The sequence below is a fragment of the Bos indicus genome, chromosome 18 (assembly GCF_029378745.1).
Source record: "Bos indicus isolate NIAB-ARS_2022 breed Sahiwal x Tharparkar chromosome 18, NIAB-ARS_B.indTharparkar_mat_pri_1.0, whole genome shotgun sequence".
Taxonomy (NCBI): domain Eukaryota; kingdom Metazoa; phylum Chordata; class Mammalia; order Artiodactyla; family Bovidae; genus Bos; species Bos indicus.
In genome coordinates, this window is record NC_091777.1 from 49,348,948 (window position 1) to 49,418,541 (window position 69,594).

General features: G+C 54.7%; 1 protein-coding gene and 1 non-coding gene across 9 annotated transcripts; one reads left to right on the forward strand and one right to left on the reverse strand.

Moving 5' to 3' along the window:
• Positions 1-334: 334 nt before the first annotated feature.
• On the reverse strand, positions 335-408 carry TRNAG-UCC (transfer RNA glycine (anticodon UCC)). Its single transcript has one exon. It is a non-coding gene; the product is annotated as a tRNA-Gly (tRNA).
• Positions 409-12,279: 11,871 nt separating this feature from the next.
• On the forward strand, positions 12,280-59,955 carry PAK4 (p21 (RAC1) activated kinase 4). 8 transcript variants are annotated; one of them, XM_070771002.1, is made up of 11 exons: positions 12,285-12,437; positions 43,943-44,052; positions 48,710-48,783; positions 50,363-50,617; positions 53,200-53,661; positions 53,843-54,280; positions 55,445-55,578; positions 55,803-55,929; positions 57,018-57,143; positions 58,359-58,493; positions 58,983-59,955. In XM_070771002.1, exons 4-11 carry the CDS (start codon positions 50,414-50,416, stop codon positions 59,136-59,138), a joined length of 1,782 nt encoding a protein of 593 aa, XP_070627103.1. In that variant the 5' UTR covers positions 12,285-12,437; positions 43,943-44,052; positions 48,710-48,783; positions 50,363-50,413; the 3' UTR covers positions 59,139-59,955. The 8 variants fall into 8 exon arrangements, with proteins under 8 accessions (XP_070627102.1, XP_070627097.1, XP_070627105.1 ...); XM_070770997.1 differs by having other exon boundaries at positions 50,401-50,617; XM_070770998.1 differs by lacking the exon at positions 12,285-12,437 and adding an exon at positions 40,243-40,462 and having other exon boundaries at positions 50,401-50,617.
• Positions 59,956-69,594: the final 9,639 nt, after the last annotated feature.

Below are 69,594 nucleotides of genomic sequence, written 5' to 3' on the forward strand. Positions count from 1 at the left end.
AGTCACTCATTGCACGCTGTGACCAAAGACTGAGTTGATGTCCGTGTAGGTCTGGCACGTTCCGTTGGCCTGGCACTGACCACCAGGCAGAAACCGGGTTCGAATCTCCGTTCTGCCACGTCCTGTGGGGTGTGGAATCGCCAGCCCTCTCTGAACCTCTATTTCTTCACCTGTAACAAAAGGGTGATTGTACTTTGTGGGGTGTCCTTGGGATTAAATGAGGTTGAAAGCCTTGATGTTGTCCCTGACTCCTCTTTTTCTCTCATCCCAGGTTTAATTAGGTAGTAAACACTGTTGGCTTTTTTTTCTGACTGATCAACATGTGGGATCTTAGTTCCCCGAGCAGGGATTGAACCCGCACACCCCCACGTTGGAAGCATGGCATCTTCACCATTGGACCACCAGGGAAATCCCCTGGCTTTGACTTAAAATCTATCTAGAATTCGTTTTTTCCCTCCCACCTACAAGACTCCCACCCTTGTCCTGTCACCTTGCCCCCCTGGTCTCCCCCGCTTCCCCACCCCCACCGTCCCCACTCCATAGTCTGTTCCCTACATACATTCCTATGGTCACTGGAGTTGGGGAGCCAGAGCTCTCCCCATAGCCCACCTCAATCAGCTTACTGCCTTCACCTCCCTGTGCTCATCTCCCACCACTTGCCCCTTGCCACTCTGCTCCAGCCCCGTGCGTGTATGCATGCTAAGTCCCTTCAGTCGTGTCTGACTCTGCAACGCTATGGGCCATAGCCCTCCAGACTCTTCTGTCCATGGGATTCTCTGGCAAGAATACTAGAGTGGGTTGCCATGCCCTCCTCCAGGGGATCTTGCTGACCCAGGGATCAAACCCGTATCCCTTCTGTCTCCTGAAGTGGCAGGCGAGTTCTTTATCACTAGCGCCGCCTGGGAGGCTGGCCTCAAATAGATCAGGTCACCCTCTCACATTTGCTCGGCTTGTTCCTCTCCCTGGGAGGCTGCCCCCAGGGATCTGCCTGGCTCCATCCCTGCCCTCCTTCAGGTCTCTTCTCTAATCTCACCCTTTTGGTCCCTCTTGGACCGCCTTGTCAAAACCAGCATCCTCAGCCCCCTCCTCCCATCCCCTTTCCCTGCTTTCTTTTCTTTCTTTTTTGGCCACACCATGCAACTTGCAAGATCTCAGTTCCCTGACTAGGAACTGAACCCAGGCCATAGCAGTGAAAACCTGAAATCCTAACCACTAGGCCAGCAGAGAACTCTCCCTACTTTATTTTCCTTCAGAGCACTCGGACACTGACCTATATGGATAGATGTTTAATCATTTATTCTTTTTTTTAATATCTGTTTATCTATTTTTCTGTTCTGGGTCTTAGTTGTGGTATGTGTATCTAGTTCCCTGACCAGGAATCAAACCCAGGCCTCCTGCATTGGGAGAGCAGTCTTAGCCAGATCACCAAGTAAGTCCCTAACCATTTATTCTTTACCTCCTCCTTCAGAATGTGAGCTTCCAGGGTGCAGGGTTTTCTGCTGGTTCTGTCTACCCCTGCAGCCCCAGCACGTGATTCACAGTAGTTGCTCAACAAACATTGGTTGAAGGAAGGAAGGAAGGCAGGAAAAATACAGGTAAATTTCAATCAAGGCACCTGATGCTGAGGGAGCAGGTGAATGACAGAAATGATAGTGATTTCGGTGAATCAGATAAAGTTGCTCAGCCCTAGGGGCTGCCACGGCTGGGTACGTAGGACATAAGGCATGCACGGCTCATTGCAACACTGTGACATGTGACCCACACAGGAAGTGACAGGTTGCAAGCCGGAGACCCTGAGGCTTCAAGCCTTGCAAAGCTTGAGCAAGGCTCAAGTTACACAGATGCCTGCCTGGCAGGTGGGGGCAGGGAGGGAGGTGTAGGGAGGTTGAATGGGAAGGGGGCTGTGAGTGCTCCCAAAAAGGACATCAGGGCCTGGAAAGCTCCTGGGATGTCTGGTTGTGGCGGGGGGGGGGCACTATGGAGAGATTAGAAGGAGGAAGCTGCAGGTCTCTAGATTCAGTCATTGACAAATATTTTAATTAATAAAGTCCTGCATTGCTTAAATCAGCCAGACATGGTTTCTGTGGATTGCAAGAACCATGTGAGACTTCTCTGGTGGTTCAATAGTAAGGACTCCACACTTTCAATGCAGAGGGCGGGAGTTCAGTCCCTGGGCAGGAAAGTTCCACATGCCACATGGCATAGCCAAAAAAACAAGAACAAAAACAAAAAATAACTATGCACCTACTATGATCACATGCTGGAGACATGGTGGTGGCCCTTGTGAAGCCTGACTTCTACTGGAGGGAGGGGTGTAGAGAAGAAATCATGAAAACCAAAGTGGCATCACAGGACAGTTCCAGATGGTGATCAGCACTGTGAAGAAAATACACTGAAATTAACATGTGGGAATGGAAAGAGTGCTTTCGATGTGGTATCCAGGGAAGGCCTCTCTGAAGAGGTGACATTTGAGCCAGAGGACAGGGAGTCGGTCAAAGTAAAGACCTGGAAGAGTGATCCAGGCAGAGGGCCCAGCAGGTGCAAAGGCCCTGAGGCAGGACTGAACCTGTGTGTTTGAGAAACAGCCACGAGTTTTTTAATAATTAAATGTATTTATTTTTAATTGGAGGATAATTGTTCTACAATATCGTGTTAGTTTCTGCCAAACATCAACATGAATCAGCCATAGGTCTCCTCCCATCACGATGAGTTTTGACAGATGTGTATTCCCGTGAAACCACCATCAAAATCAAGAATCAGAACATTTCTGCACCCCAAAGCGTCCCCCATAACTGCAGTTAATGCTTCCCTGTCTCTCTCAGCTTCAGGCAGCAACTCATCTGCTCTTTGTCACTATAGATTTGCTTTTCCTGGAATGCTCTGAGTGGAACTGTACACAGTTGGCTACAGTCCTGCATCCTTCAACTCAACCAACCACGGATGGAAAATATCCAGAAAAAAAATTCCAGAAAGTTCCAAAAAGCAAACCTCGAATTTGCTGGATCCTGGCAGCTATTTCCATAGCATTTACAACTATTTACATAGTATTTACACTGTATTAGTTACTACAAGTAATCCAGGGATGATTTAAAGTAAAACATACCAGGGGACTACCCTAGTGGTCCAGTGGCTAAGACTCCACTCTCCCAATGCAGGAGGCCCAGCTTCAAACCCTGGTTGGGGGACTAGATCCCATATGCCACAACCAAGACGCAATACAGCCTAAATATAGTTTCCCAGATGGCTCAGTGGTAAAGAATCCCCCAGCAATGCAGGAGACATAGTTTCGATCCCTGGGTCAGGAAGATGCCCTGGAGGAGGAAATGGCAAGCCACTCCAGTATTCTTGCCTGGGAAATCCCATGGACAGAGGAGCCTGGTGGGCCTCAGTCCACAGGGTCATGCTGCTGCTGCTACTAAGTTGCTTCAGTCGTGTCCGACTCTTCGGCCCCATAGATGGCAGCCCACCAGGCTCCGCTATCCCTGGGATTCTCCAGTCAAGAACACTGGAGTGGGTTACCATTTCTTTGTCCAATGCATGAAAGTGAAAAGTGAAAGTGAAGTTGCTCAGTTGCGTCTGACTCTTCGAGAGCTCATGGACTGCAGCCTACCAGGCTCCTCCATCCATGGGATTTTCCAGGCAAGAGGACTGGAGTGGGTTGCCATTGCCTTCTCCCCATAGGGTCATAAAGAGTTCTAAATAGAATTTTTAAAATAAGGTATACATACAGGAGAGTGTATGTAGGTTATAATGCGAATACTACACTGCTTTATACAAGGGACTTGAACATCTGTGGGGATCCCCAGGGGTCCTGGAATCAATCCTCCATGGGTCTGGAGAGAGGACTGTAGTATCTTTTGAGGCTGGCTGTTTTCACCCAGACTAATACATTTGCAGTTCGTCCAAGCCGTCCTCCTTATCACGAATTCCTTCCTTTTCGTTGCTGAACCACCCAGTACATCTATGTTCTATGGAATGAATGTACTGCAGCGTGTTTATCTGTTTACCAGTTGATGGATGTTTGGGATTGTTCCCAGTTCAGGGTGATGATGAAAACAGCTCTGAACATTCCTGCACAAGTCATTGTTCGAATACATGTTTTCACTTCTTTTGATAAACACCTAGAGTTGGGTCATGGGGACCTGTGTCTTTTGCCATCTTTCATGGCTGTCTAGGTGCAACCTGTGACATATTTTGAGTTCTACTCAGCATCTTATTTTATGTTTATTATTTAATTGTTCATGGGTTTATTTTCTCTCTCTCAAGCATTTGTTCTCTGAAAAAGAAAAAACATGGTTAGGAGCCTAGATCCTGCAGCCAGGCTGCCTGTGTGACTTTGGAGAAGTTACTTAACCTCTCTGTGCTTCACTTTGCACACTTGTAGAAAGAAAATAGCAATAGTGCATAGGGCTGTTGTGGGGATTAAATGAAGTAGTATATGTGAAGGGCTTAGCACAGGGCCCCTGGTAGCTCAGAGGTTAAAGTGTCTGCCTGGAATGCAGGAGATCCGGATTCGATCCCTGGGTCAGGAAGATCCCCTGGAGAAGGAAATGGCAACCCACTCCAGTACTCTTGCCTGGAGAATCCCATGGAGGGAGAAGCCTGGTAGGCTATAGTCCATGGAGTCGCAAAGAGTTGGAGCCTGGTAGGCTACAGTCCATGGGGTCCCAAAGAGTTGGACACGACTGAGTGACTTCACTTTCACTTTCTTTAGCACAGGGCCAGCTACACAGATAATTCTCCATACGTGTTTTCAGTTATCATTATGCTTGGCACGCAGAAGGCAATGAATGTATTTATTGAATGAATTTGAGCCGTCTTTAAGAGCATCAGCTTTGAAGTCAGACTTCCTGTCTAAAATTCCACCAAAGCTGCTTACAAGTGAGGGGACTTTGTCCCACTTCCTACCCTACCTCCATGTCTCAGTTTCCTAAGTCTGTTAACAGGGGCTAAGGATCCCATCCTACAGATATGTGGTGAGGTTTAGAGAAGATGATAAAGAGTCTACAGGGCATCTGGCATAGCAAGCAGTGAAAAAAAACTAAAGCAACTTAAATGTGCAAGAATAGGGGAATTGTTCAGTACAGATCAACAATTAACAAACAATAGTGAGGGACTTCCCTGGTGGTTTAATCGCTAAGAATCTGAGCTCCCAATGCAGGGGACTCAGGTTCAATCCTTGGCCAAGGAACTAGATCGCCCATGCCACAACTGAGAGTTCACAGGCTCTAAGATTTTGTTGTTGCTAAGTCACTTCAGTCGTGTCTGACTCTGTGCGACCCCATAGACAGCAGCCCACCAGGCTCCCCTGTCCCTGGGATTCTCCAGGCAAGAACACTGAAGTGGGTTGCCATTTCCTTCTCCAATGCATGAAAGTGAAAAGTGAAAGTGAAGTCGTTCAGTCGTGTCCGACCCTCAGCGACCCCATGGACTGCAGCCCACCAGGCTCCTCCGCCCATGGGATTTTCCAGGCAAGAGTACTGGAGTAGGGTGCCATCGCCTTCTCCGGCATCCCACACGCAGGTGCAGTCAAATACATAAATAAATATTGTTAAAATGGTGATTAAAAAATTCCTTTTTTAACCTCAGTGAAAGTTGCTCAGTCATGCCTGACTCTTTGCGACCCCGTGGACTATACAGTCCATGGAATTTTCCAGGCCAGAATGCAGGAGTGGATAGCCATTCCCTTCTCCAGGGGATCGTCCCAACCCAGGGATTAAACCCAGGTCTCCCGCATTGAAGGCAGATTCTTTACCAGCTGAGCCACAAGGGAAGCCCAGTAAGACTGGAGTGGGTAGCCTATCCCTTCTCCAGGGGATCTTCCCGACTCAAAAATTGAGCCGGGGTCTTCTGCATAGCAGGTGGATTCTTTACCAGCTGAGCTACCAGGGAAGCAGCACGGCTTTCAACCTCATGGCTTGTGGTATCTTAGTTCCCCAACCAGGGATTGAACCTGCACCCTTGTCAGTGAAAGCACGGAGTCCTAATGACTCCACGGCCAGGGAATTCCCCCCAAATTCTTTTTAAAATAACACTGGAGATGAATATCTTCACCTATACTCCTTTGTGTATATATTTTCCTTTAATAATTCCTAGAATTAAAATTGCTGTTTGTCGTTGTGTAGTCACTAAGTTGTGTCTGACTCTTTTGTGACCCTGTGGACTGTAGCCTACCAGGCTCCTCTGTCCATGGGATTCTCCTGGCAAGAACACTGGAGTGGGTAGCCATTTCTTTCTCCAGGGGATCTTCCTGACCCAGGGACTGAACCTGTCTCCTGCATTAGCAGGCAGGTTCTTTACCACTTGTTAAGCCTCTGGATGAATATTGTCAAAACCTGTCCAGGATTATAGTCCTACATGTGGGATATAAGAGTGGTTGTTATCTTATATTCTCATCAGCACTGATTATAATATAAATAAATATTTTTGTGAGAGACCAAAAAAGATCTTTTGTTAAGAGTCTGATATCCATTTTATTAATTTATTGTTCACCAATTCTGTTTTTCCTTATTGTCTGTATTTTCAAATTTTTGTTCACATTCTTTGCTTACTTTTCTGTTGTATACTCACCTTTCTTATTGATTTGTAAATGCTCTTTACATATAAAGGGCAGAAAGCTTTGTTTGCCATCTATATCTTGTCACTGATCTTTTTTTCTCTGATGTACTGAAATTTATCACTTTTATGAGGCCAAATCCGCTTCACTCTTCTCATCTGTTTTGATGTATTGGAGGGTCACGTCCTCACTAACCCCTCCAGGAAGTCCTGTACTGGAAGCTCTTTGGGATCAGATTCCCCTTCTGAGGGCACTGAAGTAGGGGAACCTAATTGCCCATCCTGGGGAAACCCTTGGGGTAGATCAGCCACTGGGCTTGTTCCAGGGCTCTGTTTGCTAATGAGACCCCCAGCTAAGTTGTAAGAGGGCTTCCCCACATATGGGTTCTAGAACCTGACAGTCTTCAGTGTGGGCAGGCCATTAAAGAGGCAAAGGCTAGATAACTGAACAACTGAATCAGTTTGCTGTAAACCTGAAACTCACACAACATTGTAAACCAACTATGCTGTGCTCTTCTGTTCTTAGTTGCTCAGTTGTGTCCGACTCTCTGCAACCCCGTGGACTGTAGCCCGCCAGACTCCTCTGTCCATGTGGATTCTCCAGGCAAGAATACTAGAGTGGGTTGCTGTGTCCTCCTCCAGGGGATCTTCCCAACCCAGGGATCGAACCTAGGTTTCCTGCATGGCAGGTGGATTCTTTACCATCTAACCACCAGGGAAGCCCAAACCAACTGTAGTCCATTACAAAATAAATTTTTTTAAAAAAGGCAAGGGTTGCACCTGGCCATCCTCCCATCACTGTGACCTGAATAAAGTGCCATCATCTCAGCTTCTAGACTCGGTTTGTTTGTTTTTTTTTTTGCTTGCAGGATCTTAGTTCCTCAACCAGGGATTAGATCGAACTTGGGCCCCGTGCACTAGAAGCATAGAGTCCTAACCACTGAATCGCCAGGGAATTTCCAATACTTGGTATTTTAAACATGGAGACCCAGTAAGGCATAAAGATTTCAAAAGAGCAGAAGAACAAGAATGTTTAATGCTGGTGAGGATACTTAAAGAGGGTATTCCCTCTGAGTGCTGGTGGAAGTGTGAATTGGTTGGAAAACTCAACCTTCAAAAAAACTAAGATCATGGCATCCAGTCCCACAGCTTCATGAAAAATAGATGAGGAAACAATGGAAACAGTGACAGACTTTACTTCCTTGTGTTCCAAAATCACTGTGGACGGTGACTGCAGCCATAAATTAAAAGATGCTTGCTCCTTGGAAGAAAAGCTATGGCAAAGCTAGACAGTGTATTAAAAAGTAGAAATATCACTTTGCCGACTTGCATAGTCAAGATTCGCATAGTCAAAGCTATAATTTTTCCAGTAGTTATGTACAGAAGTGAGAGTTGGACCGTAAAGAAGGCTGAGCACCAAAGAATTCAGTTCAGTTGCTTAGTCATGCGACCCCATGGACTGCAGTGCGCCAGGCTTCCCTGTCTATCACCAACTCCCGGAGGTTGCTCAAACTCAGGTCCATTGAGTAGGTGATGCCATCCAACCATCTCATCCTCTGTCGTCCCCTTCTCCTCCTGCCTTCAATCTTTTCCAGCATCAGGGTCTTTTTCAATGGGTCAGTTGGCCAAAGTATTGGAGTTTCAGTGTCAGCATCAGTCCTTCCAATGAATATTCAGGACTGATCTCCTTCAGAATGGACTGGTTGGATCTCCTTGCAGTCCAAGGAACTCTCAAGAGTCTTCTCCAACACCACAGTTCAGAAGCATCAGTTCGTCGGTGCTCAGCTTTCTTTATAGTCTAACTCACATCCATATGTGACTACTAGAAAAACCATAGCTTTGACTACATGGACTTTTTTTGGCAAAGTAATGTCTCTGCTTTTTAATATGCTGTCTGGATTGGTCATATCTTTTCTCCCAAGTAGCAAGTGTTTTTTTAATTTCATGGCTGCAATCACCATCTGCAGTGATTCTGGGGCTCCCAAAAATAAAGTCTCTCACTGTTTCCATTGTTTCCTTATCTATTTGCCATGAAGTGATGGGACTGGATGCCATGATCTGTTTTTTGTATATTGTTTTAAGCCAACTTTTTCACTCTCCTCTTTCACTTTCATCAAGAGGCCAAAGATTTGATGCTTTCCAATTGTGTGTTGGAGATGACTCTTGAGAATCCCTTGGATAGCAAGGAGATCAAACCAGTCAGTCCTAATGGAAATCAGTCCTGAATATTCATTGGAAGGACTGATGTTGAAGCTGAAGCTCCAGTACTTTGGCCACCTGATGTGAAGAACCAACTCATTGAAAAAGACCCTGATGCTGGGAAAGATTGAAGGCAGGAGGAGAAGGGGACGACAGAGGATGAGATGGTTGGATGGCATTACCGACTCAATGGACATGAAGCTGAGCAAACTCTGGGAGGTGGCGAAGGACAGGGAAGCCTGGCACGCTGTAGTCCATGGGGTCACAAAGAATCGGACACGGCTGAGGGACTGAACTGAACCAAACTACAGCACAACTTGCAACGTGTGTCCCTGGCCATACGGAGGCAGCAGAGGGCAGTTAGCGAGAGCCTTGCCTGGGAGTTAAAGCTGGAGATGAGCCTGGTGTGTGATTTTGAGCAAATGAAGTTACTTCTCTAAGCCTCAGTTTCCTCCTCTGCAAAGCAGGGATAATCACAGTCCCTGCTGTTTAAATTACACAGCTTAGCACAGTGCATGGTGCATAGAAATGTTTGAGGCATGGGAACTGCTGCTATTATTATATCTTAAAGATGTACATTTCCTTTGACCCAGCAGTTGCATTTGTGTTGATCTATTCAAAGGAAATAATTACAGATGTGTACAAATATTCAGCTACTTGAACTTGGGGGGGTTATTTATAATAGCAAAATATTTATCACAGTTTAAATGTTCAACGAGTGGTTCAAACGAATTAGAGTTCATTGACAGAATGGCATCTTATGCAGCCATTAAAACAAATGTTCTTGAAGAATATTTAATGACATGGAAAGATACTAGTGGTATTTATAGTCTTGTTTTAAAAAGATACAAAATTATTTATAAATGTGTTTCTGATTCTGTTTTATTTTTTATTTTATCTTTTTTTTTTTTTTCTGATTCTGTTTTAAAAGGGAGGTGAATGTACAGGGCTTCCCAGGTGGTTCAATGGTAAAGAATCCACCTGCCAATGTAGGAGATGCAGGAGACAAGGGTTTGATCCCTGAGTCTGGAAGATCCCCTGGAGAAGGAAATGGCAACCCACTCACTCCAGTATTCTTGCCTGAAGAATCCCATGGACAAAGGAGCCTGGCAGGCTACAGTCCATAGGGTCGCAGAGTTGGACGTGACTGAGCACGAACACTGAAAGTACAGAGAAAAAAAAGGAATTATGCATCACTCATTCACTGTTTTTGCAGATATTAATTAAATGCCTACTCTGTAAGACACTGTGCTGGGGCAAGGGATATGCACTAAACATTTAAGAGTACTTCTGCAAAGGTGGATTTACAACTCATCCAACCATCCATTCAGCCAATGGGCATGCACAGTGAACAAAACAAAACTCCATGCTCTCACGGAGAGACATGCCAGCAAGGCAGATGACCAAAACCCGATAACTACGACTAGCTAATTCTGTGTATTAGATAGTATGGTAGAGGGTGATCTGAGCAACAGAAAATAAAACCAGACAAGGTAAAGAGTTTAGGAGCATGAGAGGGGTGTTTGTTGCATTAGTCAGGGTGGGCTGGAACAGTTCTCCTGTTAAGGTGACATTTGAGTAAACCTTGAAGGAGAGAAGGGAGGAAGAAGCCATGAGGGTACCTGTGTTAAGTGTTAATGTGTTAGTCGCTCAGTCCTGTCCAACTCTTTGCAACCCCAAAAAGTGTAGCCTGCCAGGCTCCTTGCTGCTGCTAAGTCACTTCAGTCGTGTCCGACTCTGTGTGACCCCATAGACAGCAGCCCATCAGGCTCCTCTGTCCCTGGGATTCTCCAGGCAAGAACACTGAAGTGGGTTGCCATTTCCTTTTCCAATGCATAAAAGTGAAAAGTGAAAGTGAAGTCGTTCAGTCATGCCCGACTCCTAGTGACCCCATGGACTGGAGCCCACCAGGCTCCTTAGTCCATGGAATTCTCCAGGAAAGAATACTGGAGTGGGTTGCCATTTCCTCCTCCCAGGGATCTTCCTGACCCAGGGATCGAACCCAGGTCTCCTTCATTGCAGGCAGATTCTTTACTGTCTCAGCCACCAGGCGATCCCAAATGAATATGGGATCTTCCCAATCCAGGGATCAAACCTATGTCTCTCACGTCTTCTGCGCTGGCAGGAAGGTTCTTTACCATCGATGCCACCTGGGAAGCCCCATCTGCACTGAGTGCTTACTAAATTCCAGGTACCAGCAAACACTTTGCATGCATTATCAGATTTATTTTCCCCATTTTGAAATGAAGGGTACCTGGGGGAAGTCTATTCCAGAAAAAAGGAATAATCAATGTAATGACCTTGAAGTGGGAGAGCACCTGAGTTTTTTGTGGGGAGGGGGAAGAGCAAACCCATTGACTGGGCTTCCCTGGTGGCTCAGACGACAAAGAAACTGCCTGCACTGCCCGAGACCCGGGTTCGATCGCTGGTTTGGGAAGATCCCCTGGAGAAGGGACTGGCAACCCACTCCATTATTCTTGCCTGGAGAATTCCATCGACAGAGAAGCCTGGCAGGCTACATTCTATGGAGTCGCAGAGTTGGACACGACTGAGAGACTAACACACACATACACAAACTCACTGGCTAGAACCCAATGAGTGGAAATCACAGAAAAAGATGTCCGAGTTTAGTTTACGGGTTTTTTTTTTTAACCCTTTTTTTTTGTCGTTGTTGTTGTTTTTTACAAATGCCTGCTAAAAACAAACATAAAACTTACCAAAAAGATTAAGATCAAACAGTGTCTTGGTTCAGGGTGAAGTTCTCGGGCTTAGACTGACAGACGTCGTTCAAAACTCATTATTTACTTTCTGTGGTCCCCAAGCAGCTAGTTTGCTCCCTCTGAACCTCCTGCTGCTGCTGCTGCTGCTAAGTCGCTTCAGTCGTGTCCGACTCTGTGCGATCCCACAGATGGCAGCCCACCAGGCTCCCCTGTCCCTGGGATTCTCCAGGCAAGAACACTAGAGTGGGTTGCCATTTCCTTCTCCAATGCATGAAAGTGAAAAGTGAAAGTGAAGTCACTCAGTTGTGTCCGACTCTTAGTGACCCCATGGACTGCAGCCCACCAGGCTCCTCCGTCCATGGTATTTTCCAGGCAAGAGTACTGGAGTGGGGTGCCATTGCCTTCTCCGCCATTTATCTGCAAATGGGCATTAATATACAACACGGTTGTATTGAGCATTCAGCAAGAAATTTCACTTGGCGGGGTGTCTGACACATAGTAGTACATGCTTCAGAGCCGTTTCTGGCCATTATTACCCACTACTGGCTTTCACTCCCTAATTCCTTTGGGTGGAAGGTGGGATGCAGTTACAAGAGAATAGTCATTTTCCCCTTTAAGAATCCAAGTGGGCTGGGAGCCAGCCTTTCCAAATTTTCCAATCCCGGCTTGGCATTTTCCGCCCGAAGGTCTCCGATTGGACAACATGCACCAATCAGAGGCTGGAGAGGGCGCTGCCAGGCGTCCAGCTCCGCCCCTGAGCCGGCCCTGCCCCCTGCCGGGTCAGCCTCGTTGCTATGGGGACTGGTGGGCGGCGAGGGGGGAAAGCCCCGGATGTTCGTTGGGGATTCAACATGGCGGCGGCAGTGGCCGTAGCGGCGGCGGCGCCAGAGAGCTGAGGGCAGCGGGAGGGCGCCGAGTTCCGGGCCGAGCGGCCAGGCCGCGAACGACTGCGGTGCCGAGCCGGTAGGATAAGCTGTCTGGCCAGGGGGTTGGTGTGCGCTGGGCAATGCGGTGGGAGAGCGTTTACGCGAGTAGGGGGCGGGGCCGCTGGGGTCAAAGTTCACTCGTGGGGGAAAGAGTCGCTTCCAGGGGGTCGCGGGTCAACGCTGAGTGGGAGGGAGTTGTAGAGGAGGTCAGAGGTCAAACTAATGAAGGGGGCGTGGCGAGGGGGGCGCAAAATTCAAAGTTTGAAGCGGGAGCTCGTTGGAGGGCTACGGGGTGAATGTCAAAAAGGGGGGTCAAAATTAATAATTTGATGGGAGGATGTGCCCATGAGGGTCAGAGGTCACAGCCATGGGGGTGGCGGATTGGAGATTTAAGGCAGCAGCCAGTGAAGCAAATGAATGAGATTTGGCTTGGGGGGCATCTTTATGGGATCAAGGGTGGAACGTGATCAAATTGTAGAAAGAGCACAGATGATGGTCCCAAGGGTCAAAAGTTAAAACCCAAATGAGACATATTGCTGGAGAGGAGGGATAGGACACTCAAGAAAGAGGTCAAAGGTGCTTTCTGATGGGGGAGAAGGAACCTCCCCTCCCCCAGATAATGAAAAGAATAACAAACACTCATAAAGCACTTACTGTGTATCAGGCCCTGTTCTGAACGCTTACCGTGTATTTAGTCCTGACCACAACCTTATGGGCTTGGTGCCATTATTAAGGGGCTTAGTGTTTTGCCCAGGGCCGCCTAATGAGTTAGTTTTGCAGCTGAGATTTGAACTCTGGAGTCCTGGGCTCAGAGTTCTATGCCCTACTGACCCTCAAATACTCATTATGTTGGTTAATACTTAATGAGTGCTGAGGCTGTACTCAGCACCCTGTGTGCCTAGTCTTACTATACCACAATCTGGATAGACCCACTTCACAGCCAGGAGAAGTGAGGCACAGAGAACTCCTGCTAAGTAATGGAGGAAGATTCCCTGCTGGATCTGAATAATTCCAGAGCTCCGGCCTCCGGTCGCCACACTGTATACGGCTGGAGGTCTGTTCCTGGAAGCAGGGAGCTGGGCAAGGCTGGGCCACTCCTTGGGCAGGAATAGATTGTCTCTTTGGCCTCCGTGGAAGGGTGTGATCTGGGAGGAGAGTTTCCCCTGGGCCTATGGGATGCGGTGTTTGTGGGTGGCCCAGAGTCCAAGTGAGTCTGGCAGGCTTCTGGCTAGGGAGGGTGTCCTTGGGTGGTACTCTGTACAAAGTTGGGTGTTCTCTGTACTTAAAACCGCAACCTCTCATCATGGCCCTCAGTCGCTCCCACCTCTTGTTCTGCTGCTTTCCCCACCCCTCCAGGAGCTCTAGCCACGCTAGCCTGCTTGCTGTTCTTTGGCCCTGCAGGCTCATGCCTGTCTCCAGGTCTTTGACCTTCCTGTTCCCTCTGCCTGGAATCCTGTCTCTGCTCTGTACCCTCTCACTCACCAGTCGCTCACAGCTTGACCGGGACCACTCTGTCCCCAGACACTCTTTATCTCACTGTTGTTCTCTGCCAGCCCTTCACTCTGTCCTTAACTTATTTATCAGAGCACAGTTGAGCTGCCTCCTGCTAGAAGGTGGGCCCATCACAGGCAGGAATTTTCCCATGTTCTTTCCCTGAATCCCCCCAGGGTTGGTGGCGATTGAATGTTGGGCATGGTGCTGGGTCTGCAGCAGTGGACAGGACAGCGGGGAGCCCCTGGCCCCCAGGGGCCCTCAGTGTCCCTTGGTGGGAGCAGACTGGGACCAGACCCCTAGCCAGTGAGACATGGCTACATCTCGCCCAGGGTGATGTGGCCTGCGAAAACATGCTCGGGGATGAGGAAAATGCCCCCACCCAGGGCCCCAGACTCGGAAAGTCCCCTGGGCAATCTCTGAAGGATGGGTAGGAGGAATGGGAAAGGGTGTGCCAAGCAGAAGGAAAGGCGTAAGTGGAGGTCAGGGGTGCAGAACTGGGGGCTTGTGGGCAGCATGGAGCCTGAGTGAGACCCCTAGGGTTCCCAGCTTGGAGTGGGGCGGGCAGTGGAGCAGAGGCAGGTGAGTGGCCGCCCTGTGTGTGTAGAGTTCTGAGGCAGTACTGGGGAGTGGTTCAGAGAGGGGACGCTGGGACAAGGATGCCTGGCTCACACCCAGCTCCATCACTCACAGGCTGTGTGATCGTGGGCAAGTCGCTTAACTTTTCTGGGCCTCAGTTTCCCCCTGTGCAAAATGGGCATAATGATAGTGGCTACCTCAGACCTGCTGTGAGGATGTGGAGCGCAGAGAGCTTGGCCCAAGGCCTGGCGCGTGGTAGGGGTTGTGTCAGCCCTAGTCTTCAGGCTACTGCTGCCTGGGTAGGGCCTCAGAGGTGGCAGTCAGGCCGTCTCCACCTGCCTCCTGGCTTGCTCTGGCAAGGTCACCAGGTGGGCACGTGGCCAGGGAGCCCTACCAGTCCTCACAGTGGCAGCTCGCTCGGCATCTCAGGGCTCCGCACAGATAAAGGGGGGGCTTTGGTGCTGGATAGGGATTTGGTGCCGGACACCCACATTCAGGTTCCCTCCCGGTCACTTAACAGCCATGGGACATTGGGCAAGTCATGTCTTATTTTCCAGTTTTGTTCTTATGATACATTTTAGACTAGTGGAAAGAGTAGAGCTTCAATATAGCAAAACACTGACGCTTCCAGCGTCCAGCCTGGGACCGTGGATACAGTTACAGGCCCCTGTTCTCTGCCCCGCCTTCCTGATGGTAGCCACGGGGCTGGATTTGGCCTCCAGCCTACCATCGCAGATTTTCCTACTGTTACTACCCTCGGAGGGATTCTCAAACGACAGAGTAATAGCTCTCAACCCTGGCTCCACGCTGCAGTCACTTGGAGAGCTTTCCAGAACGCTGCTGCCCCAGCCCCCTGGCCCCTCGCAGACTCTGGCCTGGGTGCCCTTGTCTGGGGCGGGGCTAGCCTCAGCGCGTGGTTGCAATGGCCGGCCAGGGTGGTCTGCTCTTTCACAGGTCGTTATCAATGGCGCCACGGGAAACAGCCCGCTGCTGCTTCTCTGCGTCAGTGTGGCTGTTTCTCTGTGTGGAGGGGTGTAGATCTAGAGCAGGTTGCTCATTTCCCCCTTGTGTGTTTCCTTTTGTGATGGTGCGGCACCAGAGTTACCCGTTTATCTTTTGGCGGCCGTTTAGGTGGTTCCCATTGGGACTGTAACAGACAGTGCTGCCACGGACACTCTAGAGCGTGTTTCCCTGTGTACTGCAGCCGGAGTCTCTTGGGCGTATGCCGCACAGTGGACATGCTGGACCTTCCCGAATTACTCTGTTCAGCATTCCTACCAGCGTGTTTCCCAGCAGTGCCTGAGGGTTCCCTCGGCTCCATGCGGCTTCGGGCAAGCTTGCAGTCTTTGCTGAAACAGTTTCCTCAGCCGTGAGGTGGTGGATTTTATACCACCTGCACCCCTTCCCTGGTCTGGTTGCGAACAGGGGTACGGTTCATGTGATGAGCTTAGCTGGGGTCTGACACCTGTTGAACCCCCACACCCAGAGGAGAAGGCAGGCTGGGAAAGGCTTTGCCTTTCCAGGGTATCCAGGACAGTGGCTGAAACTTTGACCCACCTCTCCTAGGGGATCATCTCCAGGGCTGGCCTTTGGCAAGGGAAACATACTGACTTAAACCTCCTCAGGAAGGAGGCAAAGAGAAAGGAAGTGCCACTCGGAAGGGGACGAGCAGAACCTGGTTACACTGCGTGTGTGTGTGTGTGTTACACTGCTCATCGATCCCCGTGGTGACCAACACAGTCAAAGCCCTGTCCTCAGGGCTCACAGGACCGTGAAGGAGACAGACCTGGCCCCAGACAGTGACGGCCCAGAGTGGTCAGGCTGGGTAGGTATGCTCAAGCAGAGTGGTCAGGGCTGGGACGAGGTAGGGACTACAGGAACCCGGAGCGGCTCCTCACTCCACCTGGGGAGCCAGCGAGGGCTTTCTGGAGAAGGGAGATATCTGACTAATGAGAAGGAGCCAGGCGCAGGAAGACCTGGGAAGAACAGAGCAGGTAGTGGGTACAGAAAGTGTGAAGGTCCCGAGGTCCGAAGGAGCTTGGGATGTTCAGGTCCCACCAAAGAAGCCAGTGTGGCAGAGTCAGCAGCAAGACCAAGGACATGGGAAGGTCTGGCAGATAGGATACAGCAGGGGTCGATGGGCTGAGACAAGGAGTGTGGATTTCTTTCTGTGTGTGATGAGAATCATCGCAGGGCTTTAAGCAGCATCTGCTTTCCCTTTTATAAAGATCGCTCAGGCTGCCATGTGGGGAACAGATCAGGGAAGGCGGGGGAGGGAGAGGGATAGTCCGTGCCGGGGAGGGTGGGTAGCATGAGGCTGGTGGAGATGGAGAAGGGTCCTGAGTGCTGGCCAAGGTTTCGAGTCCTTTACTTGTATGAACCCATTTGATCTTCACAGCAGCCTACAGGCAGGCACGGCTGTGTGGGGGTGTATTCGCTCAGTCGTGCCCGCCTCCTCGCAGTCCCATGGACTGTAGCTGGCCAGGTTCCTCTGTCCGTGGAATTCCCCAGGCAAGAATGCTGGAGCGGGTTGCCATTTCCTCCTCCAGGGGATCTTCCCGACCCAGGGATCAAACCCATGTCTCTTCATCCCTGCATTGGCAGGCGGGTTCTTTACCACTGGCCACCTGGGAAGCCCATAGGTATGGTTATTAACCCCATTTAGGGATGAGAGAATGAGACCCAGAGAGGCGTGTGACCTGCCTGGGACACACAGCAGGCAGGTGGCAGAGGCAGGGCTTGAACTTCAGGCCTCCGGGCTCCAGAGTCACTGCTTGTTTTCACAGTGGCCCTCCAGTGATTTGGAAGCAGGCTACTTCCTGTTCTTAACCCAGATTCCTGTTTGGACAGAAACTCTTTAGGGGGCAGCCTGGGTAGTTTCTGAGCCCTGGGCCCGCGCCTCCCTCAGGACCTCCCACAGCTCCTTCCCCTTCTGGTCCACTGCGTCACCCCTCCTTGTCCTGCTGGCTCCTAGTGAGCCAGACTTCCTGGCCAGACGCCGCTCGGGGTGTCCCCAGCAGCTGTTTCTCCCATCACCCCAGCCAGGCGGCCACAGATGCTGCCAGCAGGAAGCGGTCTCCTTCCCAGTCACGACCAGGGAAATGGGACCCTTCCCGGCCCAGCCACCCATCCGGGGCTGGGGCTTATTGTCTCACAGCTGCCCTGGCCCACAGGAAGGTTGAGGGGGAGGCAAGGAGGGTCAGAAGGGGAGCTTTTCCAGGTCCCAGGGGAGCCAGCTACGGCAGATGTAGCAGAAGCCACCACTCACCGCTGCTGGTGTCACAGGGCCCTCTGGTCCCACCCTGACCTTCCCCGGGGTGCCACGTGCTCTGCTGCCGTCCTTGGAGCAGTGGCAGCTTCCTTGCCAGGGCCACGCGTTCCCCACACCCCACAGCCCGACCCCTAGTGAGGACCCCGGGGCTGCGGGGAGGCCGGGCCGCCGCGGGCCTCTCCTTCCTCACATGGTGCTCCTGCTGTTGCTTCGGTCGTGTCCAGCTCTTTGAGGTCACATGGACTGTAGCCCGCCAGGCTCTTCTGTCCATGAGATTCTCCAGGCAAGAATACTGGAGTGGGATGCCATTTCCTTCTCCAGGAGAATCTTCCCGACCCAGGGATGGAACCTGCATCTCTTGCATCGCCTGCATCGCAAGCAGGTTCTTTACAGCTAAGCCACTGGGGATGCCCTCCTCAGCTGTTAAATGAGCTATTGGGAGGGTTGGAGGAGACTGATGTCGACGTGTTTGCATGTTGCCAGGCACACAGTAAACTCATCGGATGTGCCCCGCTCTGGGCTGCAGCCTCCTCTTCACCTGCTCCCAGCCCCTCAGGACACTGTGCCAGCCCCCAGCTCCCAAGTGCTAAGAGCTAGATGTGTGCTTTATAAGCATCTCTCAGCAGCTCGGCCCGGAGCCTTGAGGAAGGGGTGTTATTAACCTCATTTCTCTTTTCCTGCATTTTAATTTTAAGAAGGCCCATTTTTGCCCCAGCGGCATGTATGATCTGTTCACAGTTGAGAAGCCACGCAAAGCACAGAGAGTGTGCAGCTGTAGGTCTCTTTCCCACCCCAGTGGTTGGCCCCTTCCCAGAGACAGCCTCGTTCCGGTTTCTCTTCTTTCCTGGACATTTGTTCCTGCGCATCTTTTCTCCCACTTTTGTTTTGCTCACATGGAGCTGACTCTTCACGTTTGTATTCTGTCCTGCTTCTTGCACTTTTCACTCTTAAGTTCTGTGTCAGGAGGTCAGGGGCTCCCTTGCACTTTCTACTTAAGTTCTGTGTCAGGAGGTCAGCGGCTCCCTTGTACTTTCTACTGCTGGGGCAGGTTCCATGGTGTGATGTCTTCCTGCACATGCCTGTGAGCTGTGCACACCTCTGGAGGTGCTTGGGGTCTGAGACGTGTGCCCGGGAGCCCTGCAGTAGTGTCCCGGTCTGCCAAGAGCCCGTGCCTAATCGCACTTCCCACCCACTATGTCCTGGGGCGCCAGGGTCTGTCACCTCCCATGCTCACCCTGCAGACGGGTGTCATCAGATGCTTTGACCTCGGCCAGTCAGACAGGTGCCGAGTGGTCCTTACTGTGGTTCTGATTTTAACATGAGCAAAGGGGAGCATCTTTGTTGAAAGCCATTTGGAATTCCTTTCCTGTCTATGTGTGATATTTTGCTTTCCCTAAAAAGAAGAAACTGAGGCAGAGGCTAGACACCCTACAGCATGTGAGAGAGGCAGATGTGGGACTCGAACCCAGGCAGGCCTGCCCTCTCCAACCCGGAGCTCTTAACCTGTCTGATGTAGTCGAGATTGAGGACACAGACTCTGGAACCTCCCTCTCTGTGCCTCCGTGTCCTCATCTGTAAAATGGGGATGATAACGGCACCTCCTATATGGGGTTGTTCTGAGGATATAGATGCCTGCTCCTCAGGTGGAATGCATAGTCAATGTTCAAGACCGTCAGCTGCCAGCATTAGTCCTCATAGGATTTCTCTTTGTTATTGGTATTAGCAGGTACCGTTCTGTGTGTTTTGAGTAAATGAATTTATCCCAACCTCCCAGCAACCCCAAGATGTAGATATTTAGGGTTTTTGTTGTTGTTGTTGTTTGTTTGGGCTGCGCTGAGTGGCATATGGAATCTTAAGTTCCCTGATTGGGATCCGAGCTTGCACCCCTGCAGTGGAAGCTTGGAGTCTTAACCACTGGACCACCAGGGAAGTCCTAGGTGTACATGCTCTTGAGTGAAGTGAGTGAAAGTCACTCAGTCGTGTCTGACTCTTTTTGACCCCATGGACTATACAGTCTATGGAATTCTCCAGGCCAGAATACTGGAGTGAGTAGCCTTTCCCTTCTTCAGGGGATCTTCCCAAGCCAGGGATCCAACCCAGGTCTCCCGCATTGCAGGTAGATTCTCTACCCGCTGAGCCACAAGAGAAGCCCAAGAATACTGGAGTGGGTAGCCTATCCCTTCTCCAGTGGATCTTACCGACCCAGGTTGCAGACAGATTCTTTACCAACTAAGCTGTCAGGAAAACCCCGTACTTGTTCTTCTCTCCCTTTTAAGAGGAGGAAATTGAGATCCCAGGAGACCAGCCTGGTGTCACAGAATCAGCAGGGCTGGGGTTTGGCCTGGGGCTCCTAACCACTGCGGGGCACTCCCTGAGCCACCCCCCTCACTGAGCCAAGGGATTAGGAGGCTGTCCCTCTCGCCCCGTCTGCCCCGCGCCCACTCAGGGCTGGCTGCAGCGGAGCTCGGAGGGCACACCTTGGCAGGTGGGGGTGCTAAGCAGGGGCCCCACGGAGAGAGCCTCCCTCCCCCGCCCTCTGCTCCCCTCCGCCAGCCCCAGCCCGGCCCTGGAAACTCCTGATAAAGCGGCATTGTGTGGCAGTTTCGGGCTGGCTTCCCCCAGCGGGTTTCAGCCACTCCCACCCTACGGGAAGCGGCCTGGGCCGCCTCCCCTCCCCCGCCCCTCCTCAATCAATGCTGGGAATGGGGAGGAAGTAGGACAGCAAGAGAGGGCCAGGCTCCCGCCGTCCCCCAGGTGAGGACCCCCCCCCATCAAGCCCTCAGCGCACGTGCTGTCTCTGGTGCTTTCTTTTTCCCTAGGGACCCCTCCTCTGCTGCCTCCAGCGCCTCCACAGCCCCCTTCTCCCTCCTCCCCGTCTTCAGCAGAAGCCTGGCCCCAGGTCGCTGTGTGTGTCTGTGTGTGTGTGTGTGTTTAGGTATATTGATAATTCCACCTCTTTTTCAACCTTTAATAATTGTGAAGCTTAACTCACCTACAGAAAAGTGCATCAGTGCACATATCAGTCTAACAGGTAATTATAAGGTGAGCAGCATTTCCCCACACCTAGGCGGAGACTGAGAACACCCCACCCCAGGGCCTCCCTGTTGACCACAACCTCAGTAGCGGCCATCTCCCTAACTGGGGGTCACCGGCTCCCTGCAGTCTGTCGGTTTTACCAGGTGTGCATCCCGAGTCCTAGCCTCCACCTTGGCTGCTTGGGCCCTTTGCATGAACGCCCTCCTCCCGCATGCCCCCGTCTGGTCTCCCTCATCCTTGGTCTGTGAGGCGCATCCCTGTGGTCGTGGGTGTGAGTGGTCTGTTCGCCATGCAGTGTTCTAACCGACTTACTTCTCCACTCCCACTGCCCGGGTGTGAACGTGCTCTTTGAACATATCTGCCAGGATGTCTGTGCCCACACTTCCCCAGGGATCACGTCCAGGGTCCAGTGCTCGGGTGGGGGGTGGTGTGTCTCTTCACCTTTAGCAGACCCCACCACGCAGCTGTCCAGAGCAGGGGTAACCGCACTCGCTCCTGCCGGCAGCTGCACAGCCTCCGTCCCCAACAAGAGGCCTGTCAGATTCTGTAATTGACCTTGGAACATTTTATATTCTCATCTCCTGCAGAAGCTTATCACCAAGATGAGTCCTCTTGTGCTTTTCTCCTCCCTGGGGTTCCCATCCATGCTGGCTCTTACCCATCCCACCTCTTATGCTCGCCTCTGGGCTCTTGAGACCCACGGTGAACACAGCAGGCTCCCTCACTGGGCTCGGTCTGGCAGGGGACTCTATATGGATCAAGAGTGACACGGAGACACGGAAAATAGACCAGACTCCGGGCCCCATCTTCTCCCAGCGGCCCTGCCTCGTTCACGGGTGCCCCATCCGCCCTCAAGGTCGGGCTGGGGGGTCTGATGTCATCCTGACTCCTCTTGGCCTCTTCCTCCACATCCAGGATGTCCAGAAAGCCTGCTCTTCTACCTTCAGATTAGAACCTGGGGCCTCCCACTCTTTGTTGTCACCCCTAGTTCCAGCCACCCTCAACTCCAGCCTCGACCGTGGGGACAGCCCCCCGCCCGCCAACTGCCCCACAGTTGGTCTGCACGCCCAGCCGGAGGGGGCCCGGGTCAGATCCCGTCCCTGTCCTGCGGGGGACCCCTTCCCTGGCTTCATCTCTTTTGAGGAACAGCCTTCAAGGTCCCAGAAGATTCTGGCCCAGCTTCCCTGCTTGCCTTCACTCATCTGCTGCTGCCCTGTCCCTGGAACATTCCGGGCCGAGTCCTGCCTCAGGCTCTTTGTTCAGCGCCCCCTCCTAGGTCTACAGGAGCGATGTCACTCTCTCCCCACCTTCGCCTGCTTGGCTTCCCTGGTCCGCTCACCGTCATTACTGTTCCAGTGTGACCCGGTGTGTTGGTTGGTGTCCTCCTCACCCACCCACCCCCACAACTTAGCTTCGTGGCGGGGGTACGGGGCGGGGGCAGGTGGGCAGCTTACTGTGTCCCTTGCTGTATCCTCAGGGCTTGACTTTCCCTAGTCAAGCCCTGGTGGGCTGAATGAATGAATGAGAGGTTGTAACAAGTGGAGTATATCTTTGCCAGGGTGTATGTTGGGCCAGTGGGGAGGAAGGGTAGTTCCCCTCAGGTGAGGATTACAGAGCAGGCTTTCCTGAGGAGGAATTGCCACTTGAAGGGTAAACTCGGGGAGGTAGAGGGTCGTGGGTTCGAGGCTGAGAGAGCTGCCTGTACAGATGTCCTAGGCAGGAGAGCGCAGGGCACCTTTGAGGAACTGAAAGAAGACTGGCATTTGGTCCTGTCTACTCTGGAATTGAATCTTGACAGCCACTTGGGCCTCTCCGTGTCCCAGTTTCTTCCTCTCTAGAACCGAGGCTCCTCTGGGTGTCCCAGGACGTATCTGAGGTTCTGCTCCTAACACACTTATCCTCGGGCCTGGCAGAGAACTAGGAATGTGATTGGTTTATTATCTTTTTTCCAACAAATACTGAGGAGTGCCTGGCCCTTTGTGGCCTCCAGGGACACTGTACTGATAAACGAACCCAGTTGCTACCCAGTTGGAGCCTGTCTCTTGGACTCTCAGCCTTCTGGCCACACCCCTGACACATCCCAGCTCCAGCTCCGAGGCAGGAGAAGGCCTCAAATGACCTTGAGCCTGGGGAGTCCTTATTCCTGAGGCGGATTAATAGAGAGAACTAATTGAGGGCTTGCACGTGCCAGGCCCAGTGCCTGTACAGAACTCCCACGCTGCTTCTGCTCAGTCCTTCCCGGAAGGATTCGACCCATTTCAGAGATGAGGAAGCGAGGGCAGCGCCAGTGGTGAGTGCTGGGCCCTTCCTGCCCACTGGTGCCGAGCTGGCGTGGTGGCGTCTCCTCCCGGGGCCAGAGCAGCCTTGCTTGCTCTGTGAACATCTGGAGTGCACATCGGGAGCGCCCCCTGTGAAGGGCCCATTCCAGCCACTTGCCTCTTTCTCCTCCAGGCTGTCTGCATTTTCATTTTGAATTTCTGTGAGTTAAGTCTTAAGAGTCTGGACCAGAACCTGTGTTTCTAAGATGGTCCTCCTTACATTCTCTCATTTGGTGCCCTGTCTTTTCAGTTTCTTTAAATTGTGTCTTTTGATGAAGCTTTTAATTTTACTGTAGCCAGATTTATCATCTACTTCCTTTATAGTTTTATAGTTCTACTTTTCACATTTAGCCGCTCTTTGTTCTGGAATGTGTGTGTGTGCGCGCGTGCACGCAAGTGTGTGGTGTGAGGTAGTCACCCAGCTTCACATTTTCCACGTGGCTCCCCAGTCATCCGTGTACCGTTATGACAACAGCCGTAGTTTCTCCTCTGCACCTGGGCCATAAAGTCAAGTCTCTGTAAGTGGGTCTGTTTCTGGGTGCTCTCATTCTTTGTTGTGCTCAAGTTTGCCTATTCCTGCATCAGTACCCCGCTATCCTAATTCATATCATTGTCTTTTTTCTTAATATTTTCATTTAAATGGCCATGCCGGGTCTTACTTGTGGCGCAAGAGATCTTCAGTCTCTGTGGCAGCAGGCAGGATCTTCAGTTGCAGCATGTGGGATCCAGGTCCCTGACCAGGGATGGAACCTGGGTTCCCTGCATTGGGAGAGCGGAGTCCTAGCTACTGGACCACCAGGGCAGTCCCAGTAGTTGATAATAAGTCTTGATGGCGTGGAGAGCAAGCCCTCCCACGCACGCGTCCTTCTTCCCAAGTGTCTCGGCCAGTTGACTTTTTGTAACGCCACTTAGATATGAGACAAGCCTCGTGCCCCAAAAGCAGACATGACATTGAGTCTCCCAGTCCATGAACGTGGTCTGTCTCTCGATTTGTTTAGGTCTCCTCTGATGTCTCTCAGCAGAGGGTCACACTTCTCCAGCCGGGCCTTGCCCACCTCTTGCTGGGTTTATTCCGGGCACTTGGTGACGTGGCAGAGGGGAGCCCGTGGCCACCTCTCCCGCGCGGTGCCTTGCTCCCTGGCCTTGGCCCGGCTGGGTGAGGCCCTCAGAGCAGAGGCAGGAGCCTGGCTTCCCCGTGCTCTGCTTCCTCCCAGGCACCGCCCCTGGGCCCTGGCAGAGGGCGGGCAGGTTGCCCGGAGAGGAGGTTGTAATTTTCCTGAATGATTTCAAGGGCTAATTAAAGGTTTTCCTTGACTAATCAGCTTACGGTTTAATTATCAGGAAACAGGCTCAGGGATGCAGGAAGCAGCTCACTGGGGTCTCCTCACAGAGTGGCCAGAGGGAGCCAGGGCTGGGCCGCTCCCCCCGGGGTGGTGGTGGGATGTGGGGACACCTGAGGACCCCCCGAGGCCCGCCGCGGTTCTCCAGCCCTGCGAGGGGCCCAGGTGCGGGGCAGCTGGTGCCTGTGGTTGCGATCTGCGTGCATCCCTTCCTGGCTCTGACCCTTCCATGGCCCCCTCTGCTGGGCTGGCCCTCCGCTTGCCTCCCGCGCTCCAGCCTCGTGGGTCTTTGTTTCCTGCTCTCACCTCGGTTATTCTCTCGGGCTCGGGCTAAAGGTCACCACCTCTGGGCAGCCTTCTCAGGCCACTCCTGTCTCCAGAGCGGGTGATAAACTCTGCCCGCCACATGCCGCTGTCAGCATCACTCACCCCACCACCGATAAGGGCTCCACGCCTAGGCTGCGCCCTGTGGTCCAGTACTGGGGTCACGGGGGACCCAAGAGGAGAAAGGGGCTCAGGACGGGCACCCCGAGGAGAGGGCTGGGAGTGGGCTTCAGGCCCGGAGGACTGAGTGGTTGCCAAGGCCTTGGGGGAGCAGGGGGCGGTTGACAGCCTGGCCAGTGACCTGGCCAAGGATGGGCTCTTGGCAGTTTGCGAAGGGGGAGGGGACCTGGGGATGGCCGTGCCAGGCCTGGCTTCATTCCTCGCATTCCTCAGCCGGCCCCAGACTCCGGTGGGCAGGCAGAGAGGGGCCTCCTGGGCGGCGTACCCTGCCCTTCCCTCCCCTTTTCCTTTCCGCCCCCTACCCTGCCCCCCATCAGTCTGTCTCACTTCTACCATCCCCTGAGGACTCAGTCCTGGGACTCTGTGTCCAGGCTCCCCCCTGCCCCCATCCCATGCTCCTTAGGGTTACCTGGCACAGGTGTACATCACTGACTCAACGGACATGAGTCTGAGCCAACTCCCGGAGATGGTGAAGGACAGGGAAGCCTGGCGCGCTGCAGTCCATGGGGTTGCAAAGAGTCGGACGCCACTGAGCGACTAAACAACAAAAGGTCAGGCCACTTGAATCTGAGTCTCTGGCTGTGGGGCCTGAGCATTGGGTTTTGTGTTATTTGGTGTTTTTTTTTAAGCTCCCTGAGCGACTGTAGTGTGCTTCTGAACCGAGATGAGAGCCACTGGCTTACAGAAATGGTAGAAATCACGTATTAGCTTTCGCAATGTTTGGACACTTTTCTAGGCTTCTGACATGGCGTGATTAAGTCGTGTCAGCCCTGTCACCCCCACAGCCTCACTACAGGAAGATGTGACTATTATTCCCACGTTACTGACGAGGGAGCTGAGGCCCGGAGGAGACGTCAGGGCCTCTTCATCCCTGGGCCCGCCAGCCCCTGTCTGGGCAGCCGACTGTCCCCTCCCGCCTCCTGTCTTCTCTTCCCGAGTCGCTGCCTCTTGTCTCTCCTCTCCTCTCCCTCAGTTTCTACTCCCCCCCACTACCCTGCAGAGGCTTCCCTGCTTGCAGGCAGGATCCTGCCGAAGCCACACAAGGGAGATGGTTTCTGCAGACCCAGGATGAGTCCAGGTGCTGGTCCCCCACACGCCAGCCACTCCTGGCTGTTCCTGGCACCTGGAGGGGGAGGGGGTGAGGGGCAGGGCATGCATGCCTCTGCTGGTGGGGGGCCCAGGAGCAGGGAGGAGCGCCCAGGCTGGTGGACCCCCCAGATCCTGTGGGCCCCCAAGTCTGATGTTGTCATCCGTTGCGGTTACCATTTCAGGCTCCCATGGAGTGGCTGATAGTTTAATTTCAGGAAAAGTTTGTGCTCAGATGTGACTGTTGCATCGCAGGAGCCATTATGATTCACTCAGTGGGAATGAGGGGAGCTGAGAGTCCAGAAGCCCCTGTGCATCCCCGCTCTGCAAGGCTCCTGGCCTCCTCTCCCCCATCCCCTCTGGGCCAGGACTGGGCATCCAGCTTCCCTGCTGGCCTCACCCGGCTCCCCCAGCCTCCTCTGTGACCTGGGGCCAGGCCCTGAGCCCCCGGTGTCTCTGCACTGGTTCCCATTTAGAGCGACTCTCAGCCCAGGTCTGCCATCATCATGTCATTATAGTTACTACTGCCGTGACGTCTGTTACAGTTATTAGAGGCAGGATACATGTTTGGATTTAGTAATTAAGGTTCACAAGGTGAGCGACCCACGAATTCTTCACTGTTCTGACTAGGTCACATTCCTTTTTGCAAAGTGTTTAAAACCTCTGTATGATGGAAGTGCCCACACAGTCTTCTGAACAGTGGCCTGCCGCCCTCCTCAGGACGCCCGCCCCAGCTTCGGCAGTTATCTGTCACCACCAGGCTTTTTCATCTGTACCCCATCCCCACCTCCCTGATTCTTTGGAGGCAGTTCTTAAACATCGTATACTGTGGCCATAAATATCTCAGATTTTTTGCATATAAGAGATAAGGAGTCTGTAAACACACCCACACAGACGAGATACCATGGTCACAGGAGAAAAAGAACCAATACTTTCTTAATAGCCTCGCATTTCCCCAGTTGTCTTGTCGTTTTTTCCAATGTGTGCGTTTGACTTGGCATCCGGACAAGGTCTGCTCTGCGTTTGGTCGACAGGCCCCTGACGTCTTCTGTCGTCTGTAGGCTCTTTCCTGTGCCCGCTGACCGGGTCATTGATCTGTTGAAACCCCTGATCCTCTGTCCTCTGGAGCTTCCCACGGCCCGGGCCTCACCGGGCACCCTCGTGGTGTCACTTCACGGGTCCCTCTGTCCCTGTGCTTCCTGTATGTTGGGCCTTGGGTCTAGAGGCGCGATTGCATTCGGGTTCCACTACTTCATAGATGGTGCTCTGTAGGAATTCAGGCCAGCCTTCATGTCTGGGTGACTATCTTGAAGTAATTTCTTTTTTTTTTTTTTTGTAAGTGAGTGGATTAAAATGGAAATTCTTAAGTTGCTCTTAGTTAGGCTGGTACGCAGTACAGCAGAATGGGGCAGGGGGGAGCCGAAGGTCTGAGGTTCAGAACACCCGTAGTCTGGGAGCACAGGGCTGTGCGTGAGCCCCTGGCTTCCAGTGAGCCTTCTTCATAAACCGAAGCTTTGGGCTCCTGCTCTTCTGGGACCAGAGGCCCCCAGCTGAGAGCCATCCGTCCCCCCGACCCTCATTCTTCACCCTCCCTCTGCTTATCTTTAGGGGCTCCTGCCCCAGCTCTGCCCTTGGCCAGCTGGGCCCCCTGGGGAGCTTTCCTATCCCCCCGCCTGCTTCCTCCTCCTTAACATAGCATGATGGTGAGAGGGCAGCTGCACCTCCGGGAGGGCTGTGGTCAGGAGGTCTGGGCTCCGCGAGCGGCTCTTCTGCATTTAGTGTAGACTCTCTTGACCTCAGCTACACCACCCTCCCCTCACACCCTCCCTCCCTTCCTGCCACACAGGCCTCCTGGGCCAGCCTCAGGCATTCTGGAACGTGCCAGGCAGGCTTCAGTCCTCAGGCCTTTGCAGTTGTGGTTCCTTCTACTCTGAAAGCACTTCCCTAGGTTCCCCACATGGCCCCCTCACTTCCCCTGCTCCTGCTCAGGGACACCCACCCCCCTAGACACCCTGTCCGCCACACACACCCCGTGCTCTGTCCCCTCTCCCACTGGTCATGTACTTCCTTGTTTACTTTTATGTTATCTTATCTCCCTCACTCACCAGCGTGTCACCTCTGGGAAGGAGGGACTGGCTTATTCACTGTGTCCCCAGTGCCTGACACAGTGCCTGGTGTACACTGAGTGTGTAATCAAGAATTGTCAGTGCATGACCAATGGGAGTGTAACATGGTTAAGCGAGTGGACTCCGGCCTGGGTCAGACCTGCCATGGCATCCTGGTTCTTTCTGGTTTTTTAATTGAAGAATAATTGCTTTACAATATTGTGTTGGTTTCTGCTATGTGTGTCTGTGTGTTAGTTGCTCAGTCATGTCCGACTCTTTGCAACCCCGTGGACTGTAGCCCGCCAGGCTCCTCTGTTCATTCTCCAGGCAGGAATACTGGAGTGGGTTGCCATTCCCCTCTCCAGGGGGATCTTCCTGACCCAGGGAACCGGGGTCTCCTGCATTGTAGGTGGATTCTTGACCATCTGAGCCACCAGGGAAAAGCCCTGGTTTCTGCCATACATCAACATGACTCAGCCATAGGTACACATATGTCCCTTCCCTCTTGAACCTCCCTCCCCATCCCACCCCTCTAGGTTGCCACAGAGCCCCAGTGTGAGCTCCCTGAGTCACACAGCAAATTCCCAAGAGTTGCAAGGGACCCAGGAGAGCCGCTGCTCTGATCACAGGACCAGTTCCAGTCTTGGGGGGGCGGTGGAGAGAAAGAGAGTGTGTGTGTGTTAGAGACAGATGGACAGAAAGAGAGCGAAAGAGACTGTGTGTGAAAGAGATCAGAGAGCCACCTGATGGCCTCCCCTGGGCCTGTTGCCCAACTGAGAGAGGAAACACACTTGCTGTGGTTAGAGTCCCCGGGGTCCCTCCCGCAGGTACCCCGGCCTCACTGTGATTCCTTGTTGCCTCCCTAAACAGTATTCCATATCGTATTGTGCTGCAGGTTTGAAAACTGGAGGTAAATGGTTCCCTGCTCATCTGCAGCTTGCTCTCAGTATTGTGCTCTGGAGACTTCTCTAGTGGAGCGATGAAGTCGCCTGCCAGTAGGAATGCTCCCCAGCACGTGTCAGAGGGAAGCCCCTCCCCACAGCCAGATGAAAGCAGCCCTGCCCTGGGGGAGCCTCAGGAGGGCGCCTGGGGGCTCCTCTCGGCTCGCCACCCTCCCCCCTCCCCACCCTCCCCCCTCCCCACCCTCCCCCTTCCCCTGCCCCACTCCATGGTTTGACACTACTGCAGGAGACATAAGAAATGCAGGTTCGATCCCTGGGCTGGGAAGATCCCCTGGAGGAGGGCATGGCAACCCACTCCAGTGTTCCTGCCTGGAGAATCCCATGGGCAGAGAAGCCTGGTGGGCTGCCGTTCATGGGGTCACAAAAGAGTGGGACACGACTGAAGAAACTTGGCACACATGCAAGCACACGTCCAGTGAAGGTGGGCACTCCTCTCCGTGGAGGGCACTGCCGGCTTCCCAGGTTGATAAATGGGATTCAGTTAGAGGCCCTTGACATGGAAGAGGCCTTCCCGGATGCCTGTTAGGTGGGAAGGTGGTTCTGGTACCATTCTGGGTGTGTCAGTTCCACAGAAGGGACCTTCCATGGAGGAGGGTGAGGCCCCCCCGACTCTACGTGGGAATGGACTGGGGACTAGGGAGGAGGCAACAGGGTCTCTTCCCCTGCCCCCCTGCCCCTTGGCTTCCCCCTTCAGCTGGTCTCATCCAGCCTTTCCTGGAGAAACCTTGTGGTTAGTGATCCTATCAAAAGCCCTGATCCAAAGGCGTGGGTTTGCTTCCCAGCTCTGTGACCTGCTAGCTGGATGACCTTGAGCTTGTAGCTCCTCCCTCATCCCTCCTCCACCACCACCCCCGGCGGCCTCAGTTTCCCCATTTGTAAAATGGGATTGTTATACAGATTATTTTATCCATGCAAAGCTCTCAAAACAGATCTAGCACATAGAAATCTCTGTAACAAGTGTTAGGAGAAGGCAATGGCACCCCACTCCAGTACTCTTGCCTGGAAAATCCCATGGGCGGAGGAGCCTGGTAGGCTGCAGTCCATGGGGTCGCGAAGAGTCAGACATGACTGAGCAACTTCACTTTCACTTTTCACTTTCATGCATTGGAGAAGGAAATGGCAACCCACTCCAGTACACTTGCCTGAAGAATCCCAGGGACGGGGGAGCCTGGTGGGCTGCCGTCTATGGGGTCGCACAGAGTCAGACACGATTGAAGCGACTTAGCAGCAGCAGCAGCTGTCAGTAATGTTGTCAGTACCACTCACTCTTGCACTTTGTAGATAATCACTGCGCTCCTCCTCTGACCTGTCTCCCCACCAAGACCCTGCCCTCATGTCTAGTGATAGAAACAGACATGGCACCAGGCAGTGACAGCCCCAGAGTGACCTTGAGGAAAGCACAGGCCCCCGTGTCATGGGTTTGGTGGGGGAAGCCCTGAGGACTGAGACAAGCCCTGGCTCCAGCCTGGGAAATCAGGGGAGGCTTCCTGGAGGAGGAGACATCGGAGCTGAGGGCTGTACGAGCAGTCAGTGTGTGGAAGCCTGTGTGTTCCAAGGAAAATGAATAGCATGTTCTAAGGTGGGAAAGGGCCTGGCATTTTTAATAAATTATTAGTAGTCATGTATGGATGTGAGAGTTGGACCATAAAGAAGGCTGAGCGCCGAAAAATTGATGCTTTCAAACTGTGCTGCAAAGACTTCTCGAGAGTCCCTTGGACAGCAAGGAGATCAAACCAGTCAATCCTAAAGGAAATCAACCCTAAATATTCATTGGAAGGATTGAATGCTGAAGCTGGAGCTCCAGTACCTTGGCCAGCTGATGTGAAGAGCCAATGTATTGGAAAAGACCCTGATGCTGGGAAAGACTGAGGGCAAGAGAAGGGGGTGACGGACCATAAGATGGTTGGATGGCATCACCGACTCAGTGGACATGGGTTTGAGCAAACTCCGGGAAATGATGAAGGACAGGGAAGCCTGGCATGCTGCAGTCCATGGTGTCGCAGAGTCAGACATGATTTGGAGACTGAACGACAATACTAGTAGTTTTTCATGAAGCTTTTCATTTTGAGATCATTGTGCTTTAATCTGGAGGTGTGAAAAATAACACAGGGAGAGCCCCTCTACCCTTTAGCCAGCTCCCTCCAATAGTAACATTTTGCAAAATTAAAATCAGTACAAGATCACAACCAGTATGTTGTCATAGATACAGTCAGGATGGAGAACACTCCATCACAAGGATCCCCCATGCCCTTTTTACAGCCACATCCTGTCCCTGCTCTGTCCCTCATTCCAGGCAGCCATTCATCTATTTGTTCCCCATTTTTATAATTCTGTCATTTCAACAGTGTTACGTAAATGAGATTGTACTGTACATAACCTTTGGGTGTTGGCGTTTTTTTCACTCAGCATAGTTCTCTGGAGATTCATCCAGGTTGTTGGCTGTGTCAATAGTTGGTTCCTTTTTTTTGCTGAGTAGTGGATGTGCCATAGTTTATTGAACCATTCACCCACTGAGGGACATCTGGGGTGTTTCCAGTTTTTGACTATTAGAAATGAAGCTGCTGTTGACAATCTTGTACAGGTTTTTGTGTGAATGTAAATTTTCATTTTTTCTGGGACAAATACCCAGAAGTGCAGCTGCTGGTATGTAGGTGGATGCGTGTTTAAAGAAACTGCCAAACTCTTTTTCATGATGGCTGTACAACTTTACATCCCCACCAGCAGCGAATGAGTGCTCAATTTCTCTTCGTCCTGGCCCGCATTTGGTGGGTCACTATTCTTTATTTTAGCTATTCTAATGAGCATGTAATGATAATTCTCTGTGGCTTTAATTTGTATTTCTCTAATGGCTAATGCTGTCAGACATCCTTTCATGAGCCTATCTGCCATCTGTGTATCCTCTCTGGTGAATCATCTTCATGTCTTCTGCCCATTTGCTAATTGGATTGTTTGGGTTTTTTACTGTTGAGCGTTGAGAATCCTTTATGTCTTCGAAATATTAGTCCTTTGTCAGGTATGTGGTTTGCAAATATTTTCCCCCAATCTGTTACTTTTTTATATTCTTTACATGGACTTTTGCAGACCAGAAGTTCTTAATTAAAAAAAAATTTTTTTTGTTATTATTATTATTTTAATTTTGGCTGCTCTGGGTCTTCGTTGAAGCACATAGGCTTTTCTCTAGTATGGGACACAGGGGCTTCTCCCATCCCAGTACTAACCAGGCCCGACCCTGCTTAGCTTCTGAGACCAGACGAGATCGGGTGCGTTCAGGGTGGTATGGCCTTAGATTGGGGCTTTTCTCCTTGCAGGCTTCTCATTGTAAAGCATAGGCTCTGGTGTGCGAGGCTCCGTAGTTGCAACGTGTGGCCTCTAGTTGTGGTGCTTGGGCTTAGTTGCCCCACAGCATATAGGATCTTAGTTCCCCAACCAGGGATCAAACCCATGTCCCCTTCACTGGAAGGCAGATCCTTAACCACTGGACCACCGGGGAAATTGTCCAGAAGTTTTTAATTTTGATGAGGTCTATTTTAATAATTTTTCCTTTTATGGGTCATGCTTTTGGTATCCAGTCTAAGAAGTCTGTGCTTAGCCCTAGATCTTGAAGATATGTTGGTTTGTTTTCTAAAAGTTTTGTTAAGGTTTGTGTAAGTGTGAAGTTCAGATAAAGGTTCATTTTTTTAGCATATGGATGTCCCTTTGTTCCAGTACTGTTTGTTGAAAATTCTGTCTTTCCTCCATTGAATTGCTTATAGTTCTTTGTCAAAAATAAATTACAATAATGAGATATAGCTTCGCACCTACCAGGATGGCTATTATCTTAAAAAAAAAAAAAAAGAAAGAAAACTAACGTGTTGGTGAGGAGATAGAGAAATTGGAGCCCTCGTGGATTGCTATTGGAGATGTGAAATGGTGCAGCTGCTGTGGGAAACAGTTTGGTCTTTTCTCAAAAGGTTAAATATAGAACTACCATATGACCCAGCAATTTGACTCCTAGATACATATCCAAAAAATTGAAAGCAGAGACTTGAACAGATATTTGTACACTTTAATGTTCATAGTTGCTTTATTCACAATAGCTTAAAAGTGGAAACAACCCAGGCGTCCAGCAGATGAATGGGTAAACGAAATTTGGTGTATACATGCAATGGAATATTATTGAGCCATAAAAAGGAATGGGGTTTACATGCATACTACACAATGGATGGACCTTGAAGCATCATGCTTAGTGAAATAAGCCACATGTAGGAAAGATATTGTAAGAGTCCACTTATATATTCCGCATAGAACAGGCGGATTCATAGAGAAGGAAAGTTGAATGGGGGTTGCCAGGGGCTGGGGGGAAGGAGGGAGTGGGGAGCTGGCGTCCATGGGCACAGGGTCTTTGCTGGGGATGATGAGAACGTTTGGAGCATGAGTCACGGTGGTGGTTGTACAGCATTGTAAATGTGTTCAGTGCCACTGTGGTTCACACTCTAGGATTAAGGTTGGTTAAAATCATAGATAGACGTATAATAGTAACCCCATCATGTCTGACTCTTTGTGACCCTAAGGACTGTAGCCAGCCAGGCTCCTCTGTCCATGGTATTCTCCGGGCAAGAATAGTGGAGTGGGTAGCCATTTTCTTCTCCAGGGGATCTTCCTGACCCAGGGATCAAACCTGGGTCTCCTGCATTGCAGGCAGATTCTTTACCATCTGAGCCACCAGGGAAGTCGTTATGTATACTGTATAGGCAGCAGTAACCAAAACCATCCCCAGGAAAAAGAAATGCAAGAAGGCAAAGTGGTTGTCTGGGGAGGCCTTACAGATAGCTGAAAAAAGAAGAGAAGCTAAAAGCAAAGGAGAAAGGGAAAGATATACCCACCTGAGGAGAAGGCAATGGCACCCCACTCCAGCACTCTTGCCTGGAAAATCCCATGGACGGCAGAGCCTGGTAGGCTGCAGTCCATGGGGTCTCGAAGAGTCAGACACGACTGAACGACTTCACTTTCACTTTTCACTTTAATGCATTGCAGAAGGAAATGGCAACCCACTCCAGTGTTCTTGCCTAGAGAATCCCAGGGACAGGGGAGCCTGGTGGGCTGCCGTCTATGGGGTCGCACAGAGTCGGACACGACTGAAGCGACTTAGCAGCATACCCACCTGAATGCAGAGTTCCAGAGAACAGCAAGGAGAGATAAGAAAGCCTTCTCAGTGATCAGTGCAAAGAAATAGAGGAAAACAATACAATGGGAAAAACTAGAGATCTCTTAAAAAAAATTAGAGATACCAAGGGAGCATTTCTGGGAAAGATGGGCACAATAAAGGACAGAAACAGTATGGACCTAACAGAAGCAGAAGATATTAAGAAGAGGTGGCAAGAATACACAGAAGAACTGTACAAAAAAGATCTTAATGACCTGGATAACCATGATAGTCACTTACCAGAGCCAGACATCCTAGAAGTGTGAAGTCAGGTGGACCTTATAGTAAGTACTACTACAAACAAAGCTAGTGGAGGTTATGGAATTCCAGCTGAGCTATTTCAAATCCTGAAAGATGATGCTGTTAAAGTGCTGCACTCAATATGTCAGCAAATTTGGAAAACTCAGTGGTGGCCACAAGATTGGAAAAGGTCAGTTTTCAGTCCAGTCCCAAGGAGGGGCAATGCCAAAGAATGTTTCAACTACCATACAATTGTGCTCATTTCACATGCTAGCAAGGTAGTGCTCAAAATCCTTCAAGCTAGGCTTCAGCAGTGTGTGAACTGAGAAATTCCAGATGTATGAGCTGGGTTTAGAAAAGGCAGAGGAACCAGAAATCAAATTGCCAACATCCATTGGATCATAAAGTATGTATGTGCTTAGTCGCTCAGTCATGTCCAACTCTTTGTGACCCCAAGGACTGTAGCCCGCCAGGCTCCTCTGTCCATGGGGATTCTTCAGGCAAGAATACTTGAGTGGGTTGCCATGCCCTCCTCCATGGGATCTTCCCAACCCAGGGATCCAACCCAGGTCTCCCACATTGTGGGTGGATTTTTTACTGTCTAAGCCACCAGGGAGCCCTTGGATCATAGAGAAAGCAAGGGAATTGCAGAAAAACATCTACTTCTGCTTCAATGACTGTGCTAAAGCCTTTGACTGTGTGGATCACAACAAACTGGAAAATTCTTAAAGAGATAGAAATACCAGACCACCTTACTTGTCTCCTGAGAAACCTGTATGCGGGTCAAGAAGCAGCAGTTAGAACTGGACATGGAACAATGGACTGGTTCAAAATTGAAAAAGAAGTACGACAAGGCTGTTTATTGTTATCCTGCTTGTTTAACTTATATATAACATCATGCAAAATGCCAGACTGGATGAATCACAAGCTGAAATCAAGATTGCTGGGAGAAATATCAACAGGCTCAGATATGCAGATGATACCACTCTAATGGCAGAAAGCGAAGAGGAACTTAAGAGCCTCTTGATAAGGGTGAAAGAGGAGCGTGAAAAAGCTGGCTTAAAACTCAGCATTCAAAAAACTAAAATCATGGCATCTGGTCCATCACTTCATGGCAAATAGATGGGGAAAAGTGGAAACAGTGATAGATTTTATTTTCTTGGGCTCCAGAATCACTGCGGACAATGACTGCAGCCATGAAATTAGAAGACGTTTGCTCCTTGGAAAGAAAGGTCCATATAGTCAAAGCTATTGTTTAACCAATAGTCGTGTATAGATGTGAGAGTTGGACCATTGAAGAATTGATGCTTTCAAATTGTGGTGCTGGAGAAGGTTCTTGAGAGTCCCTTGGACTGCAAGGAGATCAAACCAGTCCATCCTAAAGGAAATCAGTCCTGAATATTCTTTGGAAGGACTGATGCTGAAGCTGAAGCTCCAATACTTTGGCCACCTGATTCGAAGAGCCGACTCATCGGAAAAGATGGTCATGCTGGAAAAGACTGAAGGCAGGAGGAAAGGGGAGTGACAGAGGATGAGCTGGTTGGATGGCATCACCAAGTCAACGGACATGAGTTTGAGCAAGCTCTGGGGAGTAGTGAAGGGCAGGAAAGCCTGGCGTGCTGTAGTCCATGGGGTCACAAAGAGTCAGACACAACGTAGCAACTGAAGAACAGACAAGGTGTATTTTACCACAGTGAAAAAAAAAATCAGTGTTTTAAAACCCAGCTGGGTGTATTTGTTTGGGTCTTTGTCTGGATTCTCTATTCCATTCACTGACCTCTGTGTTTTTCCCCACTGTCTTGATTACTGTGGTTGTACCCCAGGCCTTACTATCGGGGAAAGTGAATCTTCGGGCTTTTTTCATCTCTTTCACAATTGAGTAGTTCTGGGGCCTGGCATTTTTGGAGCCCCTCTGGCGCACCCTTGTGTGAAAGATGGCAGTGTGACTTACCGACTTTCAGAGTCACCCTTGGCGCCTGCCTTGCCCTCGGCCGCCATCTGACAGGAGTTGCACATTGTGGGCAGACACACCTCTGGTCTGGGGCCCTCCCTCCATGCCAGGCCGTGGCCACCTTCACCATTTGCCCGGAGCAGTGCTTCGGTCTCGTCACCTGTCCCCACATCCACTCAGGCCCCCTTCATCCCGTCCTCAGACGTGCAGCCAGAGTTATGTCTTCCAGATGCAGGCCATCCTCAGAACTTGCCTTGGCTCCCCTGACTCCCCTGGCGGCCTGGTCCAGCCCGGCTCCGCTGTGCTCTCATCCCTCCAGCCACCCTTCTCAGCTGGAATGTCACATTTCACTGGGTGGTCCTGGACTGTAAGCCCCGGGGGCCGGGACCATGCTGCACCACTGCCCCAGCCTGGACGGCACATGGTGGGCACGTGTTCTGCTTCTGTTGACAAAATACACGAATGCAAGATGGAACCCGTGAATGGGGTGGTGGTGGGGAGACGAGGCTGGAGAGGTGGGAAGAGCTGGGGTGGGTTTACAAAGGTCTTGACCCTCACAGAAAAACAAAGGCTTTTTTTTTTTTTGGCCACACTGTGTGGCATGTGGAAATTTAGTTCCCCAACCAGGGCTTGAACCCCCTGTAGTGGAAGTGTGGAGTCTTAACCACTGGACTACCAGGGAAGTCCCAAAATCAACCTTTTTTCCTTTTTCATTTTTGTCTATGTCATGCGGCATGTAGGAGGTAAAGGCTTTGAAGAGACTGTTAGCAGAAAAGGAGTTCTGGTGACTTTTACAAATTTAAAAGGATGCGCAGTTACTAAGTGCCTGTGTGCTCAATCGCTAAGTTGTGTCTGACTCTGTGACAGCGTGAACCCACCAGGCTCCTCTGTCCATGGGATATCCCTGGCAAGAATACTGGAGTGGGTTGCCATTGCCTCTTCCAGGGGATCTTCCCGACTCAGGGGTTGAACCCGAGTCTCCTGCATTGGCAGGCAGATTCTTCCCAGGTGCTGCGCCATCTGGGAAGCCAGCAATTACTAAGCACCAAAAGGCGAATGAAAACAAGGCCAAGAGGGGCCAGACTTCACCTGTCTGAGTGGGGAAGATGGGAGGGTGTGAGAACACCCTGGGCCTGAGGCCAAGGGAAGGGCTGAGAGTGGCAGCCTGGCGGTGCTGTGCTTTGCCTGGCAGTCCTCCTGGTAGGCACTTGGCCCACAGACATGCTGGCACACCTGTGAGGTGACTTCTGCCCACGGTTCTCACTGCCGCACCATGTGTAAGAGCAAATGACTGGAAGCCACTGACCTGGCCCCGTGGGGACTGGCTCAAGGCATCGTGGCCCTTCCACGCAGCTGCTAAAGCAGCGGGGCTGTGCTTTGCACAGATGGAAGCCTGGTAAGATCATTAGACGTATCTATTTTTTTTCATTTAAAATCACAATTAGCCTACATGTGGAAAGCGCATAAAGTAGAAATGTACAGTATGACCAATGACTTTAAGGGGAAGACCCACGTAACCACTTCCTCCAGTTGAAGTAACAGATGGTGCCAGCCCCTGCCCCCGCCCCTGGAGGCAGCCCCTTCCCTGACTTTTGAGGCAGTTGCTCCCTCCCTTTTCTCTTTGGTTTTGCGCCCTCTGTGTGCATCCCTAAGGAGCATATTTCATTTTACCTGGTTTTGAACTGTTTCTGAACAAAGTCCTAGGATGTGTTGGGTTTTGTTTCGCTGCTTCTGTTTAATATCATGTTTGATGTCCGTCCACACATGGCTGTGGGTCGCTTGTTCTCGCCGTTGTGTACTCTCGTGTGGGGCTAGTGGATCACACAGTTCATTATCCACCTGCTGTGGGCGAGCGTTGGTGTTGTTTCCAGTCTCGCCGATTCAGACTGTGCCGTGTGCACCTCCCCGTGTGTGTCCCTGGGGGTGGATCCGGGAGAGCGCGCCAGGTCCCCAGCGTGTCTTCACCTCCACTGGACGCTGCCAAACGCCTCCTGGTGCCCGCGGCGCAGACGAGCCAGGAACGGTCTTGAGAAAAGCAAAGTGCAGTTGAGTGTGTGGTGTGCAGCCATTTATGATTGTTTTTTAAGTGCAAAAGCATCTGTGTGCACATGCATGTGTGTACACACACACACGCTCACACAGGTATGCATAGGCTCTCAGAAAACAACAGAATCTCTAGTAGAGGTGACTCCACGGCCGAGCTGGGGCAAAGCAGGAGGGCGCCGACCTGCCAGTGTTTCCCCTTCGGGGCCACTGACTTTTGAACTATGTTCCATGTTATAAAGAGACAGAGACTGAGACAGAGAGAAGGGGAAGAAACGGAGGGGAGAGAGGAAGCCTAAGTATGGCAGAACTTATAGTTGAGAATCTGAGTGATGGGGGTTCGTTAGTTTAGTCTCTCTCTGGGAGCATGTTTTAAAACTTCCATTATGCAGTTCTGTTCTGGCGTGAGAGATCCTTTTTCTCCCCCTTTAGCTGTTCCAGGTGTTTGGTTGTGGCATGCAGGCTCTTAGTTTCGACATGCAGTCTCTAGTTCTCTGACCGGGAATTGAACCAGTGTCCCCCTGCACTGGGAGCATGGAGTCTTAACCACTGGGCCACCAGGGAAGTCCCTGTGAGAGGTTCTTGAATGGACATCTCCTTGCCCCTGAGGCCAGTCCCCAGGAGGACCCCTTGTCTCCAGTGAGACTTCCTTTTGGAGGAGGGGTGCTCCCTCCTTCCCCCGCCCTCCCCTGTCCCTTCCCCGTGGGACCTAGTTTCCTTGGCTGGTCAGACCTACCCAGTCCTGACCGCCTCCCTCACCAGAGCCCAAACCAGCCGGTCCGGTTTGGGGACCCGCCCCATTTGGCTCCTGTCTGGGTGGCTGCCTGACAGGTACTTCATGCTGCCGGGGGAGGGGGTAGCCTGGGCCCTGGGGAGGGGGCCCTGAGACCTGCCCTGCAGCGGCCCCAGGCTCAGCTGGAAGCCCCTGGCTTAGTGAGCAGGTGGTGGACCGAAGGGGTAGATGGGGTTTCCAGGCCAGTCAGGCCTCCTGGTCCACGTGATAAAATGGCCTGATAAAGTACCTGCCCATTTAGGGCAGTGGTAAGCTAAAGGACTTCATGCATGCTGAGAGCACGCCCCAGCCCAGAGGAGGTTCTCCGGAAAGTCAGGCCACTCATTTTCAGAAGGGTTAATTACACCCTGGCCAGCCAGCCAGCATGGCACACAGAAGTCCCGGCCCTCTCCACCTTTCTCCCCATTGCCGTCATGGCCTTCCAGCCCCCCTCACACCTAAATATGGCAGTGAGGGGGCGGTTCACCATGATCTCCCCTGGCGAGCCTGCAAGTCTCAAGTTCATCTTGATGGGCAAGGGTGTCGGAGCAGGAGCGCCCCCGGTCACTGTGCCCTCTGAAGTTCCTGCTAGAATCGCAGCCTGGGTGCCAGGGGACGCAGCAAGCCCCAGATCTCCCGCCACCCTCCCCATCAGAGAGGCTGCTTATGCTGCGGTGCCCTGTCCCGCACCGCAGCCCTGGCCACTGTTTCACACCTAACTGGCCCGGCAGCCCCTCTCAGACGTGCAGCCCCGGGCTGTGTAGCCACTGCTCCCCTGGCACCTCGCCTGGCCTGGGCTTGAGATGGGGGCATGCGTATGTGGTGGGAGACTGACCCTGCCTACGCAGGGGCAGTGGTTGGGTCCCCTCCCCTCCACGGGGACAGCTGTGGGCCACGTGGCCCAGGCTTTCCAGGCTCAGCCCCGCCTCCCTCCGCCCCGCCCTCCCCCTACCCCTCCCGGGGGTTGGAGCCACAGCCGAAGCTCAACTCCTGCCAGGGCAGGGCCGAGTTGCCAGCCGCTGCCAGGGCAGCTGGGGCACAGAGGCCAGCCAGCTCTCCTCGGTGGGCCAGGGGAACCCCTCGATCCCGGCTCCCTGCTCCGTTTCAGCTGGGAGCCCCCTGTCTGCTGGCCTGCCCCACTGCGGGCAGCCCAGGCCCGAGGGAGGGCCAAGGATGGTGGAGGTGAGCTGGCCTGGCCTCGAGGAGGAGGGGGCGGGCCGCCTGGGTGTGGGGGAGGGCAGCCACCTGAGCGCATGCGAGGGGCCACACCTTTCTCTGGGCCAGGGGCGGGGTCTCGTGTGTGTTTCAGGCGGAGATGGCAGGTGTCTGTCTGCTGGGACTTAGCCCAGGCCTCAGCACAGGTTCCCCCTCCACACATACCCCTCCCCCGAGCGTCTCTGTGGGAGCGTGTTCTTGGGGTCTGGTTTGCATGGAGGTGGTTCTGAGGGGTCACTGGGTGACCACAGACTTGGTGGTGTGTATGCCTGGGTCTGTGGTAGGTCTCATTACCCACTGTGTGTGGATCCCATGGTCTCCTTCTGTATCAGGAGGGCTCCTAGGTGGATGGGGTTTTGGGGTCTGCCTTCCTAGGTGAGTCCAGCCGTCACGGAGTGTCTGGGATTGTGTGTGTGCATGCGTGTGTGTGAATGTGTTTGTAGGTGGCGGCTGAAGTCTATCTTTGTGTCGTCGGCTTCCCCCAGGATCCTTGTATGCGTCTCCAGATCTCTCCGGAGCCCTTGCATCTTTGGAATGGCTCTTTACACTGTTTGTGGAAGGGCTTCTGGGTCCTTAACTTCCTGGGGTCCCGACCGTGGGTCCCCAGTGTTGTGACCCTCTGTTCCCAGGGCTTCCTCTGAGCCAGGCCCCTCTTAAGACTGCTCCCCACCTTCTCCCACTGATGCCACGCAGTCGGCTCCGGCCACTTGCTGGGCCCGAGTTCCCGAGGCAGGAGCTGAGGCTCAGGGCGGGCTGGCCCTTCCTGCGCCCAGGCTCCCACTGTCCCGTTTCAGGGGCTTTGCCGTGTGACCAGAGGGTGTGTTCCTGTGGTCTGGGGATGTGTGGCTGGACGCCCATGCTGCGTGTCTGTGTCAGCTTCTGTGCACTGTGGCGTGACCTTGTGTGCTCTGTATCTTGGGGGTGTGCACGTGTGTCTGTGTGGGAGGGCGGAAACCCTTAGGTTAGGGGGCCGGGGAGGCCTCTGGAGCCTCTTTTCTGCCTCCCGCCCCCCCTCCTTCCTGCCCCACCTCAGGGGAGGAATGAATGAAGTCTCAATCTGGTTTCCCCAGTCTCCGGGGGCTCGCCCACACTCTCAGGTTTGTTATGGCATCCATTCCCCTCCCCGGGGGGCTGAGGGACTCCAACAGTGTGCCCTTTGTGTCTGTGCCCTGTGGAGCCTGGCCGGGGGGCGGGTGGCAGGGGGCCAAGCCTGGGGCTGCCACAGGAGCCGCCTGGCCTCCCGGGGGGCTCGGAGCACCGTCTCTTCATCCAGCCACATTCTCTGAGCTGTGCCCAGACCTGTGCTGGGCAGGGTGGCGGAGATGGCCCCAGGGCCTGTCCTCCAGGGGGACACAGTCTAGCGGGAGAGGCAGACCGGCCCTCGGAACATAAAGGGGGCCCACTGTGCTGCCCCATCCCAGCCCTGGAGAGGGAGTGTCTTAACAGCGACAGGAGGACTGGCACGTCTGCTATGGGGACCCTGCTCTGGGGACCCTGCTCCGGGGACCCTGCTCGGGGGGCCCTGCTCAGGGGGCCCTGCTCGGGCGACCCTGCTCTGGGAACCCTGCTCTGGGGACCCTCTTTCCTTCATCTGTTCCTTTATTCGCGGGGAAACAACAGCAGCGCTAATAACCGCAGTCAGCCTGTAGCGGTGAGGACCCACTTGGTGCCAGGCACTGCTCTGAACACTTTGCCAGGTCACCTCTTTCCATCATTCGAACATCCCCTGGGGAGAGAGGAACCATCATGACCCCCCAGTTTGCAGACAAGGACATAGAGGCCCAGAGTCACGATCTCCCGGCCCACGGCTTGACGGTGGTAGAGGAGCCACAAGCCTGGGTGTCCACTCTTCCTCACCAGCTGCCCTCGGAGTCCTTGTGGGCAGAGGCCTGCGGTGTGGCCGGAACACGGAGAGCAGGCTGCCCCTTGCTCCCTGCACGGCCAGCTCCAGGCCCTGCTCCCCCAGGCCAGGGTGGCCCTGGATATGTGTCTCTTTGTGGGGTTTCACCCATCGTGGGGACTCACGGTCTCTGGCGGCGTACCCTCTGTGTGATGTGCCTCTGGCCGGGATTTACTGCCACCTGCTCAAATTGCCTGCCTAGGCTGCATGGTGGCAGGGCCTGGGGAAGTGGGCTTACAGCCGGGCACCTCATGTGTTCGGAACAAACGCCAGGTTATTTGCTAAATAGCCAGACTCTAAGGAAGCGCAGTTCCTTTGCAGGCGTCAAGGTCAGACTTCCAGGCAGTGTGAACAGGGCTTGGGGACTCCTGTCTAACCCTCTGCCCTGCTCCTCCTGGAGTCCAGCCTCATCACCACGGCAGTGGCATCACTCAGTCACAGCACAGCTATTACTGGTGCCTGCTGTGCGCCAGGCGCGCTCTAGCTGCCAGGGGTGCAGCAAGAACAAGACAGACAAAGGCCCCTGTTCTTGGGGAGCCACCGCTCCCCTCCTGGGGGCAGGGGTGGGAGGCAGGACCTAGGATCAACCGGTATATAAAATGCAAGATGGTAATAAATGCCACGGAGAAGTATAAAGCTGGGTGCAAATTTTGTCAGGGGGCCAGGCAATGTGTTTGCACTAAGACCTGACGATCGAGGAAGGTGAGCCGCGCGGCTGTGGGCCGCGGGAGCAGTGGGTACCGAGGCCCTGAGGCTGGAGCAGGCTCCGCGTGTCTAGGCCTGGAAAGGAGGGGCTCTCGTGGCAAGGGTGAAGTGTGGGGAGGAGGTGAGGCCCCGGGGCGGGCGGGGCCCTGCTCAGTCCCAGCGGGGAGTCTCATCCCGGTGGAGGGTTTTGTTTTCTTCAGATTCCCTCCTAACCATGCGGCCTTTCTGATCTCGGTCCTGGTCATCAGAGGCTGAGTTGTTTCTTGTGCGTGTTCTCGCCCCATAAACCTCTAGGTCCTGCATCTGGAGCAGAAGCTTTGGCAGGAGCCAGGGTTGCTGGGAGGCAGGAGGCTAAGGGGGCAGTGACAGGTCTTCTCCAGGGGGCAGAGTGGACACTTTTGTGCCCCAGCGCTGGGCAGCCCTGGCAGGGACTTCCTGTCTCTGGGCCTCAGTTTCCTAGTTTGGGAAACAGGAGAGGAGAGGCCTCTCCACCCGCACACCCAGGAACCACCCAGAGGGTTTAGCATGGTCAGAGTCAGCACTGAAACCCGTGTGTCCCCTTCACCCACCCAGTAACCACACAGGGCAAAACCCTGTTACTGGGACCCAGCTATAAGAGCCGGAACACGATTCCTGCCCACGCCGAGCCACCGACTTAGCTGAGAGACAACTGACAGGATCGTGACCATGTAACATGTTAGGTGATGCTAAGGGCCGGGAGAGAACGGACCGGGTGCCAGGCTCTGGGGGGATGCAGCCATGGGCAAGACCAGACCAAAGCCTCCAGCCTTCTCGACCTGTCCAGCGCACCCAGAGCCTACCCACTGCTCCCGCCTCCACAGGCCCCACGTGTCCCGTCCACCCTCTTCCTGCTGGCCTCTCGCATCCTCCGCCTCCGAGCCTCCCTGCTCCTGCCCTGCTCACAGCCTTCCTGCGGCTCCATCTCACGCAGGTAAGAGCCGAGTCCTCCCTGTGCCCCCCGCCCCGCCCCGGCCACTCGGCCTCCGCTCTGTTCTTTGGCCCTCAAGCACTCTGCGGCCCCAGGCCTTTGTGCTGGCTGTTCTCGCGGCCAGGGTCCTCCTCCCCCAGGCACCCACTCCTCTCCCCACTCTGCTCTAGTGTGACCTCCTCTTCGAGGCCCTCCCTGACCGCTTCACTGAAGATCCCCACGTCCCCTCAGCCTCCACACCCAGCTGATCCCTGCTCTTTTTCTTCTCAGCACTCACCATCTGACTCACTAGCTGGCTGTCTGGTATATCTGCTGTGAACTGTCTCTCCTTTCCCCTCGAATGTGAGCTTGGCAAGGGCAGGGACATCCCTGGCTCTCCTGGCCTCTGCTGTGGGCCCTGCCCCGGGCTTGGCAGAGCTCAGCTCTCACCCGACAAGGATGATGGAATAGATGGTGGGTGGGTGTGATGGGCCCTTTGTGGGGAGAGCAGGTGTCTGCCAAGGAGAGAGCTTGGGCACATGTCAGTCCCAAAGCTTGAGGCGGCGTCTGGGGACAGTAGCTGAGGATTCCCTGCAAGGACTAGGCAGGAGGAGAATGGGGGGGCAGGCACGTGGATGGGCAGCAAGAGCTGAGCAGAGGTGTGAGGGGAATGGTCTGGAGTTTCAGGGGGGCCATGAGAGCCTGCCAGGGCTGCCAAGGTGAGCCAGACCCCTGTCCAGCGTCAGAGCACAGCGCAGGGAGGCAGGCAGCCAGGGGGCCTTTGGAGACAGTGGGTGCAGATGATGGCAGAAGGGTGAGGGGGCCGGTGAGCGCGTCTCCGTTGCCCGCTTCCTGCTCTAGTTTCACTTCAGTGACTAGGAAAGGGCGGCCGTGGCCCCTGCTGCGTCCTCCACTCGGGCCCCAGGACCCTGGCCGAGTCAGCACCCTCCATTGCCCTGTTGGGTGGGGGCAGTTTTATTCGGGGCTGCAGGCAGGGCAGGAGGAAAGAAGTCTGCGTGCACACACACACGTGTACACAACACACTCCCGAGCATGCGGTCACACTCGCAGACCTGGCTCCTCCATGGGCATTCGTTTCCTTGGTGCGGGGAGCCGCAGCGTGGTGCCATTTTTTTCTCACGGAAGGTCAGCGGGCAGAGCCTTGTGAGTGCAGGGGGTGACTGGAAAATGGGAAGGTTTTGCTTGGACAGGTGCAAAACCTTCACATCCCACATGTGAAATCATTCACAAGTTTTTTGTTTTTTTTTTTTTAATTGAAATAAACATTTTAGAGTAGGATCAATAGGTGTCTGCGTTGGGGAACAAACAGTGAGCTTCAGATGCTTCTCTGCCCGCGTCGGTGGCTGAAGGCTGCGCCCTGCCCTCCCGTGTTCCACGTCGCTGGGGTCACGGCTTCACCCTCTGCCTCTGGGTTCCAAGCCTTTCTCTGCCAGAGAGAGACCCTGGGCAAAACCTGAGGTGTCTGAGCAGGGGCACCACGGAGCAGGTTCAGGTGAATGTATTCATTCACCAGATGTTCGAGTGCCTGCCACGCTGCGTCGTAGGTACTGGGGTCATAGGCAGTGGGGAACTCGACAGAGGTCAGGCCCTGCTCCCCTGGAGGAACTGACATTCTCGTAGGAACAGACACCGAAGGCTCACCCACACACACAGAGTTACTTGGTGAGTGCAGAGGGGAAAGATAAAGCAGGGAGGGCGCTGAAGGTGTGAGGACGGGAACAGGGACATTCATGCCTAGACTTGGGCAGAGACAGAGAGAGAGGGAGGGAGCTATGTGGAGATCAGTGAGAAGAGAGTTGGTGGGGGCCCAACTGCAAGAACAAAGGCCCTGAATCGGGGCATGTCCGGGGTGTGAAGAACAGTGAAGAGGCCAGGTGGCTGGGCCAGAGGGGGCAAGGGGGCCTGTGGGAGGAGAGCCGACCGGCCGATCGTGCAGGGGCGAGGGGGCCATGGGGCAGAGTTTAAGGATGTTGACTCTGCAGTGGAGCAACTGTCTTCCATGCCCACCTCTGCTTGGTGATCGTAGCAAGAGGTTTCACCTTTGTGAGCCTCAGTTTCCGCATCTGCACGATGGGAGTGAGGTCAGCCACTCCACGGGAGTCCTGGGAGGCAGTGAGCTCAGCATCGGCATCTGTGCAGGCTCAGGGTCCCCCATGGTGGTAGAGGTGGTGGTGCGAGTCCTGGGGCTGAGCCGCAGTAAACCACGTTTGGTGGCTGGCACTGGCTCTTGGACTGCTTTCTCGCTGCAGACGGACGTGCTGAAGGCCTGTGGAATAGGCGAGGGAGGAGCCCTGGGGGGTGGAGGGTGGCGGCGGTGGGTCCCCACTTTACACCGCCTCCCACCTACCACTGGGGCCTGGGCAGGTCGGAGGAGGAGGGACCCTCTCCGCCAGGACGGGTCAGGGCAGGAGAGAAAACGCAGTGTCTGGGTGGACAGAGGAAGGGGAAGGAGGGAGGAAGGGGCAGAGACCAGGGACAGCCTGGGAGTTGATGACGATGATGACACGGAAGCACAACCACAGGACAGGCAAGTCTCCAACTGCCTGGGTTCAAATCCTAGGGTTCCCCTCGCTGGGCCTCAGTCTTCCCACCTGTGAATTGGGGATGATGGCCATGCCTGTCTCACAGGTTAGGGGCAAGGGTGGAATGCGATTAGACACAGAGCAGGCCCGGGCACACTCGTGTCTCCGAGGATGTGGCTGCTATCGTTCCGAGAACTGGCGGGGCCCGGACTCGGGTTAGGCCAGCCTGGTGTCTTGAGTCCACTCTGCTTCCCAAGCTGTGTGTGCCCTCTCTGTGCCTCATTCTCCTTGTCTGTAACACAAGGCCCAAGTTGGCCCCTTCCTCCGGGGTCGGGCGTGCAGACTGTGGGTCGAGTGCTTAGCAGAGGGGCCGGCGGGACCGCTGTTACTGTCAGGGTGACCGATGTCTACCGCCCGCTCCCTTGTTGTGTGCACCGGCCCTGGGGCCAGGCCATCGCGCTGGGTTCTCTGTGACTGCTTGCAAGAACTCCTGGAAACAGGTACTATCTCGGTTCTCCTCTAACAGAAGAGGAAAATGAGGCATAGAGCTGCTGGCCCAGGGCCACGCAGCGTGCTTCCCCCGTGGGCTGGCTCAGCCTCGCAGCAGAGCCGGCCTCTGGGCCCTGTGCTGTCTGACTCCTGAGTTCTGGGCGTGCCTGGGAACCCAGCGCCCACTCCTTGACACCCCGCTGCTCCTGGCCAGGCCCCTCCCTTCACATGTGGCAGCTCCTCTCCCTCCCCTCTGTGGCTCCAGTAAAGTCAGGTGCTTGGGGACTGCTGGAGGGGTCAGGGGAGCCCGCGGTGCTCAGAGCTGCCCGGGGTGGGGCTCCCGCCTGGCCACTATAAACACGGCCAGTTCCTCTGTTTGTCCTGCCCTCTGTGCAGCGCCCAGAGGGAAGGGGTGGCCCCAGGCAAATATCCGGAGGTGTGCCCCTCTCTCCCCATCCGCAGGGGGCGGGGGCTGGGGGGCCTGGGGGCTCGCGGGTGGGCATCCTGGGTTGGCTGCCCCCTCTAGCAAGCTGCCTCCTGCCCACCCCGTTTGGATCCTAAGCTCCTCCCTCTCCCGGGTTTAGTGAGGGGTCATGCGGCTAATCCTGTCCTGCAGAGGGCTCAGAGCTGACTTGGGGCCCGCAGGCCACGGGCTGGGGGGTGGGGATGGGCAGGCAGAGTGAGAGAGGCCAAGGTGAGGAGTGAGGCTGGGCCTGAAGCCAGATGGGGGCAAATCTGGGCAGACAGGAGGCAGTGGGACCAGGGCGGGCGGGTGAGGGGGGCGCACGTCTGGGCAGATGGGGGAGAGTCGGGGTGTAGGGACGAGTAGAGGAGCTGGAGCTGCAAGGGAGGCGAGGGCAGAGAAGCCTGGAGGAAGAACGGGATTGGTCAGGGTCCCCGAGGCCTGGGAGGGTGGAATGCACAGTGTTCTGGGGGCTGGAATGGGGGAGCCGCACTGAAGGGGCTCCTGGCTTGGTGGGGGTAGACAAGAGGCTGGGGCAGAGGGCCCCCGACCCTGGCCAGGTCTGTTCCCCTGGCAGAGCCCTGGCTCTGGCCACCTGCTGGCCAGGAGGCCCAGGCCAGTTGAGACAGGTTGGCTGCTTGGGTCCCCACCCGCCTCCCACTGGGCTCCTGCTGCCAAACCGGTTCTCCTGGATGGCTGCCCACCGATGGCCCCACCTCTGGGCTGGGGATGGCGGCCTTTCCGCCCTCACGCCCTGCTCCTGGGAAAGGAGCCGGGAGGACAACCAGGGGCTGCCGGGCCGCATCGTGGATCCGCTCACGAGCGTCCTCACTGGGTCACGAGACTCACTGTGCTGGGGCCGACCCCATGCCGGGCACTGTGCCAGGTGCTGAAGAGCCAGCCTGAGCCAGATCGAAATCCCCACCCAGTGCACTTCCCCTCGTCCTTCGGGTCTCAGTTCACACAAGCCCTTTTCTGGGAAGCCTCCAGTATCCCTACCCTGCCGTCCCTGCAGGCTGGGTCTGGTACTCTGTGACCCCAGCCCCGACCATCCTGGGCCTTCAGAGGCTGTCTGGGTCACCACTCTGTCCCTCACACGGACCAGCACAAGGCTGGCCTCAAAGGAGTGAGTTACTGATGGCTGGATGGATGAGTAAGCAAAGGATGTTTTCTTCCCACTTTACAGATGAGTAACCCAAAGCCCCAAGAGGAGACATCACCCGCCCAAGGGCACTTCTAGCAGAGCCAGCAACAAAGCAGGTCTGTGGGGCTCCAGGGGCATGTGTGTGGGACCGGGGTTCTGGGGGGCGCAGCACCTGGGCCCCTGACACAGCTGGGAGTCATCCTCGGCATCAGAAGAGCAAAGGCCAACTGGGCCCTCCCTCCATGCCCCGCACCGAGCCCTGCTCATTAATTAACTCATTAATCCTCCCGGCAGCCGCCCCATGGGGGTCAAGCCGAGTCACAGACAGGCTAAGTCACTTGCCCAGGGTCACAGTAGGTGGCACAGAGAGATTTGCACTCTGGCCATCTGGTTTCCCTGCTCTTCATGTCTCCGGCCCCCTCTGTGGGACACCAATATTCCGCATGTCCCCTTCAGCCCCTTTGGTTTTTAAATTCAGCTTTCATAGGTTCGGGAAGACCCCCTGGAGAAGGGCGTGGGTACCCACTCCAGTATTCTTGCCTGGAGAATTCCGTGGACAGAGGAGCGTGGCGGGCTCCAGTCCAAGGGGTCACGAAGAGTTGGACTGAGCGACCTTCACTTTCGCTGAGCATTTACCACTGTTGCGCCAGGACTGTTGTGAGGACCGGCCTGGAAACCACGGGCCCTAAAGACGGGCAATTTAGTCTTTTAGGATCCTTCATGAAGTGGGTCTTGCCCCACTCTGTGAGGAACTTGCCTCCTCCTCTAAGCCTCAGTCTCCTCATCTGTAAAGTGGGGGTATGTTAGTGAGGCTGCCTAGGAGTCACGCATCGGACAGGGGCTTGGTAACCATGTGTTGAACAAGTAACCAGAGGTACATGCTGTTTCTAGCCCACAGTCCAGGGTGAGAAAGCAGGCACAGAGGTGGCAGGCCTTGGGCACCAGTCACAGAGCACATCCTGTGTGTTGGGCGGGGGCTGGGACGGGGGGCGGCAGATGAGACCGGGCCTGTGGCACCGGGAGTCGCGATGGGAGTTGTAAACGCTGAAATGTAAACACAAGACTGGCTGTGTGTGTGTGAGTCGCTCAGTCGAGTTCGATTCTTTATGACCCCATGGACTGTAGCCGGCCAGGCTCCTCTGTTCGTGGGATTCTCCAGGCAGGTACACTGGGGCAGGTGGCCGTTCCCTTCTCCAGGGCATCTGCCTGACCCAGGGATCGAACCCAGGTCTCCTGCATCACAGGCGGATTCTTAACCATCTGAGCCACTAGAGAAGCCCAAACATAAGACTGAGCAGCGCAGTTTCCAGAAGTTAGACATGCTGCGAGATGGGGTGGAAGGACAGGGGGCCTGGGGTATGTTCAGGAGAGGAGCCACCAGCGACTGCCACCTGAAGCGGGCGGGAGTCAGGCGTCAGTCCCCACAGAGGGAGCTGCCACGGCAGAGGCCCTGAGGTCAGAAGCCACCGTGAGCCAGAGGAAGAGCTGAGAGCAGAGAAGCCCACTGGGAGTGCTCACCTTTTTACCTGAGTGGGGTGGGGCCGCCAGTGGGCTCTGAGCCAGGGGCCTGACTGGAGTGTTCACAGGGTCCGGGCTGCAGATGGGGTGCGGTCTGTGGAAAGGGTGGGGGCGTGGGGAGACCAGGGAGGGATGGAGGAGAAGCAGCAGGTCCTGGCGAGCCGCGCCCTTCCTCAGGCTGCCAACCGGGGCCCCACTCTGCACTCTCCACGCAGAGAGCCTGGAGCCATGTTCGGGAAGAAGAAGAAGCGGGTCGAGATCTCGGCGCCGTCTAACTTCGAGCACCGCGTGCACACGGGCTTCGACCAGCATGAGCAGAAGTTCACTGGGCTGCCCCGCCAGTGGCAGAGCCTGATCGAGGAGTCGGCCCGCCGGCCCAAGCCCCTCATCGACCCCGCCTGCATCACCTCCATCCAGCCTGGGGCCCCCAAGGTATGCTGGCGCCCGCTGCTGCTTCTCCTGACCTGCGCCGACCCCTGTGGGGTGACCCCAGGCCTCAGCACCACACTGGACCCTCCCTTGCTGCCCACCAAACAGATGCACCCCAACCACACCCCCCATCCTCACCTTTCACTCACCTATCCACCACTGATCCCTCACCTGGCACCAGCGCCAACCCACCTTCCCTTCCTGAGAAGCCTCCGCTGACCTTGACCCTCTGACGATCCCCCATGCCAGCCCCAACTCATTTGTCTGTCCTGAGCCCTGTGCTCCTGTCCCCAGGACCACAAACCCGTCCTGGGTCTTGACAGGCCTCCCATCGCAGGCAGAGGGACAGACCAGTTCCCACGTGGTCAGGGCTGGGCCAGGAGAGGCCCGAGGGGCCGTCTGACCCAGCCCCAGGGTCCAGGCCAGCTTCCTGGAGTCAGGGTCACCTGAGCTGAGCCCTGAGGGCAGAGGACAGGAGGAGTCATTCAGGCAGATGGTGGAGAGCCAGGGCTTGTTAGTGGAGGAAACAGCCCGCGTGAAGCTCAGGGGGCGGGGGGGTGGTTTCAGTTTTTTCCCTGCCATCTAAGCAAACGTGCCGAGCTGGGATTTTAATCAAGGTGCGTTTCCAAGGCCCATGCTCTTAACCCCGTTCCTGTCTCCATGGTCTTGGCTCCCCGGGCGTGGCCTGTGGTGAGGCTGTTCTAGGGGCAGGGGGTGTGGCCCCCGCAGCCTGCAAAGCCGGCCTCGGAGCACAGACTTCACCTGAAGGGCAGTGGAAACCAGGAAGTCAGCCTGGGTTGTTCCGAGGGGTGGGGGTGGGCTGGTCAGCAGGCCCGGGGCTGACTCATCCTCGCTGGTGCCCTGGGTGCTGTGCCCAGCCCAGCCTGGCGGGAGGAGCCGCAGGCAGATGCTCTCCTCCAGGGTCTCCCACTGAGGTGTTTGTGTGCCCCAGGCAGGGGGCTTGGGATACTTTGAATTCTTTGCCACTGCCTAGAAAAGCAAGACTTTACATCCAAGTCTGTTTCTGCCTTCTGATGAATCGGCTGGGGCCACTGGAGGGGCAGCCGCCCACGCAGGCAGGGTGCTGGCTCTTCTGGGCCCATTGGCCGCACCCAGCCCACCTTGGTTCCACCCCCTGCCAGGCCCTGTGGCTGCATGCCTGCTGGTCATGCCCTCATTCAGGCACTTCCTAAAAATCCTCCCCAACTGCCAGGGATTCCTGACCTCTTATTCCAGCACCGAAGCTTGAGCAGGTGTCTCCCTTGTTTCACTGGGCCCCTGGGGCAAGACCAGGCTGCCCTACTAGCAGCCAGGGTCCAGGAGAGGCAGGGGCAGGCGCTGCCCACAGGGCACGGTGGCCTGTCGGTGGGTTTGCGGGGTTCGAGTTTTCTGCACATATCAGGCAGTGCTGGCCTCAGGTTGTCTGGCAGCCCATGGCTCTGCCTGCCAGTGACTGACGCACAGGACTGGGGCCTGTGCTCTGCACCGGCAGCCCCTTCCCAGCCTGCCCGCCTCACTTGCTCACTCATGGGCTCAGCAGGTACTTACTGAGGCCTTCTGCGTACCAGCCACTGTTCTGGGCCTCAGGTGCAGCCAGGAAGAAACAGTGGCCACCCTCACGAACACTGCACCAGGGGAGCAGGCCACGGACAGCTGTACACGTGCTTCACGTCCGCTGGTCCTGAGTGCTCTGAGAAAAGGAAAGCAAGAGAGCGGGATAGGGAGGGTTCGAGGCTGGCGTTTTAGACCACAGGAAGTCAGGGAGAGCCAGCAGCAGAGATCTGAAGGGGGCGCGCTGAGGAGGGGAGCCCCGGGCAGACGGAGGCGAAGGGCTCCAGGCTGAAGGAGCAGCCAGTGCCTGAGGCTGCGGTATGTCTGGTGTGTCTGAGGAGCAGTTAAGAGGCCCCGTGTGCCTGGAGCTGGAGGGTGGGGGCCCCTAGGGGGAGCCTGGAGGCAGTGCGGTGGATCAGGACGGTGGCCACAGCAGGCAGGGTGCGCCTGGGGCACACAGGGTGCTGGTTCGCGTTCACTGGCACCGGCCCTCGGGCACTCTTGCCCTCTGCTCCGGGCCCAGACCTTTCTCACTTTACCTTCACCCCACCCTCAGCCTCCACGGAAACAGAGGGCGTGTTCGGGGCTCACAGCCCTGCCAGGCTTCAGGGAAGGAGGTGCCAAGCCGGGCCCTGGCCCGCACATCCTGTAATTTGCAGCTTTCCAGAGCTTGTTATGGGCTGGCGCAGCCTCTGCCCTCCTTCCCCTGCACCCCCCCAAGTCTGGAGAACAAGGAAAAGGCAGGGGGTGCTTCTCTGAGGGGCATCCTGGGAACCGATGCTCCCAGCCCAGGGGCAACAACCTGATGGGGGGCAGCTCCCCTCCTGTCACGAGGCTCGGTGCTGGGGGAGGGACTGTGGGGCCTCCCCTGCCGCCCCGCCCTCCCAGCCCACCATCACCCATGGCATTTCTTCATTCCGTCTCTGTCTTGTCTCTGTGTGTGTTGTGTTGTCCTGTCCGCCTGTGTTGGATGCACGTCCTGTGTCCCCCTCCTCCTTGCCCGGCCCCCACCCTGCCATTGCCCTGGACCCCAGACCATCGTGCGGGGCAGCAAAGGCGCCAAGGATGGGGCCCTCACGCTGCTGCTCGACGAGTTCGAGAACATGTCGGTGACGCGCTCCAACTCCCTGCGGAGAGACAGCCCGCCGCCACCCGCCCGTGCCCGCCAGGAAAACGGGATGCCCGCGGAGCAGGCCGCCACAGCCAGAGGGGGCCCAGAGAAGGCGGGCAGCCAAGGCCGGGGGGCCAGTCATGGCGAGGCGGGTGGCAGCACTGGAGACAGGCGGCGGGCGGGGCCGGACAAGAGGCCCAAGTCTTCCAGGGAGGGCTCGGGAGGGCCCCAGGAGTCCTCCCGGGACAAGCGCCCCCTCTCTGGGCCTGACGTCGCCACCCCCCACCAACCCGCCAGTCTAGCCAGCGGGGCGAAAGTGGCGGCTGGCCGGCCCTTTAACACGTACCCGCGGGCCGACACGGACCACCCGTCCCGGGGCACCCAGGTAACCACTCCCCCACCCCAGGACCCCTGACCGTTGCCTTGCCCACCCTGTTCCCACCCACCAACTCCAGCCTGCCCCAGCCCACTGTCCATCTCCATCTTGACCGCCATTGTCTGTTCCGCAGCCGGGATCCCTGTCCCTCAGCCCCTCCCCTGACAGCCGCCTTTCTTTTCTGTTACAGGGGGAGCCTCACAACATGGCCCCCAATGGGCCATCGGTGGGGGGCCTGGCTGTCCCCCAGTCCTCCTCCTCCCGGCCCACTGCCCGAGCCCACGGCGCCCCCAGCCCTGGAGTGCTGGGCCCCCATGCCTCTGAGCCCCAGCTGGCCCCTCCAGCCCGTGCCCTCGCCGCCCCCGCCGGGCCCCCCGCCCCCGGGCCCCCCGGCCCCCGCTCACCACAGCGGGAACCCCAGCGAGTGTCTCACGAGCAGTTCCGGGCTGCCCTGCAGCTGGTGGTGGACCCTGGCGACCCCCGTTCCTACCTGGACAACTTCATCAAGATTGGCGAGGGCTCCACCGGCATCGTGTGCATCGCTACCGTGCGCAGCTCCGGCAGGCTGGTGGCCGTCAAGAAGATGGACCTGCGCAAGCAGCAGCGGCGGGAGCTGCTCTTCAACGAGGTGGGCCTGCCGCCCCGTCCCCATAGGGCTCCCCTGCCCCCCATGCTCCTCCTGGGGCCCCCCTGCTCCCCCCAGGGATCCCCCACCCTCCCACCTGCCCCACTCCCCCTAGGGCTCCCCTGACCCCCGGCTCCTCCCAGGGCCCCCCGGCTCCTCCCAGGGCTGCCCTGCTTCTCCCAGGGCTCCCGCACCTGCCCCCATCCTCCCGGGGCTCCCCGCCTCCCCACCTGCCCCCCCCAGCTGTCCCACTCCTCCCGGGGCTCCCCTACCCCACGGTTTAGAGGGCATGCAGGGCTGAGAACCAGGAGAGGCCCTATGGGGCTGGGGTTTGCCAGGTGTGAGTTCTGAGCCCAGCTCCTGTCCTCGCTCTTCATGCCTCCCCAGGCTGTGTCCTCTGTCCCCACGATACCCACTGCCATGCCGTCCTGTCCTGGCCAGGCCCTGAGCCCCAGCTCCAGGCCCTGAGCCCCACTGACCCTCTGTGTGCCTTCCAGGCCCCTCACCACGAAGTCCCATACTGGCCCCACACTGTTGACCCCACACCTGCCTCTCCTGGTTCCCCATCTCGGAGAGGCCCCACCACCCCAGTCCCCAGGGTTAGCCTCCCCGTTGCTACCCCAGCCCCCCAGGCCTGAGCCTGTCGCCCCTCCCCCAGTGCAGCGCGCAGGGCGCACGTTTAACATGGCTGCCGGAGCTGCACGCAGTGAGTGTCACGCTCCCCCTCCAGGCTTTGCCTTGCTAGGCCTTCCTGCCCCTGGAATCTAACCCCCACCCCCACCTTGTGTCTGAGCCGCCTGCTTGTCCTGGTCTCAGCCCTGTGCTTAATGCTCTCGTCCCAGCGCCCTCTCCCAGTGCCAGCCTGGCCATCAGGGCTACTCGCAGACCCACTCAGGGCTGGTCAGAGATCAACATCAGCAGCGTGAGGTGTGCATGGGGTGGGAGCACCCCGGAAGAGAATACAGATGTCAGGCCCCTCGCTGCCTTCTGGGTTTCTTGGCTTCAGGCGTGGGAGGACAGTCCCTGGACTGGACCTCGATGAGCAGGAGTGGCGGGTGCAACTGGACCTGCAGTTTGGCAGGGCCCCCCGAGGCCGAGAGGGCGGGCTCTGGCAGCAGGGGCTGCTGGTCCTCCCCGCGCCGTGCCGACCCCGCCTCCTGCATGCAGGTGGTGATCATGAGGGACTACCAGCATGAGAACGTGGTGGAGATGTACAACAGCTACCTGGTTGGGGACGAGCTCTGGGTGGTGATGGAGTTCCTGGAGGGAGGCGCCCTCACCGACATCGTCACGCACACCAGGTACAGCCGGGCAGCTGGACGCTGCTGGGTCCCCAGAGTGCCCCCAGACCTCGCCCATATCAGGACTGCTCCCCTCCAGACGCCTTAGGGTGGGGCCACCTCTCAGAACCAACACACTGTCCCCATCACACCTCCGGGGCGGGGCCGTGTCCCCATCAGACCCCAGGCTGGGGCCCCTGTCTGCCCCTCTCACTCCCCTCCCCCCACCTGCCCTGCCCTCCCAGGATGAACGAGGAGCAGATCGCCGCCGTGTGCCTGGCCGTGCTGCAGGCCCTGTCTGTGCTCCACGCCCAGGGAGTCATCCACCGGGACATCAAGAGCGACTCCATCCTGCTGACCCACGACGGCAGGGTGAGCAGTGGTGGGGGGTGGCTTGGCCTCCCCCGGCCTCTGCCCAGCTCTCCCCCTGCGGGTGGGTGAGCCCAGCCCCCAGTTCAGTCCCTTGAGGAGCAGTACGTGTATTCATTCCTCGTGCATCAGTCCAGAGTCAGGGGTCCAGGTGAGTGGGGGCCTCTGCCGTCATCAGCCCCAGCCGCTGAGAGCTGGAGTGTAGCCCTGGACCCAGAGCGGGGAGACTGCATCTGGGTGGCCGGCCACCGCTCTCAGCCACATGACAACCTGCTCCTGGCCTGGCATCCAGGACTGGGCTGCGGACTCTCAGTCCTGCCTTCTGGACCGAAGCTCCGAGTTTGCAGTCCATGGATGAGCTTCCTGATCCTAGAACCTGCATTCGTATTCCAAGAGCAGATGTGATTTTTCAGGGGGATGGGGCCCTTGACTTTCACCAGATTCTGGTTGGTGATCTGCCTGCCCTCCCCCAGGAAAGTTAAGCCAGTTCACAGAGGCGGGGGCTCGGGGGAAGGCTTTGCTTCCCAGGGAGTCTCAGTTGGGGTCATGAACACCTGAAGATTCTACAGATGTGTAGGGGACACGGGTGAGCACAGAACTGTATGTGCAGTGTGTGAGCAATGCTCTCTGGAGGGTCCATTGACATCCTCAGGAGTCTGAATAGGGCCCATAGTTCCCAAGAAGGTGTAAATCCTTGTTTCTGAGGAGGTGGTTGTTGCAGAGGGACAGGCAGCATCCATCTCACCCCCTACCAACTAAAGACATGCCTCCTGCCGGGAAGCCAGGGCCCAGGGCACGGCATTGGGAGCCAGCCTCAGGCCGAATCCCTGCCCAGCCTTTGGTACTCATGGGACTCGGGCTGCCTCCCCCAGGAGTCCCAGCACAGACCCTGTCAAGGAGGCAGATGTGTGATCTCAGGCAGCTGACACCGCTGAGGGCCCCGGCCAGGAGACGGCAGAGCTCAGCCGAGGTCAGGCTCTAACCTCTGGGCAAAATGTAGAAACCCAGCGTGTCGGAGGCTGAGGAATTAAACAGGCAACTGCCTCTGCCCCACCAGCACCTCTGACCCCTGCTTCTGCACCCTGCTCCAGGTGAAGCTGTCAGACTTCGGGTTCTGCGCCCAGGTGAGCAAGGAGGTGCCTCGGAGGAAGTCCCTGGTCGGCACACCCTACTGGATGGCCCCAGAGCTCATCTCCCGCCTGCCCTATGGGCCAGAGGTGAGCCAGAGGCAGCCAGTCGCCCTGCACTGGTTTGCGCTATTGCAGTCCAGAACAGCCGGAGTGTTGGGTGAGGGGGCTTGGTCACCAGGGACTGTTTGGGGGGCGAAGTAGACTTGCCTGCGTGCACTCCTCGCCGGCTGAGTGCTAGTTCGGAGCCAGTGCTTGGCAATGGGAACAGGAGGCTGGGCAGAAGGGGCCCTGGCCCTGCCTGCCAGCCTGGGGCAGAGGCTTCAAACTGGCTGATGTGCTCTGAAGATGCTCTTGCAAGCGTTTTTTTAAAAAGAGCTCTCACGTGAGTTTGAATTTGATCCCCTGGTGGCAAGCCAAGTGATATGGGCACAGAAGGCTGCATTCCCTCATGGCAACAGTCAGGTGCTGAGGAGCAGGGGAACCCTGGTCTTGGTCACAGCCCCCACCCATCTGTGTTGCCTACACTGACCTGCTTCACTCCCTGCCATTCTCTGTCTGGCCCTGAGGTCTTCCAGCTGTGCCTGTGGCTCTGAGGACAGTCAGTCAATAAGACTTGACCCAGTGCCTGGCCAGGGTGCCTGTGGAAGCATAGCTTGGGGAACCGCAGGCAGGAGTGGGGTCACACTGGGAGGGGAGGCTGGTAGGAGATTCTGAGGGACCATCTCCACCAGGACTGCCTGTGACAAAACCTTCTCAAGAAGGATTTAGCAAAGTGGAAAACCGTGGGTCCCTAGGACTGTAAAGTTTGGCGGGGGCACAGGCTTCATGCCCAGCTGTGTGCAGTGTCCCTCCCGCCTCTGATTGTCCCCGTGTAGCCCTCACTCAGGCAGGTGCTGCCCCATCAGAGCAGAAATGAGGACTGTTTTCCTGACTATCTTGTTTAAAGTCTCAGGGTCAACTGTGATTGGCTCAGCTTGGGTCACGTGTCCATTCCTGAACCAGTTACTGTTTCCGCACTCTGCTGATTAAGACAGCTTGGTCATGCACCATGGACTGAAGTAGCGAGGAGGGGGTTCTCCAGAGGAATCCAGGGGCAGGGGGAGGGGGTAGCAAAAAGAAGGGGATGGATGCAGGGTGGTAGAACCCTTCAGAGGGTTCCCTGGGTGAGGAGTGCATAGGGTCTGGCAGGCTGGGTCCCAGTATCAGAGGCAAAAATGGAAGCAGGGCCACCTGTCTGTGGGTGTCCCCTGAGCGCTGGCCACACCCACACAGCTCAGCCCTTCTGCCCTGCCCCCACCACAGGTGGACATCTGGTCTCTGGGGGTGATGGTGATCGAGATGGTGGATGGGGAGCCCCCTTACTTCAATGAGCCACCCCTCAAAGCCATGAAGATGATCCGGGACAACCTGCCACCCCGACTGAAGAACCTGCACAAGGTGGGCCCCTCCCGCAGGCAGTGGGCGTGGGGGAGACCACACGTGGGTGGGGGAGGGCACCGCCCAGCCCCAAACCCAAGGAGAGCACTGGGTGTAGGCGGGGCTCGGTGCTGATGGCTCTGAGGTGGTGCTTACTGCGTGCTGAGTCGCCCCCATGCCCCCCAGGCCTCGAGCGTCCATGTGGACTCTGCGCCCTCAGCCCCTCAGAGCTTGCGCTCAGGCTGGCTGGTGAGGTCCAGCAAGGGGACCTTCTGGTGGGGAAATTGCCTGCTGAAAAAGGGGTGCCTCCAGGGCCCAGCCTTTGCCAACTCCTGCCGAATCATGAAAGTAGGGAGGTGGTGAGCCCCTGGGGCCAAGCTGTCAGTGCTGAGGGCCTCTCTGCCCCTCCCTGGGCAGTAAATGCCATCGGCCCGTTGGGCAGGAGGAAACTGGGGACCTGACAGCAAGTGAGCAGACTGCTCACCTACCCTCTCGCCCTGCTCCCGACAGGTGTCACCGTCCCTGAAGGGCTTCCTGGACCGCCTGCTGGTGCGTGACCCGGCCCAGCGAGCCACAGCGGCCGAGCTGCTCAAACACCCGTTCCTGGCCAAAGCGGGCCCTCCCGCCAGCATCGTGCCCCTCATGCGTCAGAACCGCACCCGATGAGGCCTGGTGTCACCCCCACCCCTGAACCAAAGAGCCCCCTGGGTCACCCCTGCCCGGCCAGAGGCCAGTGGGGGGCCGGCCCCCGCTCCTCCCAGCCCCGGAGACACTCCGTGTGGCGCCGCCCTCCTTGCCAGGGGGGTGTGCGGGACCCTACTACTGAACTCCGGTTTTGATTTTGTGACTTTGAAAGAAACACAGGGACTCGTGGGAGCAAGTGAGGCTCCCAAGACGCCCCCACCCTCTGGGACAGGCCCATCCCCCGGGTTTTCCTGTCTCCAGGAAGGGCAGGCGGCCCCCCATCACTGGAAATCTGCCATGGGGACTGCCGGGGGTGGAGACAACACTACGAAAGGTGTGCGTGTGTGTGAGTGTGTGCGTGCGTGCGTGTGCGTGTGGAAGGTCCAGTGCCGCTGTCCTCCAGCCTACAAGTGGGGGTGTCTGAGACCTCGCCTGACACGCAGCCCCTCCCCCGAGCCATTGCAGGGGTCGATCATGAATGTCTGAAGAGTGGCCTTTTCCCGCGCCCCGAACCCCTCTGTGTGGCTGGACCTGGGATCCAGGGGGCGGGGCTTCCCACCCACCCCCAGCCTCTGCAGAACATGACTACTGCACCTGGACAGCCTCCTCTTTTCTAGAAGTCTATTTATATTGTCATTTTATAACACTCTAGCCCCCATCTGGGGACAGACAGTCCTTGGCCTGCGGGGTGGCTCCAGGGACAGAACCACCGCTTGAAGAATCAGGTTCCTGGCCCCTCAGCGCAGCCCTGCCCTCCCCTCCCTCAAGTTAGTTTTACAATTAAAACATTTTCTTGTTTTGTGTGTGTGCAGTGTGTGTAGAGCTTCCCCCCACCCCAGGTCCAGGCCTGCTGGTGGGGAGAGCTGATGGAGCAGGGCTGTAGGCTTGGGGGGAGGCTTGGCTGACCCCAGGATTCCAGCCGCTCTAAGGGCCAGGGCCATGTCTGGCAAGGAGGTCGGGGGACGAGGCGGCGGGGGCGGGCAGTGAGTTACAGCCCAGCAGCCAGTAACCCGCCTTCTCATGGGGACCAGATCGACGACCCAGGCCTGGAAAGGCAGCCAGTTTACTAGTCCACATGCTAGGATGATCAGCTTGCCATGTCTGCAATTTGCTGGAAACATAAAGGTTGGGTGGAGTGCGTTCAGTGGAGGACTGATCCTTGGGACCTGACGTTAGGAAACTGGTCAGCAGGCAGATGGGCTTTAGGGGGATAGGCTACAACGGAGGGACCCAGGGCTGCCAGCCTCAGAAACACGCCATTGGCTGAGTCCTTCCCTCCAGGCTGCGGCTGGGGACGTGGGGGCCGAGCCTGGGTCTCAGGAGAATAGCCAGCCGACAGGTGACACCGCTGCTTCTGCATTCTGGGCAGTGACCACCCCAGGCTGGCTTGGGCTTTACGCACGCCCTCTCCAGCACCTGGGAGAGCAAGGAGGGAACCCCCTACCCAGAGCCCTCCAGGCATCAGTGGCACCAGGGACCTCAAGGTGGTGTGTGGGCAGAAAGTGTGGAGCAGACGCAGAGAATCCAGCTTAGTCCTGTCTCTGCCCCACCCCCACCACTGTCAGCACCTACCCCTTAGCACCCCTCGCCACAGGCCCTGAATTCCCCAAGAATCGGGGCTCTGTTTCTGTGACCGCCTGGCTGAACACAGGCATGACAGACAGACAGACATAGAGATTTAAAACAGCAGTACAGCCAACTACTGCTGTATATGAGTGTGTTTGAGGCCTGGGTGAAATGGATACATTTTCTGTGGGGAAAAAAAATATATATATATGCCAAATGGTGTGGGGAGAAACAGTACGAGAAAAGACTGAAGTACACCCTCCACACCCACCCCCTGACAACACACACACACAACTTCAAACTTGAGTGCTTTTACAAATGAATTCCACCCGACAGATGGATCAGGTAATTCCCACCTTATACAAGTTGTTCCGGAAAATAGAAAAAGAGGATAGCTCCCAGCTCCTTGCGGAGGCTGCTACACCCGTGAGCTGAGAGCCAGATAAGGCCAGTGGAGAGAAGATGGCTGTCTCTAACTCAGTCCTGTGTGATGAGCTCACGGGATACCCAGAGAGCTCTAGGTTTCGGGATGGGAATCACTTGCCCGTCCATTGCGTGGTGGGGGCAGCTCTGCATGGTTCCATGGAGACTCCGCTATTATTGTCACCTTCAGTCACCATCACTGCTGTATCAAGAAGGGTCTTGAGTGGTGTGAGGGCATCTCCTCCTCCAGACCTCCCTCCAGGTACCATGCAGACGGGGTCCCAGGGTATCAGTCAGCCTCTCCAGTTTCCAGTGGGGTCTAGCAGGGAGGGGCAGGGCTTAATCCAGGGGGTTGGTTACCAAGGCACTGGGAAGACTGGAGGAGCCAGAGGACCCAGCCGTGCAGTGGTCAATTGCTCCATTGTGTCGCTGTTTGTGACTAGCCCGCCAGGCTCCTCTGTCCATGGTATTGTCCGTACAAGAATACTGCAGCAGGTTGCCATTTCCTCCTCCAGGAGATCTGCCCCACCCAGAGATTGAACCTGCATCTCCCGCATTGCAGGCAGATTCTTTACCGCTGAGCCCAGCCAGCAGTCATTAAAGGCGGGGGGCCGCCGCCTCCTGGAAGCTGGAGTAACAAAGGAGTCAGTGGCACGACCAGAATCCCAGAATGGGTCAGCCGTGGCTGGAACGGGGTTACTCTCTCCATTTCTGCCTTCTGCTCCCATTCCAGTGCCTCCTACCGCCAGGACCTCACTTATGTCTACTGGCAAGGGAGTTCTACGAGGAGTTTTCAGGCTTCCCGCCTCTACAGAACAAGGGAGCTCTTAGAAGCGCAAGTGGGGCAGAGCAGCAGCGGACACGTCCCTCGCAGCCACGTGGCCTGGAGGACGCCCTCTGTCCACACGTGACTGACCAGGCATCGAGTGAACGTTGCCTCCGCTGCGGCAGGGGGCGCTCTGGGTGCTGGTCTGAACTGCAGACGCCCAGGAAGGGGCGTCAGGGATGTATTCACCTGTGGGTCAGCGGTGTGTTTACACCGACCCAAAATGAGTGATTGAAACAAGTCGGACCGGTGGCTCTCAAAGTGTGGTTCCTGGACCAGTACCATCCCTGGGAACTTGCTGGAAAGGCAAATTGCTAGGCCCCACGCCAGGCTGAATCAGAGACTGGGTGGCGCCAGCAATCTGTATTGTAACAAGCTTTCCAGGGGACGCGGATGCCCACTCAAGTTTGAGAACCACTGAGATCCACAGTTGCTCTCAGTAAAAGGCCAAGGAGCATGGGACGCAGCCCTGCTCAGTCAGCAGGGTCCCAGCCTCCTTCCACCTTGCGGCTCCTCCATCCTAGGATTGCGGCCCCTCCCACGTGAATAGAAGGGCACGCCCCTTCCCTTTAAGTACGTGGCCCAAAGATTTCCCCGTGGCCTCTTTGGCCTGAGTTAGTCACACGGCCACGCCCCTCAGCAAAGGAGTTTGGGAAATGTAGTCTTTATTCTGGGCGGCTGTGTGTCTAAAACTTCTATCACTGCAAGATCTTGCTATTAACTAAATACGCCAGGCTTCAGCGCCAGAAAACTCAGAGGAAGACCCAAGTGTAAGCAAGAGCAAACTGATGGGGAGCGGGGGCAATAGATGGTTTAATAACAGTGTTGAGGAAATTGGTTCATCTTATCACTTCATGGGAAATAGATGGGGAAACAGTGGAAACAGTGTCAGACTTTATTTTTGGGGGCTCCAAAATCACTGCAGATGGTGACTGCAGCCATGAAATTAAAAGACGCTTACTCCTTGGGAGGAAAGTTATGACCAACCTAGATAGCATATTCAAAAGCAGAGATATTACTTTGCCAACAAAAGTCCGTCTAGTCAAGGCTATGCTTTTTCCAGTGTTCATGTATGGATGTGAGAGTTGGACTGTGAAGAAAGCTGAGCACCGAAGAATTGGTGCTTTTGAACTGTGGTGTTGGAGAAGACTCTTGAGAGTCCCTTGGACTGCAAGGAGATCCAACCAGTCCATTCTAAAGGAGATCAGCCCTGGGTGTTCTTTGGAAGGACTGATGCTCAAGCTGAAACTCCAATACTTTGGCCACCTGATGCGAAGAGTTGACTCATTGGAAAAGACTCTGATGCTGGGAGGGATTGGGGGCAGGAGGAGAAGGGGACAACAGAGGATGAGATGGCTGGATGGCATCACCGACTCGATGGACAAGAATTTGGGTGAACTCTGGGAGTTGGTGATGGACAGGGAGGCCTGGCGTGCTATGATTCATGGGATCACAAAGAGTCGGACATGGCTGAGTGACTGAACTGAACTGAACTGATGGAAAAAAAACTGACTCCTTACCAAATACAATACAAGGGAACCTGAGGTCGGTACTGTGCAGGGCAGTAGCTGCTATTCTCATGTGCTTATTTACTTTTAAATTGAAATAAAATTAAGTATTTAGTCTCTCTGTTGCACTACCCACATTTCACATGTTCAGTTGCTGCTTCTGGCCAGCAGCTGAGAATTACACATTAGAGATGTGAAAACTATTACCTTAGTTTATCAGACAGTGTTTCTCTAGCTGGATTAAACATCACCATGAAAGGTCAACTATAAAGTTGATGGAGGAAAATAATTGATAACCTAGGGGCAGAGAAGGACTTCTGAAAACCCCAAAGGAATAAATTACAAAGGAAAAAAATATCAATTTGATTATGCCAAAATTTATTTTGTTCAAGGAAGGACATAATGGGCAAATGTACTGGGTTTCAGAATGGGAGAAAATATTTGCAAATCCTAACATCTTTAAGATATATTTTTTTAAACAAGAAAAAGAGCATTCCTTACAGAACAATGGGCATTCACAATGGTATAAACAAGCAACTAAGAAAAAAAATTCCAAAACCAACAGGGATGTGCACAGGTGCTCAAACTCATTAGTAATCAGAGAAACACAAATTCCAGGGACTTCCTTGGTGGGCCAGTGGCTAAGACTCCAAGCTCAGAATGCAGGGGGTCCAGGTCAGGGAATTGTTAATATATCCCGCATGCCGCAAGTAACTTTCCATGCCGCAACGGAAAAAAGAGCCTACTTGCTGCAACTAAAGATCATATGTGCTGTAATGAAGACAGATCTCAAGTGCTGCAACTGAGACCCAGTGCCACAAATAAATTAATAATAAACATTTACTTTTTTTAAAAAAAAAAAAAGCAAATTTTAACAATGAGCTGTCATTTTAACACTACGAATCTGGTAAAAATTAAATGTCTGGCTTAGTCAAATGAAGTGCTGCAAGTACGAATCTCCTAACAATTCCACTCTGGGTGACTTTCCAAAGAAATTCTCTCTTGGGACCGTGAAGGGGTGTGCCCAAAGATGTTCACGGCAGCAGTATTTATGTGGGAGCTGAGGGCACAAGGCAAGGTTCCTGCGACGCCATCAGGAGCCAGGGCCCACCTGTGCCCATAGCAAAAAGCCAAGCCAAAAATTGTGGATATAAAATAGTCCTGGCTTCGCAGGTGGCTCAGTGGTAATGAACCCACCTGCCAATACAGGAGACTCGGGTTTGATCCCTGGGTCAGGAAGATCCCCTGAAGAAGGATATGGCAACTCATTCCAGTATTCCTGCCTGGGAAATTTGACACACAGAGGAGCCTGGTGGGCTAAAGTCCATGGGATCCCAAAAGAGTTGGACACGACTAAACAGCAACATTTGCAAAACCAGAAAAGAGACTTGTTCACACAGTAGAATGACTCCCATGAGCAGAATGGAAAAGGGGGGGGCACAAAAGAAGGAACGAAAGAACAAGAGAGGGGTTTTGGGAGGAGTAAAGGCCTTGAAGGCCACGACGAAAGTCTGTTTTGTAAGCAAAGGGCAACCCCCTCTGGTGTGGGTTGGGGTCTGGTTACAGGTATATAAAATGAGAATTATCCAGGAGATTCTAACATGCAGCCAGGAATGAGAATGGCAGTTTATCTGCCGCAGTAAGTCACTCTTGACCTCAAACCTCGTGCCTACCTCCCACCATGTCCCACAGGGGAAGGGCCAAGGAATCATTCCACACCTTCCCCCATTTCACAGACGAGGAGACTGAGGTCACATGGCCTACAACGGCCAGGCCTAAAGCCGTGAGTCCCTCATTGGCTTTCTTCTTTTAAAAAAAAAAAAAAAAATTATTTATTTATGGCTGTGCTGGGTCTTTCTTGCTGCCCTGACTTTTCTCTAGTTGCATTGAACGGGGCCTACTCTCCAGTTGCGGTGTGCAGGCTTCTCTTGCTGCAGAGCACGAGCTCTAGGGCCCATGGGCTTCAGCAGTTGCGGCTGCCGGGCTCTAGGGCACAGCCTCAATTGTTGTGGCATGTGGGCTTAGTTGCTCCTCGGCATGTGAGATCTTCCCGGACTAGGGATCGAACCCCCGTCTCCTGCATTAGCAGCGGATTTTTTTTTACCACTGAGCCACTAAGGACACCCTCATTGACTTTCTGAGCCAGGCCTCAGGCTGGGCAGAGAGGCTGCAACAGTGAGCAGGACGCTCCGACTCTGACACACCAGGGCCAGACAAATGCCATGGGGCAGGGGGAGGAAGTGGCCACACGCAGCCCCCTTTGAAGGCCAGTGACTTCTCAGGGCTCCACAGCCTTGCAGAAGTTTGGTCTGATGATGCCAAATGTTCTGATTTTCCTCAAGAAATCCCCATGTTCATGTGAAAGTCCTTGAATCTCAAAGGTAGGTCACTAATTAAAAACATTCAACAGTATCATGTGGGCCAAGCAAAATCGAGGGAATAGTTAGCATTCATCAAAACCTTACTGTGTCCAGCGCTTTGCTGAGTTCCTGGTGTTACCTCATTTAACACTGTAGAGGCTTGAATAGTGTTCCCCTCTTCCCCCACCACCCCAAAAAAGAAAAAAAACAGATACATCCCCATGGAACCTGTAAGTGTGACCTTATTTGGAAAAGGGGACTTTGAGATGTGATTAAGGACCTGGAGGTGAGATCTTCCTGGCTTATCTGAGTGGGCCCTAAAACCAGTGACAAATGTCCTTATAAGAAAAAAACAGGGAAATTTGAGACACCCATGAAGCCCTTGTGAAGACAAGCAGAGATTAGAGTCCTACGGCCATGAGTAAAACCACACCAGCAGCCTCTGGAAGCTGAAAGAGGTGAAAAAAATCTCCCCCTAAAGCTCCAGAGGGAGAAAGTCCTTGCTGACACCTTGATTTCAGACTCCCTGCTTCCAGAACCATGAGAGAATACATTTATGCTGTTTCAAGCCACCCCAGTGTGTGGCAATTCATAATGGCAACCCCAATCCTCCTAGGGCTTCCCCAGTGGCTCAGGCAATAAAGAATCCACCTGCATTAAAGGAGATCTAGGTTTGATCCCTGGGTCAGAAAGATCCCCTGGAGAAGGGAAGGGCAACCCACTCCAGTATTCTTGCCTGGAGAATTCCACGGACAGAGGAGCCAAGTGGGCTATAGTCCTTGGGGTCACAAAGAGTCGGATACAACTGAGTGACTAACTGTCCAGGCTCACCAACCTTCCTAGCAGCCCTCTGAGGAAGTACCTTCCTTGTCCTGTTTTACAGCTGGGACGCTGTGGAACAGAGACTCCAAGTCGCCAGCCTGAGGTCACACAGCAAGAAAGTGGTCAAGGCAGGATTCAAAGCCATCACCATGCCACAGCCTCCTGAAGACTGAGAATCTCTCATGACTGCACCTGAGGGACCACAGGTCTGAGCAGGAAAGGGTCAGCCTCTGTCTTCTGGGGCTGCAGTCAACCAAACTAGGCCAGACCCCCAAAAAGAGACTCCAGAAGAGAGACGGCTGTTCTTGGAAAATGCTGAGGGGTTGTTGGGTCAGGGCAGGGGACAAGACGGGGCAGCAAACAGGGTCCTGACCTGTTGCTTGGGGGTTGGAGACAGCTCACAGCCTTTTCCAGGTTGACCAAAGGTATCTGCAGAAGTCTGGGAACCACTGGGTTAGACAGAATTAAATTCTCTCTTCCTTTCTTCCCCTCTCCCTCTCTTCTCTACACCTTTATCCCCAACTTTCTCTCTTATTCTGCCATTTAATCGTATTGAGTATTTGAACAGGTAACAGAAACCTATGGTACAAAATATAAAAGATTCCAAAGGGATTAAATTGCAAAGTCAACCTTCCTTCCTCCACATGCCCTGTCCCCGGGTCCCCATCCCCCAAGGCAGCCACTGAGACAAGTTTCTTGCATCTCCTTCCAGAAATGTATGCGCATACCTAGAAATACCTACATGCGTATACTGGCATATGTTCTACTTGGCACAAACATTCGCAAAATGTGCACATCCTTCTACAACTTGCTCTATTGTGACCTAATGGTATATTCTGGTGGTCAGTCCCAGGTGGTGTATATAAGCAACCTCGCCCGTGGTCATGGCTCAGTAGTATTCTGTGGTGCATATGAACCCTGATTTCACTGGAACAGCCTCTGCTGATGGACATTCAGGGAGCTCGCGGTGCTTTCCTAAGCAATGCCACAGGAGAGACCTTGCACGTACTTTCTATCTGGCAAATTTATCTTGCCCCCTCCCCTGCCTGCCCCTGGACTCCCACCTGCCCGCTGCCCCCAGGTGATGCCTTCTGGATATCTCTGACCTTCTGGATCCTTCTCTGGATCTGGTCAACTCCATTCTAGTCTCCATAAGCATCTCTGTTGTCTATGTCTCTGCTTCAGCCTCTCTAGATTTCTCTGCCTCTCTTTCCTTCTGTCTCCATCTTCATCTCTGTCTGTTTTCCTCCTTACCAGCTTCCCTTGTCTTCCTCTTTCTCTCCCTCCATCCCGTCTTGTTTCCCTCCTGTTATCTCCCAACTCATTCTGCCTCTCTGTCGCCCCCTGCAAGGTGAAGCTGGCTCAACACATGTCCCCACCTCAGAGCCCAGTGGTTTCTCCCCGGGGATGTGGTACCCAACCTAGAACACCTTTCTCCCAGTCTCACGGCCCTCTTGACCTGGCTGGGCTCTCCCATCCTCTGTAGTCCTGATGGAGAAGCCACCATCTGCTCGTCCAACCCTGGTGCCCTGGTGCCCGCCTCCCACCCTTTCTTTCTCTGTACCAGCAGGATTGGACCCTGGGCCCAGCTGGCACTCCTGGCGGTGATACTGGTTTTTCATCAGGAGTCATGGGAAGCTAGACTGAGGCAGGTTGGATGTGGCTTCTGGGCTAGACAGAGCCTCATCCTCCTGTTGGGGACCCAGCCTTCTTGCCCTCCCTGCTCAACAAACAGAGCAACCAGTCTGTGTCAGCCCTGAGCTGGGGACAAATAACAAACCCCCACCCAAGGCCCTGCCCTGGTGAGGTTGACATTCTCACCGGGTGACACAGTTCATGACCAAGTGAACGTACCCACATACTCATAGGTATTTAAAGACCACACGAAGTTCAAGAAAGAAAGAACGGGGTGTGGTGACAGAGGAGAGCAGGGGGTAGGAAATTGACCTGGTGGGGGAGTGTCCAAGTTGCTTTATATGAACCAATAGGGAACAATCACTGAGACGCATTGTTAGATAGAATAAGGAAGAGGGGTGTGTGCCTTATGAAGAGATGACATTTGAATGGAGAGGAAGTAATCGATGGAGGCATGGAGTGGAAGACCTTGTAGCCAGAAGGCGAGGCATATGCAAAGGTTCTGAGGTGGGAAAGAAGTTGGCAGGTCAAGGACCAGCAAAAATACGGGACTTATGGTGAGTGAGGAGGAAACTGTGGACCACCTCACATAGCGCTGTGGGGAGGAGATAGACCCATTTTACAGATGAGAAGCTAAGCTTTGGAAAGAAAGGAAAGTCCTTTGCCCAAGAACACATAGGGTAAGGGTGAGGACTGCTGAACTCAGGCAGCCTTCTGCTCCTCACCACTAGGACAGTGGTTCTTAGTGAGGGATCCCAGACCAGCAGCACAGCATCACCTCTTGGGTCCACCCCAGAAACACCGAATCAGAGACTGGGGGTGGGGGCTTCGCCAGAGGCCCAGTGCTGGAGACTCCACAGTTTCACCGCAGGGGCCGTGGGTTCCATCCCTGGTTGGGAAACTAGGATCCCACAGGCCGCAGAGCAACTGAACGCCACGACCACTGAGCCCACAACTCCAGAGCCTGCACCACAACTAAGACCTGATGCAGCCAAATAAATGATTTTTTTAAAAGGAGTGAGACATAAGGAAACGAGAGCGAAGGAAGGCACGTGACCACAGAGGCAGAGACTGGAGTGATATGACCACAAGCCAAGGAATGCTGGCGCCACCGGGAGCTGGGAGAGGCGAGAAAGGCATCCTTCCTAGACCCTCTGAGGGGTTGCCACCTGCCAACTTGATTTCAGACTTTTGGCTTCTAGAACCATTAGAGAATAAATCTGTTTTGTAAGCCACCACATATGTGCTAATTTGCTGAGGCAGCCCTAAGAGATGAATCTACCGTTTGATGGGGCAGA

What these genes read in the sequence shown, in the direction of transcription:
- PAK4 (XM_070771001.1), top strand. Translation starts at nt 50,414, where the DNA reads ATGTTCGGGAAGAAGAAGAAGCGGGTCGAGATCTCGGCGCCGTCTAAC. An exon ending in GGGAGCTGCTCTTCAACGAG is followed by an intron (nt 54,281 to 55,444) that starts GTGGGCCTGCCG and finishes TCCTGCATGCAG; the next exon opens with GTGGTGATCATGAGGGACTA. An exon ending in GCCTGCCCTATGGGCCAGAG is followed by an intron (nt 57,144 to 58,358) that starts GTGAGCCAGAGG and finishes CCCCCACCACAG; the next exon opens with GTGGACATCTGGTCTCTGGG.